The 60,948-nt window shown below is 42.8% G+C and overlaps 2 protein-coding genes across 2 annotated transcripts; one reads left to right on the top strand and one right to left on the bottom strand.

The window, feature by feature from the left end:
* Nucleotides 1–362: 362 nt before the first annotated feature.
* Nucleotides 363–27,643, top strand: SLC13A4 (solute carrier family 13 member 4). The gene is made up of 16 exons (XM_075428173.1): nt 363–461; nt 6,438–6,566; nt 9,136–9,272; nt 9,811–9,992; nt 10,867–10,921; nt 12,580–12,619; nt 13,280–13,348; nt 14,850–15,040; nt 16,318–16,437; nt 19,161–19,262; nt 20,385–20,486; nt 21,569–21,666; nt 22,835–22,965; nt 23,783–23,944; nt 25,365–25,502; nt 26,148–27,643. The coding sequence occupies exons 1-16, from the start codon at nt 363–365 to the stop codon at nt 26,283–26,285; spliced, it is 1,893 nt and encodes a 630-aa protein (XP_075284288.1). The 3' UTR covers nt 26,286–27,643.
* Nucleotides 27,644–35,179: 7,536 nt separating this feature from the next.
* STMP1 (short transmembrane mitochondrial protein 1) lies at nt 35,180–45,064 on the bottom strand. Its single transcript, XM_075428548.1, has 3 exons — nt 44,887–45,064; nt 40,921–40,974; nt 35,180–35,644 (listed from the first exon to the last, which is right to left on the bottom strand). The coding sequence occupies exons 1-3, from the start codon at nt 44,899–44,901 to the stop codon at nt 35,564–35,566; spliced, it is 150 nt and encodes a 49-aa protein (XP_075284663.1). The 5' UTR covers nt 44,902–45,064; the 3' UTR covers nt 35,180–35,563.
* Between the last annotated feature and the right edge of the window lie 15,884 nt (nt 45,065–60,948).

Raw genomic sequence — 60,948 nt, 5'->3', positions numbered from 1 at the left:
TCCAAATTATGGGGATAAGAATGCAACACAGCTAGACCTGCGGTTCTGAATTAAAAAGAAAAATTGTCAAAAGAACAGTATGCTTCAACTTGCAAACCTCTGCATGTTACGGTGTGCTAATAATTTTGATGTGCTGGTGAGCCCTACTTAAACTGAATGTCTTTTTAATTGAAAAATCATTAAGGTTTCTTCTCAAAACAACAGAGTGAAGAAAAAACAAATTACGAAAGCTATTTTAGGTGACTGGGTAGCTTCAGGGAAAGCCAAGCACAGGTGAAAGAACGCGTGGAGTGGAAGCTGGAGTATCTGAGGAACCGGAGAAGCAAGCCAAGGAGAAGAAAGTCACCAGAAAGTAGAGGAGTATGGCAATGATGAAAGAGATTCTCCGATCCAGAAATCTCCTGCTCGTTGTTCTCATTCCACTTCTGCTGCTTCCTCTGCCACTTTTATACCCCAGCAGTGTAAGTACATTTTCGTTTTCATTTTCACAAAGCCTCTGAGTGCAGTAGGTAGTCATGCTGGATAAGTCTGCAGCGTGCAGAGCATTGCTCTTAGAAAAATCAAGGACTCTGAAGGACGGGGAAGGTCACCGACAAGTCATCACAGTAAGGACCAGAGCTAGTTTGAGTCATGTCACAAGCAGAGCTGAAGAACCAGATGAAGCTAGCAAAGCGCTGCTTTAAAGCAGAAATATTGTACCTCTTCTTTTTCTACAACAATGCGTGTGTGGAAGGGGGAACAGACAAAACGCATCCGATAAAATGTTCTTTAAGAAGAGGTCTTTAAAAGGATTACTTTTAGTTTTCAATAATAAGTAAGCATGGAGGGACTTTCAATTTAGTGTGGGATTATGGGACAGCAATTCAAGTGAGGCAGGAGCTAAGAGTTAGTGACAGAACTGTAGGACCATATGTCACACCCATTATTCGAAAGAAGGTGTAGGCACCTCTACTGAAACCCTGCAGCTCTGGCAGTGGCTAGTAAATCATGGCTCAGAGACACACACCGCAGTACAAAGGAGGGAATAGTCTGTGCTTAACTCGTAGACCAGGGAAGAGGAGTGAATGCAGAGGCATTCCCGGCACCGCTTTGGAGCGGTGTACCCTTGGCCATGTGGTTAACTGTTTGCTGTGCATGTTGTTGCCATTGTAAACCATAAAGTAACCATGTTTTCCTACCTTATAGAGATGGTGGTGTCTAACTTGCCCAAATTCGCAACGTGTTAAACATTCTGCAGCTGGCGCTTCCGTAGTGCTAGACATAAATCTGGCCAAACGGTGCAGCAATGCCCGCTACCCTGCTAAAGATTAATTCCTCCTTCTGGTACCAGAGGATTTATGTATACTACTGCTTTATCAACTAGAAATGCAAAGGATTAGAAATTGTATAGCAGTTTTCAAATAAAAAACTGTAGTGGGTTTTTTTTGAAAGAAAAACAGGATTCATAGAAAGGAAATGTTCCTGCACCATTGAACTGTATGTTGCACTTCAAATGGGTTTTCCTGCTCTGAACTTCAATGTACATCTCGGCTGTCCTCTTACAGTAGTTTTCCATCTCTTCTCTCCCCCTCGGGAACGAAGGACAGACAACCGCTCTCTTCTTCAGACAACAGCAACGTTTGCCATTTCACAGAGGCTTGTTTTCAAAGAGGGTTTAATGTCCCCCAGTGTCACTGGAAGGGCAGATACTCCCTGACATGCCCATATGGCACAGGAACTGCAGCATGCTCTACATCCCTTGCAAACCTCTCCTAGGAAACACGAGATGCACTGCACTAGAAGCTGTCCCTCCTGTTTGATTGCTACGGGATTCAGAGGCACAGGATGCAATAAGGAAACTCTTTAATAAGTTAGGGAATTGTAAGAGCATAATATGGGTGCTGAAACAGAAGTTCACTGACAGTATTGCTGCAAGAATTGCTATTGCACAGTACAAGCTCCTCTGTGCTATCACTCTGTACCTCATGGTGTTGCTTTACTGCAAAGTGCTATGAAAAGCCATCAGACGGTGTTTTACATCCACTTCATATTTACACGGATGACCACAGATGGTAAAGTATAGCCATGAATCTGACCCAGAGCTGGACAAATGTTTATAAAGCTATTAAGAAAAAACCTACACCGAACAAACTGAGCTGACAATACACTATTCAAGTGGTTTAGTGTAGTATTTACTTGGTTACAACCCATTGACTATGATTACTTCTTAAAACATGAAGATTAAATTTGTCACCTGCTGACTTACTTATATTTTCCTTTATCAGACAATTACATTAGTTTTCTGTCTTTCTAATAGAGATCAGAATTACCAGCTGGTTTACATTTGCAGTTCTGCAGGGAATCAGCTTGCAGCTTCTTTGATGATATCAGCACAACGCTGGAAATGTCGAAGGAGCACTACACTCATAGTGGCAAGGGTGATCAAAGGGAGCACAAGGAATCAGAACTGTTTGCAGATATGGCTTAGGGGAATAATGTCCACAGCTTCTCTTCTATTATTTTGTGACAAGAAGTAGTTGGGTTAAAAATAAACCTGAGAAAATTTGCTTGAATTCTTCTTGCTTTTCCTGAGTTTATATCTGAACTATGAGTTGTACAGCAGGTTTGGGACACGCATAAGTGACTTTCAGGTCATGACACATACAGAAGAAAACATTGGGTGCTTTACAAACTGTGTGGCTTTTTCATTCTGTCCTCGTTTCCCTCACTGTTAATAGTGACATAGGAGCATTTTTTCCTCTTCTTTTTCATCTTTATCCACCTTTCTTCATAAAGCCACCAGCGATACCATAAAGCACGCCACATGGATTCAGTCAGTTGTGGGCAGTGTCTCCTATGACCTCTGATCCTGTGGCCACACTGAACCCAATCAGGGACACGTGGATGTCCCCGGAAAAGTCAGCAAGAGTTGCTATAAGTTGCCAGACCTGCAGCATCATCTACTGTTGACTCCTTGACATACCAAATCAGCAGAATGGACCTTAAAGCACAGAACATGCCCTGAACAGCCAGAAGTGGCATTGGTTGACACCTTTGTTTTTATTTATGCAGGCTGAAGGGGGGGAATTATAATATGATCCAGAGGCTAGACTACCTCTTTGTTGCACAGATTAATCACATGCCTGCATGCAAGATATGCAATGCACATCCTTCAGTAGGCAAATCTCCAATACAGAGTTTATTCTTTTTAATGACTCTGAGATCCTCAGATGTTTCAGTTACAAAATTTTATGGATGACCCTTGTTGTGGATTTTTTAGCCACGGCTTCCTTTCAGCTAATCTCTTCTTTTCCCCTAAGGGACTGACTGAAGATAGGCGGTAGTCCCTCCAACTATCACATGTTTTCCTGTTCCCTGCTCCAAGCCCTGACGTGGGCTTAACAGTAATTTTCAGCTGTACAACAAGAAGTGAGAAGTGTGAAACTGTTAAAATTATACAGCCACTGCTTCCGTCCAGTACTGAGTAGCTCTGGTAACCAATAATTAAATACATAAATTCAGTTCCATTAAATGGGAGAGATTAATATGGTTTCTCCTGGAAATGACTGGTTTAAAGCATGGAGAAAACAAATAAAGCAAGTTGCTAGACAAGCTGATTCAGTTTTTAGTGGAGATTATCAAACTTGGCTTTCCTGATACTTGCTACCCAGCTTTATAACATTTTAAAATGTGCTTTATTTTAGTTTAGTTTAAAAACTGATTACAGCCTAGTATACAGGAAACACAAAGACTCAGTGCCCATCCTAGCCAGGTTTTGAGAGAGATGCAACTTCTCATTGTCCTATTCCATTTCCACTATCAGTCTACTTTCTTGCTAAACACAGAGGAACAATAGAAAATAACAAACTATGCTCAAAGAAATTAAAGAGAAGTATAGTTTTGGAGTGAGAAAATAGTTTTGAATCCAGTTGGGATGAAATTAATTTTATTAATTTTGGCTAAACATATCTATTGGATCTTACTTCTGCACTGCTTTAAAATAAATTCATTAAAAGGCATTTTTCTGCGCAGACAACTGCTGGATGTCATACAGAGCCCATGCAAGCATAATAGTTTGTTAGCAGAAACTAATGAGTTAAAAAATAAAAAATGTGTCAAACAGTCACTAGGGCACAAAAATGACCCTATGCTCTGCTCTCTGTGGAATCTTAACTATGAAGTATAGTGTAGTTAAAGGTGACTGAGAAGCAAGCTGGCTAATGTTTATAATCCAATCCATCAGCTCGGTGACTCTCATCTAAAATAGTTTTGTCTTCCCAGTAGAGACTACTAAAAATCTCTAATAGCTCTCATCTCACTTTTTAAATTATTTCCATTTTTAAGTCAAAATTATTTGTCTGTTTTATTTACTGAGTGATCACCTGAAGTTGTAACAAACTGAACACCAGTCTTTGGAGTTTCAAACAGCATAGCAATTTCATTTTATAAAATGCATGCTTCATAATCCATGAATATTAAAGAAAATCTCATCTATTCTAAACCAACTTTCTCTAGCCTCCCTTATATTTTTTTCTTAGCAGCAATGAAGTTACAGCTGCAATACAACTTTTTATTGTAATGTTTTGCCGAAGGACCTGATCATAGAGGACTAGCAAAACTTGTACTGGAGAGCTTAAAACCTAAACCATTCTTCTATAATAGTTATGGAAGAGAAACAAATATGCACATTTCTGTATGGTTCAGAGTACTTGTCCATGCACAAAGGAATAATCCAGAGCTAAATTTCTCCAGCAGCCTTTCAAATACTCTTTATAGTCTCTAAAGTAATTGGAGTTCATCTGATTCAATGAAATTTTTTTTTCCTAATAACCTTATTGCAATTATTTTGGTGGCCCTGCTTACTTGAATCAGAACTGTTTAATGCTACATTTCTCTGAAATAGGAGTCAGAGCAAGGTCTGGCAGCTAATTTAAACCCAAGCTTTTGAGTTAAGTTTGGCTTCAATTTTTAAGCAAGTAAAGGAAGTGGCACAGAGCAATCTATCTTAACTTTTTCTCTGGGCTGTGTTCTGCCTGTTATTACTGTAAGCTGTACTAAAAAAGAGGAACAGCTGATTGTGGGTGTTTGTTAGGAGTAATGTAAAAAGGACATGCATAAACCTGAATTTGAATACAAGCTAATTATTCATTCCATTGAACCCACATCCTTGCATAGTCTTATTTTAGACTTTACCACCTTGTTCACAAAACTGACTGAAAAAAAATGAAGTGTAACACACTCTCATTGATTAGCACAAGGCTCTGTGGGAATCGCTGTGTGACTTCTTGAAAGCTGCTTAATTTGGGAGTCATCCACTCAGGAAACAAAAGTAGTGAAAATGTATTTTAACACACTCCAACAGCATTCATGAAGAGTGAATTTTCTAAACCATAGCCATTGTGAACTGTGAATCCATATGGCTCAATAAGTTCATACAGAACATCCAGTGAATAATGAAGAACAAGTAGATTTATAGCTGGTGTGAATCAGTACAGACCTATTAGCTTCCACAGAACTGCAAGTTAGACCCAGTATAGGAGCTGGCTTCAAATTCGAGAAAAGGAAAGGAAAAACATTTTCCTGAGGGTAATTTCTGTAATTATTAGCAGGAAATCTCCCCAAGTTTCTAAGCATAACAAACTGAGCCTCAAAAGAACTCCACTGAATGCCATAAATAAAGACATAACTATCTAAAAAAACGGACCAGAAGACTTCTGTGGACTAGCTGTGTTTTCCTGTAAAAATATTCAGCAAACAGCACCTTTCGCCGTCATACACCAGCTCTCCACGAATGCGTGGCTTTCTTTACCAGAACCTTGGACAGCAATAAAATGGTTTAATCAACGTTGTTAACCCATTGCCTCTGAGCCCTTTGGGTCTGTGGTCTTCACCCAAGGGTCTCTAGAAATCACCTGAGAAAATAAAAACAACTGACAAAAAAATGTAGGTTTGCATGCTGATTAAAAAAAACAATCTTTCAGAGCAAAAGACCCACAATGTGGCTTTACACATGCTATGATTTCTCGTCTGATCCTGAAAACTATGGGTTCCTGTTCTTTTTCAATATTGGAGATATAGCCATGTAGAAATACCAGCTCCACAGGCCCAGTCTGAGGAATCATGGTTGAACGTTTGGTAAATATTGAATTATGAAATTCAAACAAATCTGTAATTGCACTCGGAATCATTATTTTGCTGATAAATATGTTTATCCCAATGTTTTACCCTAGCTTGCGTGTAAAATCTTTCATTAGCATCATCTTCTGGAACTGGCCTTTTTGATGGTAGCCTAGATTCAGACCCAAACAGCTGTGCCTTAGGAAGCCCTCATGCAGTCCTTCTTGAGTTTTGTAAGTCCAGGGACCCTCAGTCTGCCGAGTCCTACGAACGCATTCACAAAGGCTTCCACAGCCGGTGGTGCAGCAGTAACGTGTAACCTCCATGTCTTCTCCCTACAGGAAGCCTCCTGTGCCTACGTGCTGATCGTGACGGCTGTGTACTGGGTCTCTGAAGCAGTACCTCTTGGTGCAGCAGCCTTAGTTCCTGCTTTCCTATACCCACTTTTTGGAGTCATGAAGTCCAGTGAGGTCAGACGATTATGCACTTTTTCACCATTTAATCTTCTTGCTCTCAGTTAACTATTTGAATAAAACTAATCTTACTGGACTAGCAAGACTAAGAGGTGCGGGAGAAAGAAGTGTACATCTTGTAATGCATAACTTCGCCCGACCAGCTCTTTCTTCTACTGAAGACAGATAGAGGAATGGCAATATTAGCCAAGAGGGGTGTCCATCCTGTCAGCTACTGCACTGCCAACAATTCCCAAAACCTATTGCATCAAAGGATCCCACTTTTCCCCTCCTCCAAAACCATGTAAACAGCAGTTATGGGGTAAACTGTGAAGTTTCCTTCCAATTATATTTATTATAGATCATGTATAAGGCACGAAGATATATATTGTAATAGCAATTACCATTTACTGTATAAGACTAGATAATTTTCTCATCCAGGTGAACGTCTAGTCCTTTTTCCAAGCCGTAACCTTAGTGCTGTCTTGTAGCCATGAGTTCTAAGGCAAAGGAGTAGCCGTACAAAAAAGTCTCTTTGATCAGTTCTGAATTTGCTTACTTGACTTTTTGGTGAATGCTGTTTTCTTTCATGATATGCCGAGAATTTATTTTATTTCATCTACTGCTTATTTTTTCCCTTTTTTTCCTCTCTCTTTTTTTTGGGGTGAGAGGGCATCACACTTGATTTACAAGGACTAGAAATACAGATAACAACACAGAGGAATATATAGCAACCATAAAGTTGTTGAATTTCTAATACAATCTGGCACCGAGCATGCCCATAAATGGATGGAGTCAAGTATGAACCAAGAGTTTTATGACCTGCCTTATTCATCCCAATGGTATAACAGCTGCATAATATAATCAGGTACATTTCCATACCAAGATGGTTAAATATTTTCAGGATTTTTTTTCCGAACACAAAGTAGTTACGCATCTTCATTACAAAGTTCTGCAGCGTATTGGTGAGGGAAAATTTAAGGGCAGTCTGACAGAAATTCAAAGTAATATCATATTAAATGACAGCTGGACCACTGCAGAGAATGTATTATTTGCTTTAGGAACAGAAATAAACCCCTGTATTTTAAAATACATCTCTCTGATGCTGCTGCAGTATTTCCAGTCTGCTGTTCTGGAGTGCCATAGAAACCCAGAGCTCTTGCCTAGCAGTTTCAGCTACAAATAACACAGAGGCTTAAGGACATGAGCCAGCATGTCTCATATGTGTACATGTGCATTAATAAGAATATTAGTATTCACTTGTTCTTTCAAAATCACTGTGAAAGGAATAAAGGAAAACAACAGATTCTTTGTGCTGCCAGCTTGATGGATTTCTTTCATTCAGTTCAAGATCTTTTTTAACAAGGCAGTGGGAAAATAAAGAAAGTTAATGAGAAAGAAACCAGTGGAAGAAAGCCAAAAAAGTGATATTTAAAAGTTCTGGCACACAACTATGATGGCCAAGCTTATTTAGGTCACCATGAGCTTTACTAAATAAAAAAATCGTTTTGCTGCAGCTTTAACAAAATAACATTAGTGTCATTGCACTTTTACGGAGGAGCATCAGTATAACTGAGGACAATGTAAGAAATACTGCTGCTGCCAATTTCACTTTAAAATGCTGGCGCCTACATTTTGTTAGAGGAACAGTTTTAAACTGAAGAAACTATGTTTTTGGAAAAATATTCCAGCAACAGCTTGGGAAGGATTGCATCAGAAGGAAATGAAAACCTTAGCTAGACTCCAAGCATCTGTTTATAACTTTTATTTTCTCCCATTTTGTTTGCTTTCATGCAAGAGACAGAGAGAGAGAGAACGCTTTGGCTTTCTTCGTTTGTTGTTTTTGCAGCCATTTCACAGAACATCTTCTTGTATCTTCGCAAGCTACACATTCAGGAATGCTGCTTTGGAGGACCATGCATGGTGTCTGAATTTTTTCCTGGGACAGTTGATTTTTTTTGCTCATCCCCTTTAAACTGAAGTTCTCTTTTTTGAAAGCCCTATTTTCCTGATACAATGGAGATGGTTTTCCATTGTGAAAAGTTCTGGCACAGGGTTTGTGGATCATCACAGCAATATCCCAACCTTTCTTTATTGCACGCATGTCCCAGAGGGCTTTCCCTGAAGCTGTAGGTTCTAGGGATGCCACATTTTGCCCAACAGTGGAACAAGACAGAAGAGATACAAATGAGATAGACAAGGACATCTCCAGCATGAAAAAGCAGATGAAGCACATGGATTAGCTGCCTCAGTACAGAGGTTTGGCTGTGGTTGTTTCAGTCTGGCCTAGCTGAATACGATTAACCGCAGGCAGTCAACATCCTGCTTAGAGAAGTAAAATTTCTCTTGATCACTTCAAAGCTGAGAAACCTACTAACAAGTGCATATAGACACTTGTTATTTGTAAACACAACATGAAAGATATCAACAAGAACATTTTGACTTATGAATTCTTCATTTTCTCCAGCTCCCTGTCATTCTTTCTCTAGAGGGAAAAAATCCACAATATGATACTTCTCACTCAGCATGCTCTCTGTGGAGGGTAGTTATGGCTTTTTTAACTATTCCCCCCTTGCCCTTAATGCAGGTGGCTGCTGAGTATTTCAAGAATACAACTTTACTCCTCATGGGTGTGATTTGTGTGGCAGCCTCTGTAGAAAAGTGGAATCTCCACAAGCGAATTGCCCTGCGTATGGTCATGATGGCTGGAGCAAAGCCAGGCATGTGAGTGAACTTTTGGCTTCGGGTTAGTCTAAGGCTGACAGCAGCAGCTCGAAAGAGCAAGTAATAGCTCTGACTTTCCCATCCATGGGCAAAAGCTAGCTTGGTTTGGGGATCTTTTTTCTACCTACCTTTCCTTTCAGAGCTTGAAAGCTTACAAATTTTCTGCCTCCTCCTACTCCTTGGCTTGTTGTCCCTTTGCTTCCTATTTTTTTACTGATACTGATTTTAGTCTCTCTGTTCCTTCTTTGCCTGTTGTTTAGCAAACACAAAAGGATGCTTAAATCCTGGATATGCTGAAAATTGCTGTTTCTCACATCACATGCTGATTTCCACGTGGGGCAGCAGCTGGCTTCCAATGACACATCGTCTTACGACAGTTCTCAGCCCAAGGCAACATATCATCTGCACACAGCACAGTACTTTGGCACCCACAAAAAGACCCCATGTAGTTATCAGTTGACTAACAAAAATGTTAGGCAAGGAGGCTTTTAATATTTCTGAAAGTGCCTCAAGAAGGTTTCCCTGTGTTGTACTCCAGGTTGCTTCTTTGCTTTATGTGTTGCACCACGGTGCTCTCCATGTGGCTTTCCAACACATCCACCACAGCCATGGTGATGCCAATCGTGGAGGCAGTGCTCCAGGAGCTAGTGAATGCTGAGGAGGAGCACGAGGTCATCAGTACTGCAGGCAGCACCATTACTGAAGAAAACGAGCCAATAGGTATTTGTCAATATTGGCCATTCTTTTCTTATTTATCAGTGACCAGACTCGTTGATACACATTATTTAAATTCTGTTCAGGTCAGAGCTGTCTGACTTCTGCTGCCAAAGACACTGGTCTATACTCTTTGTTTTTGTGCTCTGATATTTCTTCCAAAAAATGAAAGAAAGTTTCACAGAATCACAGAATGGTAGGCGTTGGAAGGGACCTCTGTGGGTCATCTAGTCCAACCCCCCTGCCGAAGCAGGGTCACCTACAGTAGGCTGTAGAGGACCTTGTCCAGGCGGGTAAAGATGTGAATTCAAGATGTGACTGGAGTTCAGAAACTATATTGAATTAAGGCATGCACTGGAATTTGTGTGCCATAAACTCTTGGGCCATAGGATTTTACAGGGTTGGAAGGAAACCTCTGAGAAGAAAGTCAAAGTAGTGCAGACGAGGCCCAAAAGTGTGCTCTGTGACAACCCCACGCTTGCTCATTCTACACCTGCCTTTCCAGGCTGCCCAGGCCAGAGTAGGTGCCACACAAAAAAAAATAATTGTAAGAGCTCTAAGGTTTGTTTTGTTTATTCCTTCCCATAAAGAAAGGATTTGGAAAGAAAAGAATCTGCCCTTTCTTTCAATTCACAGATTCCAGGCTGAAAATTATGTCATCTATCCTTGACTATTATATGTAGGTATGATCATCTTTAAATTGCCAGAGACACATGATCAGGACAATATGACACAATAAAATGCTGCTTAAGGGTCACAGAGTACCTGAGAGGGTTTGGGCAAGATTTTGATTGCCGTAGCTTCTTCACATTCAGTGGTGTGACCCAGGAACTCAGCTCAGTCCTTACCCCAAGGGCTGCTTTCTCTTCCTTCATTGCAGGTCTCGGCGAAAAGCACGGCCAACCTTCACTGGAGCTTATCTTCACCAATGAGGAGTAAGAATGAACCCTGTACATCACGACCAGAGATTTGAGCCCTACACAGGTTGCAATGAGATGAACCCAGGAGTAGAGCCAGGAAGGGGAAGCAGAAGCTTACAAGTGAATGTTTTAGACGTGACTGAGAAGGATTGCTTATATGAGAAATGGGATTAATGTAACGGTCTGGATCTCACTAAAGCTTCCCAGGATTCTTTTAGTTTTTAACACCATGGCTATTTTAGAGAGAAAGAAAATGTCTCTCAAGGTTTGAAAGATCTTTCTAAGTCTATGTTTGTGCTGTCCACAGATTTTAATTTCTGTTCCCCTGAAGGAACAGTGATGGAGAGGATCCAAGCACAGCATGGAGTGTCCACAGGACATATCCAGAGGGAAAACACTTACAGAGGATTCCTAACGAAAGCCAGACATGTCAAAACATTCATGAGAGAGATGGGGGGGCAACAAAACAACAACAAAAACCACCCCTCCTCCTCCTCCCCAAAAAAACTGTGAAATGTTTTTTTTAATACAGACAAAGTTCTGAAGAAGTTTGAAATGCTAACAGTTTCAACCAGGTGTCTGTTTGGGGTAAAATCTAGTAAGGTGAAAAGGGCAAATCAAGGAAAGGACTAATTTCTTTGTCAAATTATCAAATTTACCAGAATTTCAGGATACTCAGGAGAATATACTACATCATTGTCCTAAATCTATGTTATAGGCTAAATCCTGAGGATCTGCACATCTTCTTTCAAGGTGTGAGAGTAAATTGCACAATCCCTTGTCAAGCCCTTTCCATTTTGTTCATGATTGATTGCTCAAAATAAAAAAGAAACAAGTTCTTGTTACACCTTTAAAAAATTACTTTAAAACAAAACTTATCATTCAAACAGCACAGGTTGATGACTTCAAGTTAACTTGCAAGATCTAAATAATTTTCTTATTAGCCTGGAGACTAATGGGTTCTCCAATATTCCCTCTGTTGTTACCTCTTTTTATCCCAGCCATATTTCCAGTGTAATACAGAAACAAATTTTCAGCCTGGCATTGTGCCATTAATCCCTTTAAGCCCTATTGAAGAGTATGTTGGGATATTTCATAACAGAACTATTATTAAAATAGTGTCACTTGAAAAAGAGCTTGAAATTTGATGGAAAAAGAAAAGCAGCACATCTTCTGGCATTAAACATGTTTTAAATGCCACAGCAAAAGTTCAGTGGATTGTTTGCGTGGTCCAGATGCCACACAGGACAGATTTTAGTGAAGGCTTTAGTGTGGTACAGGTAGGAGCTCAGAAACAGCATTGGGGAGGTTGGTGGAGGAAGAACTTGAGTAGTACAAGACAGTGGTAGCACTGGATTGCCTGGTGATTCACTCTGGTGTGAATGGAGTCTATTCCTAGAATGGGGTGTATGCTACCTAGAATACATATCTTTTCTTTCATGGAGGTGCAACCCCATTGCTACACAGCTAGACAGAGCTGTGAAATGTAATGACGACTCTTATGTATATGGCCAAGATACCACATATGAGGTACTAATAAACGGTATTCTTCACCATTTCAGTAGGCACTACTTCACCCACAGATGTTGCCCCTCCTACCCATGATGTCTGCCTTTTGAGGGAGCTGGGTGAACAGGCATTTTTAAAGTCTATTTTCCTTTCTTTGTTTTTAGTGCTACTACTACTGACTTCAGCTCCTTGATGCACTCAAAGGTATTGTCATAGGTAGTATCTTCTGAGCTACACTGTCTTCTAATGCATGAAACACCAGAGCAGAGCCCACACAGCTCTGCAACAAACTGCTGTTTCCTTTATTTGAAACAAGTAGGGGTTTTTGGCAGAGAGTACGTATTCTGGAATGCCCTGCTTTGTATTTGGCCTGTCAGCCCAAATCCAGTTGGGGAACATTAGCCCGTAGTGTTTTTGTACTTGTTGCTGGAGAGCCTGAGATCTACTCAGCAAATTAACAACCCCATATGGTTTCTAGCAAGTTCAGATATGATCTTTTATTGTTCAGGTATTGCCAGCTTCTGCAGCTGAGACACCTCAGCACAACCTACATATATCACAAAGCCACAGCCTCTGGCAAGGGATCTGTTAGATTGTCCTACATGGCCGAGAGAGAAGACCTAAACTTACTATAATACTTACTACAATATGAGTTTTAAGATCACTTTAAAATAAAATCAGCTTGCTTTTTTTTTTTTAAATCTTTTTTCTTCCACTGTAAAGTTTACAGCTAAAATTTTAGTGGGCTTTTTTTTGTTTTCAAGAGCCCACGAGCCCTGACCTTTACAAAGCATCATCAGTTCCAATCTAAGTGCCCCTAAGAACAGAAGAAAGGCTAATCCAAAGGCATTTACCTCCCTACAGAGCATGAATGGTGTGCACAACCCTATTGGAACGATGAATTCTAAGAGCAATGGGCAGCACCTGCCTCAGGTAAGGAGATGTTAGACCCGGGGTGGTGAGGGAGAAGACAGACGTGAACATCATCTGCTTCCCACTGTTTCATATTTGTTCCTTGTAAGCTGTGTTACATGCGATTGTTCTCCATCATCTTACAGCATCTGTGGCTTGGCCCTTTGCTAGTTCTTACTCCCAATTAGACGCCCCCAGCGCAGGTATTTTCAGAAGACCCTCCCCCAGCAGCTAGTACAATTCATGTAGCTTTAAATTCAGTAACATGATCACAAGTTTCCCTTCTTATCTGGCTGTTCTACCCAGTTTATTTTTGCAAAGCCTCCTTGGAAAATAGCCCAACTCAAAAATAACAATCCCTGACACACAATATCCTACTCAGAACTAAACCAGCAGCAGGCAGGGACCATTTAACTGTTCAGCCAATTTGTCAGGTAGTCTTAGTACCCACCTCCTTTTTGACTTCCCAAATATCCACCCTCAAAATCCTCTACTACATCAGTCCATTCCCGTATTTCTACTTCTTTTAACTGGATCCAAGAAGTGACTGCTGCTTGGACTACAGTTACGTAGTATCTTAATGGGATAAGCTGATGTCCAGGAAAGATTAGGCAAAAATCAACACGCGAATTTGCATTCACAATTCAAAAGAATTTGAGTGCATGTTTCCATAAAAGGATAATGCGCTGCTCCTGATACCTTATTTCCTTTCATACCCATTTCCCATACACATTCAGTAGTTATTTTATAACAAATATACTCACTTCACTTTTAACCTACAGGGATTTTAGCCAGGGTAGCCTCACAATGATGATGAGCCTACAGCATGACTGATTTTACTACATAAACCCAAATCTAAATTAATAAATCTAACCGATCTATCTGAACCACTTGCTGCCTTTTTCCTGATTCAAAATTACAGCCTTGGGTTGCATGTGAAGTGTCTTAAGTACTGTACCTTTTTTTCCCCACTGCAAGAACTTAATTTACCAACGTGGAGACTTTCCTGTCACTGCTAAGAAAGCTTCTTTTGGAGCAATATTTTCCTGCAGCTTTTGCTTCCATGTTCCCACCGCCCAGCCTTTTTCATGCCAGTTCTGAGACCCCTAGCACTCCACTCCTCACTAGAGGCCCTGAGCCAGTATAAGTGCAAAAAGTCCACCAAGCATTTGTCTGGTGGCTGCTCATAAACCTCAAGGATTATAGATTCCTATGGCATCCTGCCCCTGCAGCCCACAAAGGCTTTCAGTATCCCGCTGAGATTCCAGTCAGAACTGGATCCAGCCCAAACCACAGACAGAAGTCTGATTACTGCTTGTCCTACATTTCTGCCACAGATCAGGCAATTTCAGGCCCCTGGACAGGTTCCTAGTTCTGATTCCAGTTAATCCCTGTGAAGAAAAACCTGCCCCCTCTTACGCAAACCAGTTGTTTCTCTGCGACCAGTATCACCATGGCATTAGAGCAAGCTGGGCTGCTGTTCTGATTACCTGCTGTCTTTGGTGAATGTATCCCCTCACAGGCTCAGATACTGGTCCTGCCTCCTACGCCCTCAGAACTGGGCCTGAGCGCTAAGTACCGGTATCAGACCAGACACGACCACATGGTCTGTAAATGCCTCTCACTGAGTATCTCCTATGCGGCAACCATTGGAGGACTGACAACCATCATGGGAACCTCCACTAGCCTCATATTCTTAGAGCACTTCAACAAGTAAGTGATATCGCAGTTGTGTGAGAATGGTGGTTGGGTCATTATCATCTCTGTGGCTTTCCCCATGGGTTATTACTACCCCAAGGAACCCTTGCAAGACAGCGTCTCTGAAGGCAATTTTTTTTCCTCCTCTACTCTAATGTTATTACCTATGGTTAACGGTTGAAAGGGGGAGCTTAAGTGAGTAGATATCCATGTCTTTCTCCCATGCAAAATAAAAATGCCTCAGCATGTGGTAACATTTAAGTTTCTTTAGAAACTTCTTTTGATTTTACAAACTAATTATCATGAAGGCAGCAGGCACCTTGGAAAAGTAAACAATAAACCCATGAAAATATAGCAAAAAAGACAAAGAAATACAAAAGAAGAAATGTCATGAAATCAGCTTCAAGTTCCTCTGTGGGTTCTTATAAAGCAAGTTCTTATGGTGAACCTAGAGGCATCCTGGGCTGCTCAATATATGGTGCAAAAATAAATAAACTCAGAAATGTGGCCTTACACCTTTGCTTCAGAGAAGATAAGAAGCAGCGCTCTGGTCAGCGAAGCATTTCCTTTGTTGTATATGTCCAGGGCTCTTGAAGACATGAATGTTACCTCTGTCAGGAGACTGGTGGTACTTCTTCTCACGCACAGATATGCGTCCAAGCTCAAACCTGATTCTGATTACGTACTGCTGCCACTACTGCCATGGTATCCTTCATTTCAGTCTCTGAAATGGTGGTAGCAAAGAAAACTAATTTTGGGAGCCATGCTCAACCCAAGGATTTGGATTTTACAGAATTTCCAGAGATCTTGCTGTTATGACAGTTTCATCAAATGCACCTATCAGGCATCTTTGTCAGGGCCCAGCAGACTGTAGTCATTATTTGTGTGGGCCACAGTAGGACATACGAAGACATTCTGGGTGAAATAATTCTTAAGTCTGCCAACACTAAAAGAGCTTTAACAAAAACCACAGGTAGGGCCAGAATTTCACTCTGGATAACTGTAAGGGTTTCTGAAGCTGGCTAGACAATCCAGGCCATCTGGTCTTAAAGGTGTGAAGTGCTACATGGGTCATCTGTTGGTCAGGTGTGGCCAATGATGGACACTCTTTGGCAATTGGTTTCACCAGGCACATGTAATGCAGCTGTTGGAAATACATACTGATGCAATTCTTCTATCATGCCATGCATAACAAATATACATACATATGTTTGCATGTGCATCTATGCGCATCGGAGGTACCTGTACTTTTACTGTTCTAACTTCTCGTACATCCTTTTTATCCTTTACAGCCACTACCCAAATGCTGAAGTGGTGAATTTTGGAACGTGGTTTTTGTTCAGTTTCCCCATCTCCCTCATCATGTTGGTCCTGACTTGGCTCTGGATGCATTGGCTGTTCTTGGGTTGCAAGTGAGTGCAGGTTGTTCAAGACATGTGGATTAAGAAAGCAGAGCATCTGTGGCTCCTCTAGAACACGTCTCATAAAGATGTTTCTAGTTGCAAATGACAAAAACTAAGGCACAACTTCCTTCTTGTGTTGCTGATGGAAATCCTTATTATGCGTTCAGCTGTTTTTTTGACTCATGACCACGAGGATCCCCTTGTGGACCAAAAATACTGTTAAAAGTCCTTTTGGGAAAGTACACCTTAAAAGATGGATAGAAAAATAACTGCAGGTGAACAAGTTACTGTTACAAGTTATCTGCCCTCAGCTCAATGAAATTAATGTAAGACCAGTTAAAATTAAAGGTAAACAGACTCCACATATATTTCTTCTTAAAGTGGAGAAGACTCACAGCCTAAGAGACAAGTACCTTTTGAGACCAGTAAGTCCCTTAGCCCCAAAATAAGAACAAGGCTCAGTCTCCTAGTTCATTTGTACAACGTATTCTCTTTGCAGAGACACTCAGCAAAGTTAATTGACTAAATGTGTGCATTAGTTAATCTAATTAGGTAATCTACATTAAATTGTGCTGCAGACACATTTACTCAGAATTAAAGCAGCCTTGATTTGATTTAGTTTGCTCTTAAAAGTAAGCTGAACTGACATCCCTAATTCATTTCACCTAAGACAATGAATAAACTGATAATGACTTCTGTTTGCTGTTGACCTTGACTAGATCTGAAGAGGTAACCTAGAGGTGAATAACCCCATGTCCTTCCCTCAGTCTCCTGAGCCTTGTACTTCCCAATTAAAAGGCTAAAATAAGTCCTTTTTTACTTTTAATCTTGAAACGGGCCCTAACATGACCCTCAATTACTTTCTTTTCTTTAAAATTAATATAATTGAAATTCCACATTGCATCCAAGGCCTCATGCTGATTAATGTTGTTCTAAACACCAGAGACTGAAGCATTATCGACTTCTTGAGAAGTATTGGCTGATTCCAAGCCTCCTTAATCTCTGACTCCTGTTTACTGCAGTTCATTAAAGAACATATTATGTTAGGAGCTTGGCTATAATACTCTGCCTTCACATCCTCCTAAGCCTACAAACACTTATAACATGTTGAAACAGCTGCCGAATGCCTGTGCCCAAATGTGTACTGAGTTCCCATAAGGTTCCTGCTCTTTTCCTAGGAAGACCAGGGTCATCAACCTGCTCTTGCTTAGCGCAGTTGGAACAACATGTCAGACTTGCTTTTTAGTTTCTAGACTAAAAGGCAAAGGATAATAGACCCACCAAACCATTTTTTTCCAGCAAAGCAGAGCGAAGGGCAGAATCATTACTATGAAACTGGCCATTATAAAGCACATTGCTCTTCTCTTCCAGTAGGTGCATTACTGCTGGTGGATTTTACTGGACTCTAACAGCAAGGTTTGCAAGGAAATTTAAATACTTACAGGCGCAGGGCAGTGCTAAAGTGCACCAAAACCAAGTGCCACATAGGTGCCCATTTATAAGTGAAATGAAAAGCCTGTATTTTGAGCTACGCAAATTCCTTTGAGAATCTGGCCACAACTAGATACACGGAGGGAGACTGTAGTCCATGGTCTGGTCAGTGCTATGGCATGCATCTCTAGTAGGGTACCAAAGGAGATCTTAAAATAATAAGAACTATAAAAGCAGGGCATTGTGCTCCCATGGTACTTCAGCCAGTGACGTCCCTGCTGCTGTAGCCTATTTTAGGCTGGCTTAGCTGCAGAGGTTTCTCAACCTATCCCACACATGTCTGTGGGATAGAGCATACAGCCGGAGCAGAAAAGCAGAGGTCTGTGACTCAAAGCACAGAAAAGTAACATTACTGGAAAGAAGAAAAGGAAAAGGTTAAAGTGAGCTTGCAAATATCTTAATTTTCAGGCTTTGTTACAGTATGAAGGCAATCTGAATAAATGAAGGGTTTCACCTAATTTTCATACAAATGTACAGCAGGTTTAAATACATTCAGCTACGAAATGTGCTCGTCCTTGTGTTTCCCTGGCAGAAGTACAGGCACTTTTCACCAGGACAAAACGCTAGGCTGATTGCCATGGCCTCTGTGGCAGATACAATTTGGTGCTACACTGCTTGTGTCTGGTTTAGAAACAGCTAGTGCTAGTCGAGGCAGACAGGTCCTGAAAGGTACTGGGTCCCTCAGCACAGCTTGCTCCTTTTACTTCCAGTGAATCTGGAATATTCCAGCCAAACCTGGGCTCAAAAGCCAGACCAGGCCCCATATATGTTGGATACCCCAATCCAACTGGAAAGCATACAATTCCCCCATTAAAAAATCTCTTGGTAGCTGGCCTCTGTCACAGTCGTTCCATGTGATGACAGAAATTAGCCATAGCCTTTCGAGGTTGCTGGCACCAGAGAAATCTGGCCACTGCCACCTGTCTGAGGAAGCCTACAGAAAGGGAGCCCAGCCGCAGCTCGGGATGGCTCAGTGATACCAGTCAGAATTAATCGGAGCACCCTGGGGAGCTTCCTACTCAGTCTAGGATTGATTCGCAGAAGATCTGGAAACCAGACTACACAATGATCACAGGTAATAATTTCCTTTCCCATTGCCATCAGGCCTTGCCCCTGTCACATCTTCTCCCAGCAGCCTCTGGTAACTGGAATTTTCAGTTTGTTTCATTGCCGTTATTTTTTATGACTTTTTTTTTTCCACTCAATGCCCTTGTCTAATTTTACTGTGCTATCTACCTCAGTTTTAAAGAGACCTGTTCTGTGAGCAAGAAGAGGAAGACCAAACGGGAAGAAATGTCAGAGAGAAGAATTCAAGAAGAATATAAAAAACTGGGAAATGTTAGGTAAAGCAGACCTGCCTTCCACAGACATTTGCCTCTCTGGGCAGGACCATCCTTTCATGTTGCCCTCCATGTTGCCTTTGGCTCATGTAGATTCTTCTTACTCTGTTAGCTCTTTCTCCTCCTTTACAGGATAGGAACAGAACTAAATGCAAAAATGAACTAAAATCAAAGACTTTGTTACAAGCATGCATTTATTTACTCATTTATTTATTTCTGAAGAAAACGGAAATATTCAGGTTTCCAAAGGTCATCTGAGTCAAGGTTTGTCTCTACCTTTGAATCAAACCATTCCAGGACACCCCTCCCCAATTCAGGCGAATACTTCTTTTGGTGGCTAGAAATTCCCTGTTGGCAAAGGCTTTGCAGCAATGTCCACTGTCACAAGATGTCCAGCCCTCTCAGTTGCCCATCATCTTTATCTATGGTGACAAAAAATCTCTCTTCAAAAGATTATTTTGCAAGATTTTCATTTTTCAGAAGTGATGACATGGCAGAAAATCCCTTCTTCCCAACACATTTTTGTGTTGTTCAGCTGAAATTTTGACAGATCAGCTTGCTGAATATGATCAGCTCTGAATCTAAACTGTTGTTCAGATTGTGCCTAAATAAGAAACCATACTTAATTTAAATCTATCCTAAATTAAAACTCAGTATCCTCAAGTCACCTTTAATCTTATATTCATTCCATGCGCTTAAAATATTTGTGCTAATCCACATTGTCATTTGCTCTTACACTTTCTACACTTTTAAAAACTGCAATAGAAAGTGTTTATAGTGGAATAGTAACATGAGCTTTACCTTGTTACCACACTTCATCAGATAATAATGCAAATACAAAGCAAGCATTTATAAATATTTTCCTTCAGGTCTTGCTCATGAATGACTGAATTGCAAACACAGATGGATATTTTTAGCCTATTTTTTACTAGGTTCGGATGGTTCCCAGCTGGGGGCCAAATGTAGAATTCTTTAATTCAAACTAATCTTCCTTTCTATTTTCCGTAGGTTTCTTACTCTTATTGTTGGAACCAATTTCTACTTTATTTCTTCTGGAATTTGCTCTCATGTTTTCAGACAGACCTTGGATTGAATTCTCACTTTTTTCTTTGTTTTTATTGCTAGCTATCCTGAGATGGTGACTGGATTTTTCTTCATTCTGATGACCTTGCTTTGGTTTACTCGTGAGCCCGGCTTTGTACCAGGATGGTCATCTTTTTTTGAGAAGTAAGTGAAATTCCCTAAACAACTGCAGAGGAATATGCCCTTGCATTTTCTGACTTTCTGCAATAATTTTTGGCCATAAAACATCATCAGCCACTTTTAACAAGGTAATGAAAAATGAAGTCTTTGTTCAAAAATTAGGATTTTTGCTTTTATACTACATCTGTTCACAGGGAAGCAAATTGTATTCTTTCTCAGTAAACAGAGTGAATAAACTAGAGGAAGTAAAATGTATTTCAAATGTAAAAAAATAGGAGGGTTAGATTCTGAAGCTAAGACATTTTAGTGCATTCATAGAGAAGCTATCACTGGAATAGATTGCAACGATAATTCAAATTAAAATTATTTTTTTCAATTTTATTTTGAAAGAATAATGTTTGGCAAAAAGTGTATTTTTGTGAAGATAGATGTTATCAAGAAAATCTCTATTTCCATTAAATATTACATAGAATGATGACTGAAGCAAATAATTTTTCTTTTATTTTCAAAAATGTTGAAACAAATTAGGTTAAAAGTAACTATAACACAAAATGCATATCGAAGAATAAGTGATTTGAACTTAAATTTTCTTTAAGTTTCTGCTGCATAAAATTATTTCATTTTTTCATGCTAATTTTCACAGAAAAACAATTTCTAATATTGGGATTTCCTGAGGATCTCTGGAGTTCGGCACACCTCAAAATACTTTTTCAGATTGAGTTTTAAACATTTAATTTAAAATCAATCTACAGTTCATTTCTAAAGGATCAGCTGAGTCTGGCTTTCCCCAGAATGTGTTTAATGTTTATTGCTTCTAGTAAACACACTATTTTTCTGTACCTCTGAGTCAATAGATTTGTAAACCAAAAGGGATTTCTTTTTTTACTGGCATGTTAAAAATTGTTGAGCAGCGATTGAAGTTGGCTAATGGGTCAGTTTAATAAATGGGAAAAAAATCAAATCTGTATACTTGATCTGCAGACATATTTTTCTAGTGGATTCAGATGTGGAAATACAACTTCACCAATGTGCTTGGAGCCATGTACCTTGCTTGGAAACATTCCTGTTGGTGTGTTTTTATGATAACCCCACTGTTCCTTTCCTAGGAAAGGTTACCGGACTGATGCCACTGTCTCTGTATTTCTCGGGTTTCTCCTTTTCCTCATTCCAGCAAAAAAGCCAAGTTTTGGAAAAAGGGAAAGAGGTAAGCAGGATGCAGCAAGAAAGAGATCTGGCACATTTTCCAGTGCCTTTAATGATATCATTCTGTTCTCTGTAACACTTTCCAAGAAGAGATTTTTATTGTGGAAGGTGAGGGTTCAGTTTCTGCTCTGACACCAGCCCTTCCTACATCAACCCCCTACTTTTTTTGTTGCGTTAATTCATGTTGTCTTGTCCAGCAGATTGCAAACAGATCTCGTATCTGAGGCCACCATCTTTTCTGTGTTTACAGAGCTATCAAAATTTAGGACTGAGTTTTAGGAAAGGTTGAGATGGAATGGCATATAGAGAACTATAACGCAGATGTTTGCAAAACTGGCTGAAGATAAGCTCTAGTAAATGATTTGGTGATCACTTATACAGCAGAAATCATTGATAATGTCATCAAGTAAACATAAAAGAGGTCAGTAAATGTCAGACAAAGTTCCAATTTTGAGCAATGCTTCTCTCACAGTCTTCTTGATAATAATAATGATTGATTTTTCACATTCCCATTTGGGGAGCCTTCAGAGGTATTGATCAGGTTGCTGTGCCACACTTTCAGCCCTCACTTATGACAATAGAATTGCCTGCATAGAGTCTTTATGTAGAGATTACAGATGTATATAGATATAGGGGTCTTTCATACTAGTATATATGCAGCATTTAGGAAAAATGACACTCTCTAACTCCTACTTCAAGAAAATACTCAGGCATCCAAAAAAATAATATCCTCAGATAAAACCTAGGGACATAAATGCACTTTATCAAGCTTCATGGTTTACTGGAGAGAGAAAATACCCTTCTTTCAGAAAATAATCCCATTGTAACTCCATTTTTGTAGCCTACAGATAATTTGCACATGCATATACACAACGGAACACACAATCCCTCAGAAAGCCATAGAAGAAAACACAGGGGTCTGTAACTATTCACATCAAGAGAGCAGCCAAGGGGAAGTCAGCACATTTGGGATTAACATGCTGCATTTTCTGAGGCCAAGCTAACCAGAGAAATAGGCTAAATGTCTCTTCTTCACCTCTCTCACAGCTAGTTCTCAAGATAATTCCCATGGATATTACTTTATTCCTACTAGTGTGAAAAAAGTGAAGATCTTTGCACAAAGGCCAGTGCAACACTGGGCACACACTTGCTTTATTTTGATATAGGAGATGATGGCGAAAAGTCAACAGAAATTACCAGACCAGATCCCATCATTACCTGGAAGGACTTCCAGAAGACCATGCCCTGGGAGATTGTAGTGTTGGTTGGAGGGGGTTATGCCTTAGCAGCTGGATGCAAGGTACTTATTTAAATTTTATCCTCCTTCCTAAAACAACTATAAATCTGGACTTCTATCAATTTGCATGCTCTCCGGTTTGGAATTACAATGTGGATACTTCCAAGTTTGCATGTAACCTAGCCCTTACTCCCTACGGTCAATGGAGAGCTATCTAGCTAACAAGATGATGGTCAGGGCTCAAGTCAATTCTGTAAGCATAGGCATCTACTGCCATTTCAGATGCTTTAGAATATCCAGTTATTCTGGCAAGGCTGGCAGACATGACACAGGATCTGAGAGAGACCTCACGCTTTCTCAATTAGCAGCTAACCAGACAGAGGGGGAACATCTCAGCTGCCACTGGATGCTCCTTTTCAGGCAACTGGGTTGATGGGACAAATCATGCTCTAGGCTCTACCCACTACTATACATTCAATGTACTTTGTGACTACACATCCAGCTCTCCTATAGATTCCTACATGTAGACAAATAAATTTGTGTATTATAACTTCAAAATGAATTCTACCCAGACTGTGCAATCCTTCAGCACCAATTTGCAACACTCCAGCTCACATGCTGATGTAAAAGGGAAGATCGGCCTTGGTGACTATTCATGTCATTAACTGCCAAATGTATTTCTTTGTTACTATGGACCACTACATATTAGGCTCTGCAGTGAAATCCAGCTTACTGAACAAAAGAAAATGCAGAAAGCATCGACCTAAACTTTGTTTATTTGCTGGTGGGATTCTCTGACGCAAACTGCCCCAAAGAGAAGAATCTGTTTTACAAACATACCAAGTATTTAGTCATTCTTCTACTTCTGTCCTTTCCCCAGACCTCTGGCCTCTCTACATGGATTGGACGCCAAATGCTCTCCCTCAGCAGCCTTCCCTACTGGGCTGTAACTCTGCTGGCCTGCATTTTGGTGTCCCTGGTAACAGAGTTTGTTAGCAATCCAGCAACAATAACCATCTTTCTGCCTATTTTATGCAGCATGGTGAGTAAAAACAATGACATTTTTAGTCTGTTGTTTCCTGATATGCTTGTGGGAATGTTTCAGGATGTCAAGGTACTGGCACTCAGATCACATGAAACCCAGCCTCAGCTCCCAAGCTACTGTTCTGCAGTCTCGGGTTTAGGAAAATTTATAAACTTGGGCAGCCAAAAGCCTATTTTAACATCAATAAATGTATTCAATACCTCTCAGAAAAAGTAAAAACATAGCTCCTGTGCTGAGGGATGCACAGTCTAAGCTAGCAGTCACCCTCTCACTACTTGTAAGAAAAGACTGTAAGCAGTGAATTTTCTAACAGACTAAAATGTGCTCAAGGGGGTGATATGGTAAGCATGCCACCATCCAACATGGAAAGCAGAGATGTTTGTAAGGGATGAAAAAAAACAAAAGACTGGTGACCGAGGCAGAGGAAAGAGATACAAATTTCATTCTACATTGGAATAGCAGTTACAGAAAACTGTCTTATTTCCTTTCTTTTAAGTAATATGAAACTTTTCTTACCAAGAATGCAGGTCATTAATCAAGTTTCCCTATTCTAATAATTTTATGGGATTGTCCCAAAATACGTTATGAGAACAGTTCCGAGGCAATATGAAGATACGGTCAGATGAAAATAAGTAATTATGTTTGTACGGTTTGTGAGTTCAAATATACCTGTTCTCCATGCAGAAAGAGAAATTTTGAGCAGTAATCTACTTGTAGTAGTCTGAACCGCCATCTTCAGGCAGTCGCTCTTTTTTAACTGTAAAAGTAACCTGGAGACACTTCCCTCTCCAAAATGAAGTTAGCCTTGTGAATACCCTTCCCTTGCCTTCTCACATAAAACTAGGCCATAGCAATGTAAATGAAAATACAAAATTTCACCACTACTGAAGGCTACAGTGGAAGAACAATTCTCTAAACCACTGTAAAGAATATTGCATTATCACTGCCTTCTTGCCATGCCAGTTTGGACCACAACTAGTTTTCTTAACCACCATTCAGGAGGAATTTACATAAGGGTCTCAACTGAAAGAAGTGACTTCTTCACATCAACCTGTTGTGACTTTTCTTGGATGAAGACTGAAGTGGTAGTCAGTGTTAAGACCCAGAAGACACAACACAGAATGACACAGAGAACAAGTGGGAGAAAGAGTAAAGGTGGCCTAATAGTAGCAATCTCCACCCTCCCTCAGTGTGAAATGTCTCAAGAGAAATGCCTGGAGCATGACCAGCTCCAATTTATAGCAGTACTCTAAAAAAAACCAAGCCAAAAAGACTTCCATGCTTAAGTTTAGACACTCGGGAGGTGAGATTCACAGAATCTTATCTTCACATAAAGCAGAGAGGGTCTTTTCATCCTAATTGTGAGCAGTGGCATTTATTGATTAAGTAAAACACCTCTCTCCCTCTCTCCTTCCAGTCAGAAACCCTGCTTATCAACCCTTTATACACCCTGATTCCTGTCACCATGTGTATCTCCTTTGCGGTGATGCTGCCAGTGGGTAATCCTCCTAATGCCATTGTCTTCAGTTATGGGCACTGCCAGATTAAAGATATGGTGAGTCTTGACATCGGGCATATCCTCCCATGCTTCATGCAACTTCAACACCTTGTGCCCACATTCAGCAGCCAATAACAATAATGATGATATTGCTGCTAATATAAAGTCGTATTGATCTGCACTGCTGTTTCGCAACAAAGATGTCAGGTTAAGAACATCCACACATCTGCTGCAGGATACGCACATTTCTCATCTATTTTTTATGAATGTAGTGGTCTAAAGAGGTATGAAAGAACAGGAGTACACAATCCTTGGCATCAACTGTTACGACAAGCACAGGAGAGCATGAAAAATTAGATTTATCACATAGCTCCACAGTAAGTCATGTAGTTCTCACCTTGCTATGTGTGGTACAGCACCCCATTCTGATTATTTGATTGAGAGGTTCAAGTGACAAACTGAGCAGTTTTCCAATGAGCTGCATCAACCTCTGACTATCACTCCCGAATACTCCCCCATCGTGTAGTCCAATACATAACACTCCTTGTGCCTTTTTGGCTCTAGAAATCAGTATGCATAATTTACCACTATATATACGTCAATATACATACAGACACACACCCTACTGCCTTCTTTTTTCCATGTTAACTGTTTTTGATCAAGTTGTCATTGATTGTGGTCTGATGCATTTTGCTTTTGTAGGTGAAAGCTGGCCTGGGCGTAAACCTGATTGGCCTGGTTGTTGTCATGGTGGCAATCAACACTTGGGGAATTAGACTCTTCCAGCTGAATACTTTTCCAGAATGGGCAGCAGTTGGCAACATCACTAGCCAGACATAACCTCCAATGAAAAAAAAAAAGAATAAAAGAAAAAAGTGCAAGACCAAAGCAAGTTGGGACAAAATATTAAACCTACATTGCACATATGAATGAGAAAATTTGTTTATACATAGAACAAGGATCCACAGCAAAACCACGAAGAAAACCCACAGGGAGGTCTTCTGCAGAAGGTTTTCAGTTCTGAAAATCAGTGTGAGTTAAAAGGAGAGATCAGCTTCGCTCTATTGCTGTTTTCCCTGTGACACTGGAACTCTGAAAAAAACTTCTCCTCCAAATTCTCTGGCTATGGCCTTTTCATGCCCTGGAACAATTATGTAGGTTTTGTAAAACAGGGGATATAGGATTCCAATGACAGAAGACAGGTATACACACACACTGGTGTACTCAGTGGTAGGATATTCAGTCCCACCATGGACTCCAAAAGTGAAGGAAGGGTGAGTCTTCTTTCCAAACCCAGAATTTTATAAGTCTACTTCTTTAAAGGAAAATTATTATTATTCTTTTGTGGTGACTCATCACTGTGTCGGAAAAAAACACTTTGCCACCTAAGCCATAAGGCCTGGAAAGAAATACAGCTGCCACCTAACAGCTACAGCACTTCAAAGGGATAACAGAAACCACCGAACAGGTACAAAGCAGAAGTCTCCTGGGAAGCAGAATGGTTTATTTTCCCCACAGCACTAATATAAAGTTTCCAATATTGCAGTACTTGCAATCTCTGCTTTGGAAGAAAGACCTTCAGAAACAGATAGAAAGTTTTGTTCGTTACCTTCTTTCCTTATCATTGTATTGCAGTGGGAGCTTTTTCAGCAGGGAAAGCTGTGACCAGCAAAACTTTACCAGGCCAACATGTCCATTGCTCTCCTCTCTCTTTGGCTGCTGCTTAGATACGCAGTTACAATGCCCCTGACAGAGAAAGTACAATCTCATACAAGCTGGCACTCAGTGCTGCTCCATGAGTAAGAAGGGAGAGGGCTGAAGCGGAGCGGTGCTGGTGTATCTCCTCATCGTGCGCGTTCACTTGACCATCACGCCCACCTGCTCTCTAGCAGCCCAGAGAACAGGAACTTCAAGTGTAGGAAACCGTGACATAGAGCAGATAACTACCAAACCAAGAGGTCAATCTCTCTATCACCTGCAAAGTGAATGCCCTGCTTTTCTGACTGGATCCCTGTGTCACTCAGTAAACCTTCTTGTATTATGTCCTGTTTTTAATCATTTCATTAATGTCAACGCATTTAAGCTGTATATTAGGATGACTGGATCTCATGTAATCACACTCTTTATATATACTTTTATGAATTTTTATGCTTTCCACTTATAACCTAGGCTCTCTAGCTGTTAGTGTGAATGTCTATTCTGCAAAAATAAAATGTCAATAAAATAAATTATTCACTACTGCATATTCTGGTGCTCTGTGAGAATATAAATAGGACATATTTTACCACATAACCCGCCAAGCCCTTAGGGAAGTAGTGTTGTGACAGAAGGAGGTGTTGGTTTACTGCTTCTGCCAAAACAGAGGGATCCCACAGACTTGTCTTGGACATAAACAGATACGGGAAGAGGTCATTGGTTGGCAGAGGGAGAGCAAAACAGGAAAATCACAAAAGCATGCGATGAAGCTACCTTGTACCAAGAGCAGGAGGCAGCATCCTTAGCAGCACAATTGTTATTGATAGCAGTTCCTGTAAATTTGGTTTTGAGAAACAAAGTGTTTCTGTGAATCAATGGCTCAGTGCATCCCCATGCCCTCCTAATCCATGAAAAAACACCTCAGCCTCACTTTTTCAACTGTTCTCACCTCCCCGATTCCTGTCCTGAGCACGCCGCTCTGCTGCAGCCTAGCACACAAAACTCATCCTGCCCCTGGGATTCAGACCCTGCCCCTGGGATTCAGACCCTGCCCACTCCTCGGGCTCCACTCCCTGGGTGTCTTCCTGCTCCCCAGCGAGGGGCTGTGGCTGGGCAAGCGAACAAAACAGTGGGAAATTCTCACTGGTAATTTATAGCACTGTCACTCCACTTCAAATTTGTCTCTACCAATAACCAAAGCTGAAGCCTTTTCTTCACAGGGGAGATAAACTTGATTTCAAATTAAGTGATTTCCAGATGCTTTGAGCATTCAGCACACATATCAAGTCCTAAAAACAAAAGGAACAACTTCATTAAACTGAGAAGATTTATACTTAGCAATTATTCATTCTGTAGCTGATAGAATAATGTTTTATTTCTCTGTAAAAAAAGCAGAGCATGATAGCAGTACTTGTACACACATTGTACAGTTCTCTCTGGTTTGCAGAAAATGTGAATAATAGAATTTAAAAGAGGCCCTTCTATTTTTTTCATACATTGATTAGTATCTTACTACTCAAGTTGCATCTTTGAACCCAAAGGTGCAGTTGTCAGAGAAGGGCTCTAATCAGTATGATGAAAAGTTACAGAATCCCTGTTTTCACACAGAAAAAAAAAACCACCAAAAAAGAGTATGTTCCACTCCAGCATTTAGGCTCAGAGAGCAGGCAAGTTACTCATGTAGTTATGGTGTGAGCTGGTGATTTACAGGAATGGGATACTTAGGTATTGTACAGATGTGTTAAAGACTAGAAAGAGGACTGGAAGAAAGCAAATGTCAATCCTATCTTCAAGAAGGAAGATTTGGGGAATAACGGGCTGGTCAGTCACACATCAGTCCTTGGGAAGGTGATGGAACAAATGCTTCTGGAAGCCGTTTCCAAACATACGAAGGACAAGAAAGTGATTGGAAGTAATCACAATGAATTAATGAAGGGAAAATGATGCCTGACCAGCCTAGCACTTCTACAAAAAAAATGACTAGCTTGGTGGATGAAGGCAGAGCAACACTTATTGTCCAGCAAGGCTTTTGTCATGGCCTTCCACAACAACCTCACAGACAAATGAGGAGGCATGGACTAGATAAGTGAAGGGTAAGGCCAGTCAAAAACTGGCTCAAGTGCTGGGCTTACAGGGTTGGGGTCAGCACCACAAAGCCCAGCTGGAGGCCAGTCTCTAGTGGTGTAACCAAGGGGAAAATACCAGGGCCAATACTGAATTATTATCGCAGGGATGCGACGAGGAAGGCCAAGGCCCACCTGGAATTGAAGCTGGCAAGGGATGTCAAAAACAACAAGAAGGGCTTCTTCAACTACATCAGCAGCAAAAGAAAGGCTAGGGACAATGTGGGGCCGCTGCTGAATGAGGCGGGTGTCCTGGTGATGGAGGATGCGGAGAAGGCAGAGCTACTGAATGCCTTCTTTGCTTCAGTCTTCAGTGCTAAGACTGGCCCTCAGGAATCCCAGGCCCCGGAGGTAAGAGAAGAAGCCTACAAAGAGGACGACTTTCCCTTGGTTGAGGAGGACTGCGTGAGGGATCGCTTAAGCGATCTGGACGTCCACAAATCCATGGGCCCCGATGGAATGCACCCACGAGTGCTGAGAGAGCTGGCGGATGTCATTGCTGAGCCACTCTCCATCATCTCTGAGAGGTCCTGGAGGACAGGAGAGGTGCCCGAGGACTGGAGAAAGGCCAACGTCACTCCAATCTTCAAAAAGGGCAAGAAGGAGGACACAGGGAACTACAGGCCGGTCAGCCTCACCTCCATCCCAGGAAAGGTGATGGAGCAACTTATCCTGGAGGCCATCATCAAGCAAGTGGAAGAAAAGAAGGTTATCAGGAGTAGTCAGCATGGATTCACCAAGGGGAAATCATGCCTGACCAATCTAATAGCTTTCTACGATGACATGACTGGCTGGGTAGACGAAGGGAGAGCCATGGATGTTGTCTACCTGGACTTCAGCAAGGCTTTTGACACAGTCTCCCATGATATCCTCCTAGGGAAGCTGAGGAAGTGTGGGCTGGATGAGTGGTCGGTGAAGTGGATAGAGAACTGGCTGAATGGCAGAACTCAGAGGGTTGTCATCAGCAGCTCCGAGTCTAGTTGGAGGCTGGTAACAAGTGGTGTCCCCCAGGGGTCAGTACTGGGCCCAGTCTTGTTTAACTTCTTCATCAACGACCTGGATGAAGAGTTAGAATGTACCCTCAGCAAGTTTGCTGATGACACCAAACTGGGAGGTGTGGTAGACACACCAGAAGGCTGTGCTGCCATTCAGCGTGACCTGGATAGGCTGGAAAGCTGGGCAGAGAGGAACCTGATGAGGTTCAACAAAGGCAAATGCAGGGTCCTGCACCTGGGGAGGAACAACCCCATGCATCAGTACAGGCTTGGGGTGGACCTGCTGGAGAGCAGCTCTGTGGAGAGGGACCTGGGTGTCCTGGTGGATGACAGGTTAACCATGAGCCAGCAGTGTGCCCTGGCTGCCAAGAAAGCCAATGAGATCCTGGGGTGCATCAAGAAGAGTGTGGCCAGCAGGATGAGGGAGGTTCTCCTTCCCCTCTACACTGCCCTGGTGAGGCCTCATCTGGAGTACTGTGTCCAGTTCTGGGCTCCCCAGTTCAAGAAAGATGAAGAGCTACTGGAGAGAGTCCAGCGGAGGGCTACAAGGATGATGAGGGGACTGGAACATCTCCCCTACAAGGAGAGGCTGAGGGAGCTGGGCTTGTTCAACCTGGAGAAGGCTGCAAGGGGACCTAATAAATGCTTATAAATATCTGAAGGGTGGGTGTCAGGAGGATGGGGCCAAGCTCTTTTCAGTGGTGCCCAGTGACAGGACAAGGGGCAATGGGCACAAACTGAGGCACAGGAAGTTCCGTCTGAACATGAGGAAGAACTTCTTCCCTCTGAGGGTGACGGAGCACTGGAACAGGCTGCCCAGGGAGGTTGTGGAATCTCCTTCTCTGGAGATATTCAAGACCCACCTGGACAAGGTCCTGTGCAGCCTGCTGTAGGTGACCCTGCTTCGGCAGGACGGTTGGACTAGATGACCCACAGAGGTCCCTTCCAACCCCTACTATTCTGTGATTCTGTACACTGGCATATTTATTCATGGCCTGGACAATAGAACAGAGTGCACCCTTGAGAAGTTTGTAGACAACACAAAATTGGGAGGAGTGGTTGACGCACAAGATGGCTGTGCTGTCATTCAGAAGGACTTTCACAGGCCAGAGAAAGGGACCAACACAAATATCACGAAGTTCAACAAAGGGAGATGCAAAGTCCTGTATTTGGGGAACAGTACAAGCTGAAGCCAACTACCTGGAAAGCAGCTTTGTAGAAAAAGACCTGGGGGTCCTGGTAGACAAGTCGAAAATGGATCAGCAACGTGTGCTTCAGGCAAAGGCGGCAAACAGCACCCTGAGCTGCATTAGGCAGAGTATCCTCCACAGGTTGAGGGAAGAGGTGATCTTTTCCCTCTCCTTAGCCCTGGTGAAACACATCTTAACTTCTATGTCCAGTTCTGGGCTCCCCAGTACAAGAGGCATATGGGCATAATGGAATGAGTCCTACCCAATGGCCACGAACATCAAGGGGTGGAGCACACATCATGAGACAAGGGGCTGTGGTTCTGTGACATAAAATGGCACCACCAAGCATTCACGTTAGTGAAGTTCTCTGACTAAATCCACCATCTTTATTTGAGCTCTGGTGCCCAGCAAGCTAATAATAATTTTGCCATCTGGCATTTTCTATATTTTCAGTACTAACTCTTTACTGTATTCAATGGAAGATGGTCTACAAGAACATTAGAACAGCATTTTCCATCACAAGATAACAGTCTCGATCCACAGCAAATATTTTAGAAGGCTGTTCGTAGCTCATATATATTCCTTTCCACTCCTTTTGCCTCAAACCTTCAGATCCTAGAGCTATTTCTCAAAAGAATCAATACATGAAAATGGATAACACTGCATTTATCCTAAGCGCTTTCACCAAAGGAAGGACACTGCATATTTTAGCTGGAAATTCCAGCTATCCACATATGCCCTTTGAACATGCAGAAATTCACAGTACCCATGTTAAGCGTGAAACTTGTTCCTAGGTATCCTGAAGGTGCATTCATCCTGTGTGACCTGCTATGACACCACTGCATCCAAAGTCCCTTTGAGCCATCAGATGCAAGATCTGCATCAAGCCGTCACTATCCGTGTGGACTTTCTGCCCTCTAAAATATAAGGTCAACCTTTAGTACCATCTAGGATAGCCTCAGGCTGAATCATTTAGGAAAATGTGCTATACAGTAGCTGCAAAGTTGACAACTGTGTTATAACCTTATCCAGCTCTCCAGCTTACTAGGTGGGACAAAAAAGACAGCTTGAGCTAAAACAGAAAGTGTTGCAAACAGTGTGAAACACTTAAGAAGTCCTGTCTTTAATACTAATGAGCACATATTGTTTCTACAACACTACAGCTATGGCTGGTTCAGTTCATGATCTGACAGGGAAAAAAAAAATCCTAACGTCTACTTGGAATGCTCAGCTGAAAGTTTCAGCTCCAAATTATACTTTTAGAGTAACACAGGCCTGTTTAGCAACAAATACAGAGACTTTGAGTATTATTTCCCTTCTCATGTCCGTGTAAATCAAGGAAAGAACATAAAGCATGTTTGAGGAAACAAATAATCCAATTTTAAACACTAACATAATTTTACATGACAAGCAAAGAAATGTGAATGGGTTAGAGCCAGTATTTTTCACTACTCTGCTGAAGGACAGGAAAGAAAGAACAGGGGGGGAATAACCAAAGGGAAGCTGGGGTAAACCAAGTTCACCACATACATGAAAGCATTAAAACAGCTGTGCAGTGCTGTCTCACTCTATGGAAAAGCTTTTGTGAGTGGGAGACAGTTTCTTCAGTCTGGACTATGTCTGTGAAAGCCAATGGAAATCCCTTTCAAAGACCAGAGCATATACTACTACTTCGGTAATAGCTAAACATGGCTGTACTTTGTGACTCCCTTCACCAAGCACATTCTTGGCATCTTCAACGCGTGCTGCTACCATAAGGTTTCTGATAACTAACGTTAGATGGTCAAAATTACCTCTCCCTGTTTGTGTTCTCTGAGTGTTTACTGGAGGAAGAGTTGGTAGTATAGCTACTAAGATTATCTGACTTGAGGTGGCTTTTAAACTTGCAGATATTTAGTAGAGAAGACTGAAAGCTTTTATGTCAGCAACACATTTCAGGGCAGATGGTGAAAGGAAGGATGGGAAATTACAGGTGAGATATTTCTTGTGTGTATATATATATCTCCTTTAAGAAGGAGAATCTTTAGATGAGAAATACTCTTCTCAGTCGCACGACTGCATTGTGGAAGAACTCTGCCATCACTAAGCTGTGGAAAAGGAAGCGAAAGTTTGGCGTAAGGTAATCTGTAAATGTCTTTTTGCCGATTCAGTACAAACTCCTGAGTTTGGAATCCACCCAGATATGTCCAAGTTAGAGCCTTTGCGGTACAGGGTGAAAATCACAACAGGTACACTTGGAGTCCTGTACTTAAAAGCTTTCAGGCTATGTTTATGTCAAACAGCGCAGTCCACTGAGTCTACAGACCGAAATAGTTATTGCCCAAATCTTTGGATATTTTCCCTCTAAATGCCTCTAGGCCTGTCTCATGCATTAAACACTCATTAGAGATCAAAGCACATCTTCTGGTTTAGTCCCCTCTGAAAGGAATCCAGTCCATGTGCTCTACAGTTTTACGAAAACATGGTAAAAGGACACTTCACTTTGAAGCCACACTCCTTACGCTAACTGAAATACTGATGGAGAAGCACTCTGGATATGCTTTAATCAAGAGCCTGAAGGAGTGGAGGAGTTCATTCTCTGTGCTTGTTCCTCCTACTTGTCTGTCACGGCCCCTCACCATGTGTTGCTACTAAAAGCAAGGAGAATATCTTTCTGGTACCTACCCTCAAATTTAGCAATAAAAAGGAGGGGAATAATTCAATTTCAGTGGAGCAGATGAAAGCAGAGAGTCCACGGTAATTTTACTGTGGCTGGTGTATTAAGTAATGGAGATAGAAAACTTGTCCTTCACATTCTGTAAAAGACTGTCAAAGGGACTCAGTGATTTATGTCACCTTACAGAGTTGATAGGACTCTCCTATTTTATAGAAAAAAAGTTAATTAAATTAACTTAATCTAACAAATAAAACTTAAATCTATACAAATTACTGCAATATCTTCTACAGAATTTACAACAGAATTTGTGCAAAACAATGGTTTCCAAATGCAAACTTTGCTTACCACTCAAACAGAAGAGAACAGTGCTGCAATATGATGGATGTGCATTTTCTCACACAACGGGGTTTTTAGTGGCAGCAGTGGGTGACGAGGAGTACACTGGACAGACAATAAAGGGGACAGCAGGTAAATGGTTCTAATCCTAAGAAAATGCATGGTAGACAACTGAACCAAATGCAAAGGCAATGGGCTGAAAACCTGGCACAGGGATGAGGAATTAATGGAATACCAGACATATTTTATAGAGATACTAAGCTCTAGTCATTGCTCTACACCAAAAGGGAGTAAAAAAAGCATACTTAGAACAATTACATAAACTGGACAGTTAAGAACATAGAGTGAATGGTTTGGACTCACAGTGTAACTGCTGACCTCCATGTGCCCCAATTACCACCTATGGAAGACAACTCTTCTCTCTCCCTTCCTCCCCATCACTCCAGAGACATCCTCAAGCAACCAAGCAGAAGGGAAAGAAGAGGAAGAGATAACAATAGAAGAAACAATGAATTTGACACCTAGGCTGAAGTTGATGGCCTTTTAGGCTTCTTGAAATCAGCCATGTTTGTGGAAAGCCTACACTGCTGGAAGTGATCATTAACATAATGGGAAAAGCAAGAGCTCCCCTCTTCCCCCCAGGTGACAAATGAACTTTCCCCATCTCAAATAATGGAATGTGGATCTTAATGACAGTGAAGTACCACTGCTCACAACAAATGACAAGAAACCCTGAAAGTTACTTCTTGATGCATTTAATTCCTTTTGCGATGTTCTAAGAACCAGGGTACTACAAAGTGTGAGGTATGCATAGTAACAGGACTAACAGGACTCCAGTTGGATCAGGTAAAAATGGGTTACAAAATATTAGGAAAAGCAATAACGAAAAATACAAACGATCTTATCCAGTCATGTATCATTTGCAAATCCAAATTCCGAAACCCCTGAAAAATCAGTCTCAGGAGAAGGCCACGGCTGCTCTTCCAAAAGAAGGACATTCCAGTTCTAGGAGACTAAAAGTAGAGGATCCTTCCATGCCAACCTTCTACTGGATATTTGTTGCCTGAAAGGTAAATTGCATCCTTGATGCATGCACAGAGGTGACCTGGGTAACACTGCTCTCTTAGGACTTGTCGCTGGGAGGTTTCTTCCTAGCTTCCACATCCTTCTTAAAATCTTCAAGCTTCTTTGCAATGTTAGGAATCTTTAAAGACAAAACCAAAAAAATAAACAAAAACCACAGAAATTAACCAAAAATCCTGAGCTACATGAGCCTCAGCAAGAAAGACAATACTATAGACACCGCAAAAAATTCTATGAAGTTTAAACTGGTTTCTAAACGATACCTGCTTCCAGATCTGTCACCTTGCACAGAGGTTAAAAACAGAGCAACATCAAGCAAACAGCAGACAAAAGAACCTCACATGAGGCTTCAGGAAATATTTGAGATTCTTAAGACTAAAAGTCAGCCAGTGGTGATGGGAACAGGAGGCAGGAAAAAAGATCACTTCACAGGAAATTTAGTAAGACCACTCTGGCTTCCTCACTGAAAGAGGACAAAATGCCAACAATAAGCTGATTTAAGCACTGACGCACAGATTTTAATAATGACTTTCAAAGGGGAAATTAGATTGCACTACACTGGTCCCAAACCAAGAGGAAAAAGATGTTCAAGAGCAGCAAATATTTTCTCAAGAAGTTTGTGAAGAAACACTTCTCCTGGTCCATTTTCTGGGGAATTCTACTGCACTGCAAATTGTCAATCTTTTGCAGTTTCGCACTTGAATGAAAATTCAATTTACCACTTGTGAACTTCAAAACTTCAGCTTTCTCTTGCAAATAAAAGCATTTTGACAAAGCAATCCAACAGCAAATTTTGACAACTTTAAAACAAAAAAAAAGCAGCAAGTTTTAAGGGTAAAGAGTAGGAATATCTCATGGCTCTAGCCAAAACTGGGAATTGACAATGCAGAATTTTATGAGCTGATTAAAATGAAAGTAAAGCAAAGTTCCCACTGGCAATTGTGAAAAAAGTCATGAGATTTTATTTCATATGTAACCTGACCACTGAGCAGAAGCAAAGTTAATCCAAACAGACCGCAGTTCTCTCATAGGATGGTTGAGGCTGATATTGCCCAGCTCACTAGGGATGAGCATAAGCTTGGCGTGCCAAGGCCAGGGGTGAGATTGACAGCCCAGCTCAAGTGTGTTTACACCAATGCACGTAGCATGGGCAATAAACAGGAGGAGCTGGAAGCCATTATACAGCAGGATGGCTACGACTTGGTCGCCATCACAGAAACGTGGTGGGACAACTCGCATGACTGGCATGCTGTCATAGATGGCTACAGACTCTTTAGGAAAGACAGACCAACAAGGAGAGGTGGGGGAGTTGCTCTATATGTGAGGGAGCAACTGGAATGCATTGAGCTTGGCCTGGGGGCAAATGAGGAACAAGTTGAAAGCTTGTGGGTTAGAATTAAGGGACAGGCTCATAAGGGTGACATTACGGTGGGTGTGTACTACAGGCCACCTGACCAGGAGGAGGAGGTTGATGAGGCCTTCTACAGGCAGCTGCAAGCAGCCTCACAGTCACAGGCCCTGGTTCTCATGGGGGACTTCAACCACCCTGACATCAGCTGGGAAGACCATACAGCTAGGCAGGCGCAATCCAGGAGGTTCCTACAGAGCATCGATGATAACTTTCTGATGCAAGTGGTGGAGGAACCAACAAGGAAAGGCGCGCTGCTGGACCTCGTGTTAACAAACAAGGAGGGACTGGTAGAGGATGTGAAGGTCGGAGGTAGACTCGGCTGCAGTGACCATGAAATGGTTGAGTTCAGGATCCTGCATGGAGGAAGCAGGGCGATAAGCAGGATCAAAACCCTGGACCTCAGGAGGGCTGACTTTGCCCTCTTCAAGGAGCTACTGGGAGGAATCCCGTGGGCCAGGGCTCTCAAAGGCAGGGGGGTCCATGAGTGCTGGTCGCTCTTTAAACAACACTTCTTCCATGCACAGGAGCAATGCATCCCCCTGAGAAAGAAATCTTGCAAAGGAGGCAGGAGACCTGCATGGCTAAACAAGGAGCTTCTAGCAAAGATCAGGCAGAAGAGAAAGGTCCATGGAATGTGGAAAGAGGGGCAGGCCACTTGGGAAGAGTACAGAAACGTGGTGAGAGCATGCAGGGATGCGACGAGGAAGGCCAAGGCCCACCTGGAACTGAAGCTGGCAAGGGATGTCAAAAACAACAAGAAGGGCTTCTTCAACTACATCAGCAGCAAAAGAAAGGCTAGGGACAACGTGGGGCCGCTGCTGAATGAGGCGGGTGTCCTGGTGATGGAGGATGCGGAGAAGGCAGAGCTACTGAATGCCTTCTTTGCTTCAGTCTTCAGTGCTAAGACTGGCCCTCAGGAATCCCAGGCCCCGGAGGTAAGAGAAGAAGCCTACAAAGAGGACGACTTTCCCTTGGTCGAGGAGGACTGCGTGAGGGATCGCTTAAGCGATCTGGACGTCCACAAATCCATGGGCCCCGATGGAATGCACCCACGAGTGCTGAGAGAGCTGGCGGATGTCATTGCTGAGCCACTCTCCATCATCTCTGAGAGGTCCTGGAGGACAGGAGAGGTGCCCGAGGACTGGAGAAAGGCCAATGTCACTCCAATCTTCAAAAAGGGCAAGAAGGAGGACACAGGGAACTACAGGCCGGTCAGCCTCACCTCCATCCCGGGAAAGGTGATGGAGCAACTTATCCTGGAGGCTATCATCAAGCAAGTGGAAGAAAAGAAGGTTATCAGGAGTAGTCAGCATGGATTCACCAAGGGGAAATCATGCCTGACCAACCTAATAGCTTTCTACGATGACATGACTGGCTGGATAGACGAAGGGAGAGCCGTGGATGTTGTCTACCTGGACTTCAGCAAGGCTTTTGACACAGTCTCCCATGATATCCTCCTAGGGAAGCTGAGGAAGTGTGGGCTGGATGAGTGGTCGGTGAAGTGGATAGAGAACTGGCTGAATGGCAGAACTCAGAGGGTTGTCATCAGCAGCTCCGAGTCTAGTTGGAGGCTGGTAACAAGTGGTGTCCCCCAGGGGTCAGTGCTGGGCCCAGTCTTGTTTAACTTCTTCATCAACGACCTGGATGAAGAGTTAGAATGTACCCTCAGCAAGTTTGCTGATGACACCAAACTGGGAGGTGTGGTAGACACACCAGAAGGCTGTGCTGCCATTCAGCGTGACCTGGATAGGCTGGAAAGCTGGGCAGAGAGGAACCTGATGAGGTTCAACAAAGGCAAATGCAGGGTCCTGCACCTGGGGAGGAACAACCCCATGCATCAGTACAGGCTTGGGGTGGACCTGCTGGAGAGCAGCTCTGTGGAGAGGGACCTGGGTGTCCTGGTGGATGACAGGTTAACCATGAGCCAGCAGTGTGCCCTGGCTGCCAAGAAAGCCAATGAGATCCTGGGGTGCATCAAGAAGAGTGTGGCCAGCAGGATGAGGGAGGTTCTCCTTCCCCTCTGCACTGCCCTGGTGAGGCCCCATCTGGAGTACTGTGTCCAGTTCTGGGCTCCCCAGTTCAAGAAAGATGAAGAGCTACTGGAGAGAGTCCAGCGGAGGGCTACAAGGATGATGAGGGGACTGGAACATCTCCCCTACGAGGAGAGGCTGAGGGAGCTGGGCTTGTTCAACCTGAAGAAGAGAAGGCTGCGAGGGGACCTAATAAATGCTTACAAATATCTGAAGGGTGGGTGTCAGGAGGATGGGGCCAAGCTCTTTTCAGTGGTGCCCAGTGACAGGACAAGGGGCAATGGGCACAAACTGAGGCACAGGAAGTTCCGTCTGAACATGAGGAAGAACTTCTTCCCTCTGAGGGTGATGGAGCACTGGAACAGGCTGCCCAGGGAGGTTGTGGAGTCTCCTTCTCTGGAGATATTCAAGACCCGCGTGGACAAGGTCCTGTGCAGCCTGCTGTAGGTGACCTTGCTTCAGCAGGAGGGTTGGACTAGATGACCCACAGAGGTCCCTTCCAACCCCTACTATTCTGTGAATCAGTGATGATAGTACAGGTAATACCGTAAGTTTCTCTCTTGCCTTCCTTTTCAAAGCTAAGCTCTGACTGAGCAAATGAAATTAAGAGCCCAGCCTGTAACACGCCTGGCGTTTAAGCCAAACCAAGAGAACAGTGTTGTCAGCAGAAGCCTCCATGTGCTTACAGCTAAGCACATGTGAGTACAGCTGCAGAATTAGGACCTCATTATGACAAATTTATCTAAAACAAATCATCTTTGATACCAGCAATAAAATTACCATGTCCATCCTGCAAGTCAGCGTTACATTCCCAGGGAACCATTTCCTGCAAACCAAAAGCGCAAGTCCCCCTCTTGTGGCAATACTTTATTAGTGCTGCCAGAAAAGCACTATACCATGCTCACGATACATGTTGGTACACCCAAATATGTTCTTATGACTACATTTTCATAACACTGTAAAACACATTAGAAAGAAAATATAGTCTTTTATTAGTACTCTTACTGGAGTGACTTGACAAGAAGCATCACAAAAGTTTGTGCATGAGCAAGTAGGAAAAAATAAAAATTCTGCAAACAAGATGACTTGAATACTGAAGATGAGAGGCAATCAAAACATAAATGTCAGATTTGAGCCTCAACAGCTTTTTTTTTTAAAAAAAAACCCCAGGAAAATATAGATTTCATAACAAAGGAAAAAATTACTTATGTTAAATTTCATTAACTCCTCTAGCTGGTAAATAGCTAAGTGGCACTGCTCTTACCAGGGATTCTGCTGACTGCAGAAATTAAAAGCTTGTATTGAAGACTCAGCTCCAAATCTTCTTCTACTCTAACTCTCACAATAAAAAAATCTCTGTTCACTGCGAGAACTGAGGAGACAAACTTCACTCACTTTCTTTTCTCACTGTGAGAAAAGAAGGAAAGAAAGATTGCAGATCTATACACTGTTTGAAGTAGGAGCAGTTGTTGAATTTTCAAAAAAAGGTGGCAAAACTTATTTTCATTACTGATAAAGAAGACAAATTTCAGATGCTCTGAAGGATTTTTAAGTAACAAACAGGTGTACGAAGTGGAGAACACTGTAAGCAGACAGGCTACCAGGGTAACAAAACCAGGATTTTAGTACAATCTGGTACAATCCGTGAGCTGCTGCTAAACCTTCCCTGTTTCTCCCGTCTCTGTAGATGCCCGTTTACTGTACCCGTGCTCTAGGGCCCCAACACCAGTTAAGGCTCTAGGTGTTACTCTGTCACAGAAGATGTCAGAGGTAGATGTTCTGGTTCCATTTACATTTGAGTTCCCCTGTAACTAAAGTCAGTACAATCTACATCTACATTCTGTTTAAATAAAATAAACCATCAAAACAAAGACCAATTCAGTTCCGATGGAGGGAAAACAGCCGCATATTTTCAGTTCACAATAGGTTTAACTCTGAGAATACAAAGATACTCACATCATAGTTCTGAGCCAGATACATTCCAACCACATTGCCAAGAGTAAAACCAAGCTAAAAAGGAAGAAAGGGAGAAAAGAATAGTTAGCATCAAAAGCATATTGGTTAAACAAAAAAAAAGGCAACATTCATAGAATCATGGAATGGTTTGGGTTGGAATGGACCTTAAAGACCACCTGGTTCCAACGCCCACTGCCACGGGCAGGGACACCTTCCACTAGAGCAAGTTGCTCAGAGCTCCATCCAGCCTGGCCTTGAACACTTCCAGGGAGGGGGCAGCCACAACTTTTCTGGGCAACCTGTGCCAGTGCCTCACCACCGTCATAGTGAAAAATTTCTTTCTTATATCTAATCTAAAGCTACCCTCTTTCAGCTTGAAGCCATTAACCCTTTTCCTACCGCTCCATGCCCTTGTAAAAAGCCCCTCTTCAGCTTTCTTGCAGGCCCCATTCAGGTACTGGCAGGCTGCTGTAAGGTCTCCCCAGAGCCTTCTCTTCTTCAGGCTGAACAGCCCTGACTCTCCCAGCCTTTACCCATATTGCAAGTCATGTGAAGGTTAAAGAATTTCCATTCCATTCCTACTTAATTTCCCACCTTTCTTCCGGAGAGGTGCAATTTTAGTTATCTTCTTCACCAAGAAAACCTTACCATCATTTCCAAAATACAGCGCAGTTGTGTTTTCAATATACATCCCCAAGACTCTTTGCATCAGGCTATGATCATCCTTGTAAAATTCTCTGCACGCCCACAAAGGCAGTAACTCCTATAAAAATGGGGGAGATAGCAGCAGGGACCTACATATCACAGAGCTCTTGGTCCATGCTGGGAAAGCCTAAAGCAACACCCCACTAAAACAATGCTCAATGCTGGAGAGAGAGCTGCTTCAGCAGGGGGGTTGGACCAGATGACCCACAGAGGTCCCTTCCAACCTCTACCATTCTGTGATTCTGTAACACACGTATACAAAGACATAACACATTAATATCAAATAAAAAAAAACAGGTTCACAAGCCTGAAAGTCAGAACAGAGGCTCTGACTGCAAAAACATCCCAGTCTCACTCTAAAAGTTTTAAGAGTAGAGCTCCTCCATCAACTTAAATTGATGTAAACCTGTTACTCCTCTTCTGCAACAACTAACAACTGTGCACCTTCCAGACCTCTTCGACCCCAAGAGACCAGTTTTCAGCCAAATCCACTCTGATCTAGGGGCTCCTCTACAGCAGGAAAGCAGTGTTGGTTAGAAGCAGGGCACAACCTCTTTTGACAACTGCGCAAACTCATGGTTGCTGAAGGGTGTAAATGAAAATGCACCCTGAAAGGAGAGCAGGAGCAAAACAGAAGCACACTTCCTGGCCCAGACCCTGCTTGCAAACTGAGGAAAATCCTCAAGCATAACAACACATTTGGAGCAAAAGAAATTCCTCTCTTCAAAGGCAGGAGATGAGATTTTCATTCGACAACTCCCCAAGATCCTAGATCTTATTTTTCTTGTTATGTTTCATAAGTACATCCTATACCATGTAAGCTTATTTGCGTATTTTGGAAGGGGACACTACTAATATTGTGCCTTCATTCATTGTCAGTAGACAAATCGCTCTCTACGACAGCTGAGGCCAGTTCCATTTAAGAAAATTGTTATTGCTTACAGTCACTGCTGTCAAAATAAGAATATTTTAAGAAAAATAAAACCACTGTCTAAAATAACAACTTTGCCATACTGACTAGACATTTTTTCCATGCCCAAAGCAGGATACAGTACAGCTCATCTTTTCAGTGATTCAGACTCTGTAAGCATCACTGGTGAAAAGCTAGCTACAGAAAACTAAAATTGATTTAAAACTGCCAAATGAACCACGACTGCAAGTTACTTTAGTATTTTCTTAAATAGATTTTGGTCTTAGCTTTAACAGTTGAAGAAAAAGTAGAGTTATTTTTATGTTTACTTCACTGCTTATCATTTCCTCTTGTGGTTTTAATTATCAGTTAAAAAAGTACTCTGAGAGGTATTAACAAACATTGCACTGATGTAAACCAGACTTGTGATTCCTCTTAATGCAGAGCATAATTCTAGCAGAGGACAATTTCCTGTATCTTTAGCACTGAGAGCCCACCTGAAAACACAATTCTGGTCCTTGTTTATTAGCAGTTTTCTAGGCTTTCACCCTAGAATATTTCCAAAGACGAGACAACTATCATTCTGCTGTGCAACTAAGACTTACTCGGTACAGACAGTACTGACATCAGTACTCCCTTTACATGTACTTTTTATTGAAAAGTCTAGCACTGCATTCAAGAGCAATCTACCCAGTTACATTTACTTTTATAGTTGACAATTCAAGCAGAGGGAAACATTTCACTATTTCAACTTCAGTTATGCGGATAGCAAAACACAGAGCCAATTAAAATATGCATGTTAACTAGGACCACAGGGCTGATGAGAGTTCAGGGTCTTCCAGTTTCTACCCAGCATATCAAGTTGCATTTTAAACAAATGCTTATTTTATGCTTAACTCTGGAGAGCAAAAATAAATGGTTTGCAAGATTATCCCTTTATCTCCTCGTTACAGCCCTAACGAGGGAGAGCAAGAGTCAAATACCCAGTCTACACCCAAAGAAGGAAGAAACCCAGAATTACTATACCTTTCTTCTAACTTTCAGGTGCTAATCAAGAAGTCATGATTAATAACAGGTTTTCATCTATCAACCACAACAAAAAAACATTAGTAGCAAGCAACAGAATCGATAAATACAGAAACTCAGAGTGGCTAAGCGTATCTACTCCTACTGTGTGTTTCCAGTGGAGTGGAGAGACTATAAAAGACAGCTACAGAAATGATGGAGGCTTTCATACTTGTTATTGCATCTTATTTTGAAGTCGAGATAAGAAATAGGCCTTATTTACTCATTCCATGGAAACACGCGAGACTCTCCCAACTTATAATAGCCCACCTCTTCTTGTTCTGTATCGGCACTTGGTATGAAACTTCTTAGCCAGCTAAATCACTCTTCTCCCAATAAAAGATGAAAGAATATCACTTATGGTTGGCACTTACTGGGACATAGCGGAAAAAGCATCCCTCACTTCGCTAGAGTGAAAAAAGGGGGGACTACAGCAGAAACCAGCACCTTTTTTGGTCAGGTAATTTATTTCCACACTTGGCAGTAAAAATACCAGTGTCAATTAAGTATTTAAGAGTAGCCAGGCACCTAACTTCAGACACCCAGAAGAGTTAGGGGAACATAAAGGAATATTAAAAGGAGAAGAGTACAAAAAACATTCAGCCTACTAATTCTGCTGTTGCAGGGGGATTTAATGCAAGGCAGTCAGGAAACGTGACCCCTCGCCTTCCCTTCTATCTATAAAAAACCCCCATCTCCACAGACGAGTTTTTAAGGGCGCACAAAATAGCACGGACCGAAAGCCCCCGCTCTCACCAGAGGAGGGAGGTACACACGCTAACACAGGGAAACCCGAGCAGCAGGAGGACATCACCGTGAGCAAGCAAAACCTGCCCAATCTCCAAGGCAAATTAAGGGCACGGCTGGGAGTTAAAAAAAACAAGGCGGGAGCTCCCCACCCTCAGAGCAGCCGCAAGGCCCAGCTCTGCGGGGAGTGGGAACAACCCGGCCGCGCACGGCGGTACCGAAATGGGCGGCGAGGGTCGGGGCAGGCCTGCAGGAGCCGGGAAGGGAAACCGCCCGAGGCCGCACCCGCAGCGACGCTGCGCTGCCGGAGACCTCAAACCGAGCGCGGTCGCCCCGTGTGAGCAGCTTCACGGCCCGGGGCGGAGGGGAGGCCGCGGCCAGTCCCCCGGGCAGGGGAAGGCCGCCCGCCCGCTGGGCGGGCGCGGGTGCGGACGGTGACGGCACACAGCGACTTTCCTCCCCTCGCCGAGGAGCGGCCTCGCCGCCGCCGCCCGCCTCGCTCCGCCCCGCCGTGAAATGGCCGCCCCGCGGAGCCTTACCAAGAACTGCAGCATGGCGCCCGCCTGCCTGCTTCCCTGCCTCCCTCCCTGCCGGGGAAGTCAGGCGGGCGGCGGAGGCTCCGCTTCCGGGTGCCGGCCCGCCCTCACCGCTGCCGCGGGGAGGGATGAGCCCGGCGCCGCCCGCCCGCGCCCCTCGGGCCTGGGACTCCTCCTTCGGAGAGCGATGCGCGGGGCGGCGGCTCCCGCCCGCTCGGGATGAGGAACAGCCCCGGGCCGTCTCCTAAGGCGGGGAGGCGCCTGGTGCCGGGCATCGAGCCCGCCGCTCCCCAGGGGCTGCCGAACGGTTAAAGGAGGATTTTAAGGTCAAGCCGTGGTCTTCCAGGGAAGATCAGGGGAACTAGGCACCTAGATGCTGCCAAAATCCGTTATGGTTGCCCCCTGGCTCAGCGCTTGGGAAGTCCGATAGCCTCCCATGCTGGAGAAGGCTGGGAGAAAGGGTTTCCTTCTTTTATCTTTCCCCTTCTGTACTCGGCGCTCGCTAGAGCGCATGTCGGGTACCCACGGCCAGGTCACAGAATCACAGAATGGTCGGGGTTGGAAGGAACCTCTGTGGGTCACCCAGTCCAACCCTCCTGCCGAAGCAGGGTCACCCAGAGCAGGCTGCACAAGACCTTGTCCAGGCGGGTCTTGAATATCTCCAGAGAAGGAAACTCCACAGCCTCCCTGGGCAGCCTGTGCCAAGGCTCCGTCACCCTCAGAGGGAAGAAGTTCTTCCTCATGTTCAGACAGAACTTCCTCTGCTTCAGTTTGTGCCCGTTGCCCCTTGTCCTGTCGCTGGGCACTACTGAAACGAGTTTGGCCCCATCCTCCTGACACCCACCCTTCAGATATTTATAAGCATTTCTAAGGTCCCCTTGCAGCCTTCTCTTCTTCAGGCTGAACAAGCCCAGCTCCCTCAGCCTCTCCTCATAGCAGAGATGTTCCAGTCCCCTCACCATCCTTGTAGCCCAAGGGGCCCCAGCATAGGAACGACTTGGACAAACTGGAGGGAAGCTCAGCAGACGGGCTGCGGAGCTGGTCAGGGCTGGAGACCTCCCCGCGAGGAGAGGCTGAAGGAGCAGGGCTCATTCAGCAATGCCGGGGGGGCCGAACAGCAACCCTGGGGCCTGCGAGGGGGTACGGGGCTGGTGGAGCCAAGCTCTGCTCCCTTGAGCGTGACGGGGGGATGAAAGACAGCAGGCACCAGGTGAAACGAGAGGGCTGGGCTGGGTTTAAGGATGGGCGGGGTTTAAGGACAGGCTGTTTTGTCACTTGGAGGGCAGGCAGTTGGGCAGATTGCCCAGGGAGATTGCGCTGTCCCCACCTTTGGAGGTTTTCAAGACCTGGCTGGGTTAATCCCTGAACGCTCCTTCTAAACTCAGAGCTGACCGTTGCCCTGAGTAGGAGGTTGGGCTGGGGACTCCCCGAGGCCTCCTCCCGCCAGAATCGTCCTGTGATCCCACAAGAGCTTTCAAAAAACCTGCGTTCCCTTTTTTTTGCTAGCACAATTAGAAAATGAAGAGTAGTTGTCCTTTGTGCAACAAGGTTTCTTTTAATGGCTCCACTTAATTAACTGGGATCTGGGCAGTAAATACCAGTTAGGGCGATTTCTCCTGCTGAAAGTCACTAAGAGACTGGAGATTCTATTGCAGTGTATTACAAATCTCTTTTTCACATACCACTTCAGATTTAAAAAAAAACAAAACCAAACAAACACATGGCTATTGTGGAAATATTAGGCAACTGTACCCTGAAACCAAGTTAACTCAGACTAAGCCTCTGTTCCCAGAAAGCTCAAAAGCTCCGTCTGATAGAAAACCTGTAGCTTCCTGCCTTTCTGGGGCAGGGTACCTCGATGAGGTGAAGAAGTCTCTTCTACCCATTCTAGGAAAGGAAGCACAGAAAGATACTAAGTAACTTATTTTTTGTTTCTGGTGATACTGTAGTGAGGAGCTGGGCTTGAGACAACTTTCTGCTGCGTTTCAGGCTATCCCAAAGCTTCTGCGTTGTGCTTCCCTCCCTGGGCCAGAGCTGACACCTGGAAATGGCACGCAGAGGTTTGGATGGAAGTGGCGCAAGAGCCAGTGTTGGGACTCCTTACCTTCTGGAACGGCGCTCCCAGGAGTCTCGAAAATTAGTTTAATTCTGGAAACAGGAACAAATCACTTGGTGATACCTGTTTTCCTAATGCTGAGGCCTTCTACACATGTGCGGGATCAGAGCGCTGAGATAATATTACAGAGTCCAGCCTGAGCACGTCAGAAATTAGTAGGTGCAAACAAGGCTTTTAGTAACAATAATGCCTCCACACTATCACCACCGGGAGATAAGGCTTTTTCCTGTTTTCTGCTCACTATAAATTTTGTTATTATGCGTAGACTACAGTGAGTACAACATCTGTTAGACAGTCTTGGCTCAACAGTACTGTACACAGTTGTTTTCTTACAGGCCATGTATTTCCTTTGTGACATTTAATGGGCATCCAAAAAAAATTTTTTCCTTTAAAGTAAATCCATTCCGTTTACATCAGCCAACGCTGAATCATTTTGAGTTAGAGACTGTAGAGGGTGGGTATGGTAGATGGCATATGTTATTGGAAGGAAGAGCTCAGTCCGACAGCTATAAATGCAACTATTGTGCTTTATAACTGGGGGAGGGGAAGAAACAACCCTGCTTCTTTTGAGGTTCCCCTGAATATGCCTTTACCTCAGACCAGAGAGTTTCATAAGCAGGCAGCGTTTACTCCAGGCTGGTTGGAGTGCATTTATTTGATCTTGAAGAAGAGAAGGAATCAGGAAGAGGTACACAAGACTCCATGTCTCCAACACCACTGATGCTATTCTGGGCAATGTTCAGGGGGTGGAAGGAGTCCGTTGTGCTACGTGGCACCAGTTTTGTTTTGCCTGCTTGGGGACAGGCTGGTAACATGGCCTGCTTTTCATTTCCTTTGCTTTATACATTCCCTGCTTGTCCTGCCAGAGGAAGATACAAGTCATAATCCTTCTCACACCAGGGGCTCAAGACTGTCTGGGTCTTCTTTACAGTAGCTCTTGCAGCTTCTTCTCTTGTAGCTACCAGCTGTTGCCATAGAGATTGGTAACAGCATGTGGAGGATGAGGACGGGATGAGGAGCAGCAGCCCAAATGGGAGTGCACTGAGCCTGTGTGATACCGAGCTGGCTGCACTTGGCTGACTGCCCCAGGAAAACCTGGGCTCAGCGAGACTGACAACTGATTTTCAGCACCTTTGCTTTACCTCCTTCCACCTTGCCATCACACACTTATGTTTTAGGAAATGGAGTCTTTTGTGTGGGGAAACAACAGGTCCGAATCCAGAAGTGTGAGTATCTGCAGAGTAAAGAAGAATGTAAAATTCACAGGGCACCGGTGAGATCCCAGGGGCTACTGCACACATGCAGTCAAAACCAAAACTGAAATGCTGAATATCAACTACAGTGAGTTCTTCAGTCACCTGCGAAAGAGACATACTGATACTCTGATAATTTTGAAAAATAAGTATGTGCAGGCTAGTTGTAAAGGCCACAGTAATACCCGTACATACAATAAACAACATCTTTGAAAACAGATTGTCCCTTGTGACCAACAATCTTGGAGAGTCAGCTGCTTAAAATGAGTAAGGTTGGAAAACTTGTCTTTCTAACTGAGATAGGGACAAAAAAGGTATGATTTTTAATATGTTTGCTGCTGGAGAAGACTTTCTTGATGTTATCTACTTTAGCCGGGTGCTCTACAAGTATAGTCAAGCCCACGAGGTACACAGAAAGCTTGTTTGTCAGGAAGTACTGGCTATTGTACATTCTTCTCAATTGCTAAGTCACATTTGAAAATGCATTCATGTTGATTTAATATTGTTTTCAACACGTGTGTGCGGGTGTATATATACTCTATGGAACATGAGAATCCCTTTCTTAAAGGATAGTATTTAATTTACCCTGGTTTTTACAATAAGTTTGAGGATGTATGAATATACCAGGACAAGACAGTTCTGTATGTTAGGCCCAGTGAAAAAGAAGGGTGTTATGCCATTATATGAAGATAAATGCTAACGAAGAAGAACTTGTACTCTTATATCCACATAAATCTATGGGCCCAGACAGAATCCACCCCAGGGTGTTAAGAGAAGGGGCTGACATTATTGCAAGGTTGAAAAGTCGTGGGGATGAGGGGATATCCCTGATGGCTGGAAGAGGGCAAATGTCATACCTATCTACAAGCAGGGCCCAAAAGAGAGCCTAGGAAACTACAGGCCCGTTAGTCTTGCTTCAGTCCCTGGCAAAGTAATGGAACGAGTCCTCCTAGAAACGATTACAAACCAAATAAAGCAGGTGATTGGGAAAAGCCAGCACAGATTTACCAAAGGCAAATCACGCCTGACAAACCTGGTCACCTTCTACAGCAAAATAACATTTTCGCTTGACATGGGGAGAGCAGTGGATGCTGTTTACTTGGACTTCAACAAAGCCTTTGACACTGTTTCCCACAGCCTTCTCCTGGACGAACTGGCAAGATACAGACTGGATGGGTGGTTTGTGAGAGGGGTAGGAAGTTGGCTCACAGGCTGCACTCAAAGGGTGGTGATCAATGGTTTTGCAGGAAAGACTGCCGAAGTTGAGTCTTTTCTCCCTGGAGAAGAGAAGGCTCAGGGGACACCTCATCACAGTATTCCAGTACTTAACGGACAGATGCAAAGAGGTTCTCTCTTCGCATGAAGCTACATGGAAAAGACAAGCAACAATGGGTACAAGTTGCAATGGGAGAAGTTTCATCTCAAAATAAGAAATAAATTTTTTTGTAGTGAGAGCAATCAGTCACTGGAACAACCTTTCCAGGGACATGGTAAAGTCCCCATAACCGGAAGTTTTCAAGATGTGATTGAACAGGATACTAGATACTCGCATCTAGGTTCCCTTTCCCACAAACGGTTGGACCCAATGATATTTTAAGGTCCCTTCCAACCTGGGCTGTTCCATGATTCTGTGATACTAGAAGGGACTTATGTCCCAGACTGTACAGGTACTTTCTCCACAAACATTTGACCCAGTGAGCAGTCAAGCGGTGATCTTCTCACTCTTCCTTCCAACTTGCTTTTTCTATATTGTCAGTAAATATGTTATTATTGACCTGAAAGCAGCCACAATAAAAGCTTTGATGTGAATACTTGTGTATTGCGTTGCAAATGTTTGAGAGTTAATTTGAATAAAATAGTAGTATTGATGATTTAGCCATGATGAGGATGTAAAGCAAGGCAAGATTGGTAGGGGAGGAACAGTATTTTAGTAGTCTAACTGATATCGTGAGGGAAAATGACAAGTTGTTGGTCACAGGATATAAACACTGATTAAAAAAAGGTATTCTTCTTGTAGCTTCCCGGAAGCTAATACACAACGTTGAATATAAGCCCTCGGGATGCATGAATTTAAGTGTCCTCTTAATCCTACTCTTCATTTCCGATGTATAGCTGAAGAGGGGAGTGGAAATCAGAATTCCTTGAGCTACAGATTCTGAAAAATAAACACCAGATGGAGCCAGAAAACCACATATTAAAATTTCTGTTTACCTTTTATTATGTTTAATCCTTAGATTTTGGGTTCAGTTCTGACAATTTGCTTTTCTTTGCCTTAGTAAAATATCTTTTAAATAATCTGTGATGTGGTTGAATAGTTTCTGAGGAGCTGTACTTGTCCAGAACTTTTTTTGTCATGCCATGGAGACATGCACCATTTTTGTACACAGTAGATACAGAACGTATTATACACATAGTATGTATAGAACAATATGAAATAAGAAATCAGAATTGCAGGGCAATCAGCTTATCAAAAACTTATCAGAATTTACCACTTTTAAATATACAAAGTATAATTGCCTGCCTGAAAGAAGCTATTTAGCCTTTCAGTTCGCATCTCCTCAAATCTTTTCCAGTGGAGGTGAAGTTTATTGTTAATTTAAACCTGTTGAAAACATCTCTCTCAAAATAACTTCTACTCCCTCCTCTGTCCTCTTAGATGCTGTATCCCAAATATCCTCTGGACTTCTCTGATTAATAGCCTAATATATTTTTCACAGAATATCAGAAGGCATCACTGACTCGCTATGTCAGTCTGAAGTTGTTTAAGGCAAAGTTTTCCAATGTAGTGACTGACTAGAAGAGACAGTGTTTTGACGGTGGTTCATATTGACTCTTTTTAAGTCTAATTTTTACACAGAGCACTATGAGAATCAAAGATAAATCCTGACACCACAAAACAGACGGTTGACCTAGTTCAATACAGAAAAAAAAAAGTGAAAAAAAGTGTCAAATCATTTACTTTATAAAAATGGAGGTTTTTTTCAGAAAAAAAGAAATTACATTTTCCTCACAATGTGCATGAAAGTATTACCGTCTTCTTTATGCTAGCTATACGCTGGAGTCTGCCCAGTTCTGTGTGAGCAATTTGTCAGGAGTGGAGAGAGCAGCTTAGCTCTTCCTATCAGCCCTTGGACAACCTTGCTCCTCTCTGCTGCCCTGGTGACAATGGGCCAGCACCAGAGCCACAGCTGGAACAGGGAGACTCTGTCAGACACCACCTGGGCCAGGGGGCTCCAGAGTGAATGCCAGAGCTCTTTCTTGTCCTAAAAAGTTCTCTTTTCCAGAGAAAGGGAAACTTTAGAGCATGAGGAGTGTAAGCCCCAGGGGAAACAGAAGAGAGAACCTACAGAAGGTCTCTGAGCAGCAGGGCTGAAGGGCAGCATAACTCACCAGTTGGAGCTGAGGGGTCTGTCACTGTCCTGGAGTGACATAACAACGCAAGAGCCTGGCCTAGCTTCATTGAAGACAATAATAAATAGTAACAAAATGGGAAATTGGTCCTCATTCTCGTGGCGTGGTCTGATATTGGATGTCCTAATTCAGCCTGTGAACCTAAAAATCTAGGACTTGCTCCTTTTTAGAGGGACACCATAAGTTGCTTGGCACAAAGGAAGAGACTCAGAGGGACTTGAGAAATAGCTAGAAAGCTCAAAATACCAGATGAATTTTCTTTGTGTACGAAGTAATAATAATGAGATGCTCCTAAAACAAACCAACCCCATAAATTTCAAAAAAATACTTTGAATGAAAAAAAAAAAAAAATTAACCATACTTCTTTTTCTTGTAGGTGGATAAAAATGCATTTCCTGACCAGTTCAGCCATTCTTTCCACCCTAGCACTGCAACTTATTTCTGCATTTCCACAAAAGAATATCTACAAACTCTATCTATGAATTTATCATATACCTTAGAATTACCTTACCCAGTGATTTACATAGCCTACAGATGGTTCTAACTTACCTGCTTAATACCTGATGACACACCTCAGTGCTCTGGTTTCCTTCATGTCAGCAGCTCTACTTTATCCTTCTCTTTCCATTCCTTCAATACAGATTTATGTACAGGCAACTTACAACAGAACTTGGCTCACTTAGCTTTCAACTGTTTCACCATGAGGTTGGTCAGGCAGTGGAGCATGTTAACCAGGCAGGTTGTGCCATCTCCATCCCTAGACATCTTCAAGACTCAGCTGCATAAAGCTCTGAGCAACCTGGTCTAAGCTCAGAGCTGCTGCTTGGAAGTGGAGGTTGGACTACAGACCTTCTGAGGACACTTCCCACTTGAATTATCCTAACCTATGATTTTAATATGCTTTCTGTTTATATCCAATCATTCATTTCTTCTTCCTTTTGATGGAGGAAACAGATTTTTCAGTCTTGCCAAGCCTTGCTTCCGAAAATCATGAAATAACCATCTACCCTGCCAGGCAAAGTAGAAACCTGTCCAGTAAAAGTTCCAGTGTACAAAGGAAGAAAAACCTAAAACCCGAAAGGTCATAGTTTCAAGTTTGTGCCCTGAAACTACAAGATCTAGACATGTTCTCTGAACAACTCCTTCCCCAGCCAAATGAGGTGTTCCCATGATCACATGCCCCTGGGACAAGGAATTCAAAAACTCTGAAGGATGAGTCAGGCAAGAAATTATTAAGCAATGATAACTTTCAGCTCTAGCTGCTGGGCTATGGCCTGAGAAGGGCAATAATATGAGAAGGACCTTAATTCTCCTGTGGTCACAGAGAGGCATAATTGCATGAGCAGATAATAGATGTGTCACGAATTCCTCCCTGTGCCAGACCTGCAGAAGGCATGAGTGCCAGCCATGGAGATTCAATTGGCAGTTTCAAGCTGTGGCTGTGCATGGAGCTGTGGGAGCTCCTGGTTCTGCTCCTCACATTCTGGTTTAGAGACAATCGTCACAGTGACATTGGATGTGAGACACTGGGAAAATAGCCCCATCACTCACAGGATGACAGCAATCACCAGCACATCGGATTTCTGAAATCGCTTTTCAGAACAGAACTAGAGCTTTTTAAGAATTCAGGTCCTATCAAATGTGCAGGAAAAAGAGCAAAGAAAAAACTGTTATTTATAGCTAAGCACGCTTGCTGCTGTTAGGGCCCCGAGTGCACCAGCAGGCTCTGCAGTCTCTGCTGCCGCTCCCAGGTTGTGAGGCAGAGCTGGGTGGGAGAAACCTCGCTGGGGCCTCTGTGCCTTGGGTCTGAGGCTGCATGGGTGCTCCAGTCCTGGGTTCTGTCCAAAGCAAGGCTGCAGCTGTGCTGGTCACTGTCACAGCCTGGCTGCCTGGTCAGCCTGGTCTCTGCCCCACTAGAGCCTGCTGGACCACCACCCTCAATGCCCAGCATCCTCCCCACAGCCACTGGGCAGCTCACCCCACAGCTCCTGGAGCGCTGCTTTGTTCTCACTAGCCAGAGTGCAATCACTTATTCCTGAGAGAAAGAAAATAGAGGAACTTGGCTGAGCAACCTTTGTAAAAGAAAAGTCAGTGCCTTCAGAACAGCTATAAAAAGAAGACAAATGTGCTATAATTAAAAGAATGTAATTAGAATATGTCTGGCAGAACACCCGAGTAATGACCTGATATTTAAGTATAGCTACGTCTTCTGGGTGGGGATGGGGAGAGTGTTTGTGGCATTGGATGAGTGTTGCTCTCTCTGGTGAATACTCCTTGGTGTCACTTTCTTTGTCACAGCTCGTTCTCTGGCCGAAAATCAAGCTCCAAAAGAGCTTTGGAGGTGAACTCAAGGACTCATTACTCTCTTTAGTGTAGCAGAGCTGTGTGTTTTTTAAGGTGATGTTAAACACCACTGTAATTTGGCATAAATCTGTGCTGGGACTGGAAAGGGCAGTCTTCGTCCCCTTCCCCTTGGGACAGCTGAAAAACAGGTCCTACTTAAAAACAGCATTTCCCCTGCTTATGTCAGTTCTCCACATGACTAAAAAGAGCCAGCAAGAAGCAGGCATCTGTAACAAGCAACTGTACTGGGAAAGCATGTCCCATCCTTTTATTGATAATGTCGGTTTATTTAATATCACCACAGATGCTGAAGTTGTGAAGCATGCTTTCTGCTGCCAAGGTGTTGCTGGCTACTAAAACCAGAAAATATCACAGTGATATCAGCTGGTAGCTGAAGATACATAAGCTTTCTTTCACATGTGTTCAAGAGTCTTCCAGAGCTTCTGGAATGAATTTTATAATATTGCATATAAATAAAACCCTTGTAAATGAAGCATCATACTGGAATTTTAGAGCAATGATCAGTAGATGGTGCTCTTTTCCCAAGTAAGAATTTAAGAAATATTTTCAAATTATCAAAAATATTATTAATTACTTTCATTCTTTTTATCCCACAATTAGTTAATATTTATTAAAAATTAAATTTAAAACACTTTTTTGCTTCCAAAAGTCACTCTGGGTTTTCACTAGATTTCATAACAGATGGAGAGACACTGGTTTAACTGACCCACTTCATTAAACCTGGTAGAATAATCCGATGATGGTGTTTCACTTTACCAAGCAGCTTTTCAAAAAGAATGAGATTATCTGTCTAGATTTGAATTAGCTCTCCTTTCTCTCATAAAGTTGCTTGTTCTGCTTTTTATGAAAAAAAAAAACAAAACCAAAACCTCAAACAAAAACAACCACCAAGAAAAAACCTTCGTACTGTCTGGTGTCATTTTCTTAGACACCATTTCTTCGGTTTATTAAAATAATCTGAATTAATGCAGAAATCAGCTGTAGGGTCAGAGTATTTTACCACCTGTTCTCCTTACAGTAGCAAAGAGATTTTTAAAAAAGTGCTCTGAAAGTCAGTCAAAAACTCTTGTCTTGGAAAGACTTCCAGGTTTGCACTGGGAGAAGTTCAGGTGACTTCATGGGATGAGCCGCAGAAATCATGCATCTGCAAGACTGTGACTCTAAATACTCGATTAATCTGTGATTCAAGAAAATTAACAGTGATGTTTTCTGCTGAGCCCTGTTTGTATTTATTTTTAGTCTTCAGTGGAAATTAAAAACATCACACAGAAGAGAGAATCCCCACTTCTCTGTAAAAAAAACATTTTTCCTCATTGATTTTAATGTTTGATTGATAAGCATGATTTTTTATCCCATGAGATCTTCAAAAGCATTCTGCCTATGAGGACATCTTGACCTCTTTTCCACAGCTGTCCAGTGGGTGCCAGGTCTCCTGTGACAGCTGCCATTACAGAATGGAAAATTCACAAGAATTTAGTAAAAATTAAACAAAAAGCCTGAAATTTATACTATGTACACATTTTTTCCTACCATGACTTTTTTTTAATCCTTTGACTGATTCTTCTGTTCAGGCCAACGTGATGTTACAGACGGCGTACAAATCACTGCGGTCTGAGACAGCTGAAGTCAATGATATTGTAGGATATGAGACTAGCTTAAGCAAAAATATTTTTTTGACAGATTGATCAACTGTAAGATCAAGTCCTTGCGCTATACTTGCCTGCACTCTGTTATTTCGAACAGGCGATTTAGTTCTGTTTCAGTAACTGGGTGCTCCCGCTTTCATAGGCTCAGTTAGATGTAAAGAATGAGATCCCTCGCTTCCATAGCGTGGTTGTTGCAGATGGGCTGAGAGATATGGGCACACTGCGGCTGCACAGGTTGTAAACTCTGCGGGTGAGGCACTGTGATAGACTTAAAAGCCTAACTCCAAATTATGGAAAGTGTTTGGCGTTTAGGGCCAAATTTGCAAATGGACCAAAGTTATGCCTTGCCTTCTGGAAGGTTAGTGAAGTAACGAACTGAGAAGATCCAGCTGACCCTAACTTCTCTCTGGTAGCGTTTCAAGAAACCGCAAGGCAACCTCATGCTTTCCACAAAGAGACATTTTTAGTCGCACTGTCATATTTGTCCACGATTAAAATAATACAGCATGTTCATGATAAGCGTCATGTAAGCTTTGTATAATATTGCATATATTTTAAAATGTTGTAAAAATCTAAAGGAAATGAAATAACACACTCTGATGATTCTGAATGGGAAGAATTTTCACTTCCAAGGAAGCATTTTAAATATTTTGTTTGTTTGTTTCAGATTGACGCATCTGTTGCTGTTGATACTTAATTTCTGAATGGGAGAGGAATGAGTAAGCTCAGGAATGAATTGCTCTGTGTATGTGATTTTGTGTTCTGGTGGGAGGCTACACAAAGGTGTCTTCAGAGTTCTATGAAGTGCTAGTGTGTTGTATAATGTGCACTGCTTTTTGCAAGTCCTTATCATAAGATTCCTGACCTCTGCAAACTATCATAGGCCAAAACTAGCATATATTTTCTGAACGTATTATTCTCATTTATCAGAGGAGAAAAAAACAGGGAGGCACAAGGCCTCCAGCTTCACCTAAAAGGTCTTCAACAACACATACAGACAGATACTGTTGGTCTGATCCTGCACAGCAATTCTTACATATTGGTGCTTAGTATCTAAGTGGGTATTTTGGCCTGCCTTTTTTCGTACTGCTTGCTTCAGGAGATGGTGATAGGTCCTGCTGTTTTCCAGGCAGAGCTTCCTTCAGAATTCTGTTTACAAGTGCTTTTTTGATGTTTAATTACTTGGAAGTAAAAGTTGTTCTTCAGATACAAAGATCTGTGTCTCTGGAAAGGCATCTTAATGTATTGATGGTAGTTGTGAGTTCTTTTCACATTAATTCATGTCTTGCTACTTAGGTCAAAGCAAAGAGGTTGTGGCAACATCCATTTTCGAGTGAATATTAATAAACAATGTGATAGTTAATGAGCATGAGGATATAGACTTGAATAACAGGTATTGAATGCATGCTCCCGTTGCCTTAGTAACCATTCATTCCCCACTGAGGATTTAACTTAACCCAATATTCAATATAAATTTAACCCTCAACTATTCAGCCATTTCCCTGTTGTAGTAAATGGAAACATTTCCTAGAGCCTGAATAAAATTGCTGAAAGAAGGGGCAGCGAATTTGTAACATAGCAGATCCTTGTCTCAGGTCACTGTTCACCTGTTAAATACCCTAAGGACGGGACACTTTCCCCTACCCTTTTCATTTAAGAACCCTTCATGTAAGAGTCAAAAGCCTCGTTAAAATTCACTTTATATCTGAGGATGAGTTTCTGTGGAAACCCACAGGTAAACAAATATTGTTCTAAGGTTACTGACACCTGTTTAGCAAAGTGGTTAAGCAAAAAAGAAAGGTGATATTCTTTTCCTCTTTCCATCTCCTATTTACGCCAGATAGCTACTTGCATGTATAATCCACTTAATCATTGTGAAGAAAGATAGGTAGAAACATACCTCTTCCACTTTTTAGCGTCTTTTTTAAGCGTGACCTTCAGCAAACACCAGCTATCTGTAGAAGAACAGAAAACTGCAGGTAGCAGCTGGCAAAAAGCAAAGACAGTCTTAGAGTGAGAAAGTAACTCATGGATCTCTTTCTCCTTTCTGACATTTCCACATGGTGCCTGTGTAACCAGGAGCACTTTTCAGTTTATGCAGCAGCTTCTCCTCTCGTTCTCCCCTCACCTGGATTTCCAGGGGAAGAAAATCCTAGCAGGCAGGCCAAGAGGGGTCGTTCCAGGTCTGGGAGGCTGGGACAGCAGGAGCCAAAGGCTGTGATAGACACCATAGAGCACACCAGCCATTCCGTGCAGGCACAGCCTGAGGTAACTTCATGGTCCCTCTGCCCTCTCTCCATACACAGGGTGCCCAGGCAATTATCTTTGCAGCACATTCCGAAAGCTAGCTCTAATTATTACAGTTCCCATCTGCTGAAGCGTGAAGAGAATTAAGGCAAAGCTTAGAGTAAGAAACAAAGAAAGAACCAAAGCGTTAACCTGCAGTTGGAGCTGCTTCTGGGAATTTTTGACAGAGCGCTTCACATCAAATCTTAAATATACCAAGGGAGAAAGGGAATCAAACTGCTCTCCCTTCACGTCTTGAGCTAGTCTCGAGAAGACCTGATACCAGATGAGCTCCACAGAAGTCAGATCTACGCTACAGATTTGTGCTGATATTGGTCAGGGGTACGAGGAGGTGCGACCCCTGAGCGACAGACCTGTGCTAGCAGAGAAACCTCGGTAAGGAGCAGCTGCAGGTAGGAAGGCTGCCCTTCGATGCGTCGCAGGTTGCATCTGCTGGAGCTGTATTACCCGTCAGAGCCGTTCGCATCAGTACGTGCCAGAGTCAGCGAAGCCTCACCACGCACTGTCCTCTTATTTAGATTGTACCAGATCCGTGTATTTTTTTCCTTTCAGAATCTTGTTTTGGTGTTTCAAAAGTTGCATTTTCCTTCTGTCTAAAACACTCAGAAGAGCACAGCTGTGTTGTGCCACATGGCCCTGTTCAGGCTGTCGATGAGCGGCAACATGCAAAACAAGTTCATTTGGAACGGTCTGTTGAGCTGATGGCCTGGACCCCAGGAGGGAATGCTTAAACACAGGCTCCAGAGAGCCTCGAGACTGCTTTACAGGGGGAAGGGTGCCTGCCTGCTGAGTAGAACGGTCTGTAATCATGAAATGAAAACTCACATGACTATGCAGCAGCAGAATTATTTATGATGTGAATGCCTCAGGACAAGCTAAATGATTTTCAAAGTCACATTCCGACTCAAATAAACAGGCCCATACAAACAGCAGAAAAACAAGTGAATTATGCGAATAAGTCTTATTTGGAGACACTATTTTGTTGCTGTTGTTCATAAATTATCCTTGACTTTCATTCCAGTTAGGCATTCTTCTCCCATCATTATCTCCATTGCCTCTGCCCAAGGATCCCAGACAGTTTGCCCTGACTTCTCTACCGCATGGTTTTCACCTCCTTTACTCCCTGGCGTAGCTCCAAAACTGAAAATGTCCAGTGACTGATCCCACATGGAAGGTGCCAGGGCTGAAAGCTGTTGCTGGCCCTCACCTTCCCTTAAAGCCTAAAGCTCCGACACCCTGAGAAGAGCCTTTTCTGTAAAAGCAAGGCTGCAGACCAGGCAAAACAAGCACATTCCTCTCTTAGTATTTGAGTGTGTTTCTCCAAAGGAAAACAGTAAGCTAGACACACCAGGCAAGGAGCCATTGCAATGCTTTCTTCACATAGATTACAGTAAGGGCTGTGATGCTTTTTGTTCTTTTTGTGGTCCTCCATTTCTTTCTTCAAGCAGACCCATGTATCACTGCACTTAAAGCGGAAGCAGAAAAACCCATTCTGAGGAGCCCACACAGTTGCAGTCATGAACTCTGAAGTCTAGCAAAGCTCTTCAACACAAGCTTGTTCAGCCTGAAGAAGAGAAGGCTGCGAGGGGACCTAATGTATACTTACAAATGTCTGAAGGCTGGGTGTCAGGAGGATGGGGCCAAGCTCTTTTCAGTGGTGCCCAGCGACAGGACAAGGGGCAATGGGCACAAACTGAAGCAGAGGAAGTTCCGTCTGAACATGAGGAAGAACTTCTTCCCTCTGAGGGTGACGGAGCCCTGGCCCAGGCTGCCCAGGGAGGTTGTGGAGTCTCTTTCTCTGGAGATATTCAAGACCCGCCTGGACAAGGTTCTCTACAGCCTACTGTAGGTGACCCTGCTTCGGCAGGGGGGTTGGACTAGATGACCCACAGAGGTCCCTTCCAACCCCTACCGTTCTGTGATTCTGTGATTAAGCCAAAGACATGAGCTCCAGAGCTTGTGGTGGTTAGAGCCCGCTTCCCAGTAGCCTATGAGTTTACAGAGAGGAGCCACAAGGTTTGAATGTTTGGCTTTAGAAGCAGGACTCTCCTGCTGTGGAAGCATCATGGATCAAGGTGTCGAAGGATGCTCAACACCTGGTACAGTCAGGAGCAGTGTAGGTAGCAGCGGGGCTGAGGGGGCACTCGCCTTAGCTCAGTCTTGCATTTGCACCCGCTCCTGTGCCACAGTGTCACCATCCATTCGGCCCTGCAGTGAACGGGCTTGAAAACTAATCCAGGCAAAACTAAATCAGCCCCACAATTACAAGGTGCAACTGATTACTGGATATAAAAGGCTCTTAATTTCTTAATAAATTTGAATATTGGAAAGAAGGTCCATTTCACGCACGTGTTCTCATCTTACCCCGTTTGCTTTTCATATCTTGCAGCAAAGAGAAGTTGTGCTGTTTTTAGGTTATTACTAGCAGAATTTGAGAATGGCTTTATGTCTACAGACTGCACATCTGTTGGCTGTCAGGTATTATTATACGGCAACATTTAAAAAGATGCCAAATAACCATCCCGCAATGAAGCTTTTGATGAGCGTGAAAATCATGAGGCCAGACAGGCAGGTAGCTGTTCAGGGCCTGCTGCAGTGGTAGTGTGAAAGGGAATCGGTGAATAGGCTCGGAGATCCAGAGGGAGAGTTTCTCCTTTCTTTTTCGTTCCCCTTGTATTTCTGAGCCTCAGAGGAAAAAGCACTAACAGCATGAAAGTTAGCTATATTGGAAATGTTGTGGGGAAAGCAACGCTGAAGGGTACAAATGCAGCTGACACGAATGCACTGAAAACTCCGATTATATATCCATGAGTTCTTTGGGGCAACAAAACCTTTCTGTGCTCTTTGTGCAAGTGCTGTGACCTGATAAGATGCCTAAATTGTAACACAATGCCAATGGAAAGAAAAGTGCAGCGAAAAGCAGCATGCTGACTAGGAGGTAAAAACACTGCCACTGGCACAGGCATTT

Source organism: Opisthocomus hoazin, chromosome 8 (genome assembly GCF_030867145.1).
Source record: "Opisthocomus hoazin isolate bOpiHoa1 chromosome 8, bOpiHoa1.hap1, whole genome shotgun sequence".
Taxonomy (NCBI): Eukaryota; Metazoa; Chordata; class Aves; order Opisthocomiformes; family Opisthocomidae; genus Opisthocomus; species Opisthocomus hoazin.
This window is presented reverse-complemented; position numbering and strand designations above follow the sequence as displayed.

Coding starts and splice junctions, on each gene's coding strand:
- SLC13A4 (XM_075428173.1), top strand. CDS start 363: ATGGCAATGATGAAAGAGATTCTCCGATCCAGAAATCTCCTGCTCGTT. Junction 6,567..9,135: donor GAGTCATGAAGTCCAGTGAG/GTCAGACGATTA, acceptor CCCTTAATGCAG/GTGGCTGCTGAGTATTTCAA. Junction 22,966..23,782: donor CCTTAGCAGCTGGATGCAAG/GTACTTATTTAA, acceptor TCCTTTCCCCAG/ACCTCTGGCCTCTCTACATG.
- STMP1 (XM_075428548.1), bottom strand. Junction 35,645..40,920: donor ATCTGGCTCAGAACTATGAT/GTGAGTATCTTT, acceptor TTGTCTTTAAAG/ATTCCTAACATTGCAAAGAA.